This window comes from Macaca mulatta, chromosome 11 (genome assembly GCF_049350105.2).
Source record: "Macaca mulatta isolate MMU2019108-1 chromosome 11, T2T-MMU8v2.0, whole genome shotgun sequence".
NCBI classification, from domain to species: Eukaryota; Metazoa; Chordata; class Mammalia; order Primates; family Cercopithecidae; genus Macaca; species Macaca mulatta.
The window spans coordinates 137326862-137398950 of record NC_133416.1 but is presented as its reverse complement, the minus strand read 5'-3'; the positions used below and the strand labels follow the sequence as shown (position 1 = coordinate 137398950).

At 45.0% G+C, this 72089-nt stretch overlaps 1 long non-coding RNA gene across 1 annotated transcript; it reads left to right on the top strand.

The window, feature by feature from the left end:
- The first annotated feature begins 14356 nt into the window (after positions 1–14356).
- On the top strand, positions 14357–58616 carry LOC144332721 (uncharacterized). Its single transcript, XR_013400749.1, has 3 exons — positions 14357–14423; positions 55661–55788; positions 58501–58616. It is a non-coding gene; the product is annotated as an uncharacterized LOC144332721 (long non-coding RNA).
- The last annotated feature ends 13473 nt before the right edge of the window (positions 58617–72089 follow it).

Here is a 72089-nt window from a genome sequence, read left to right as displayed (position 1 = left end):
CCATTATAGATTAGATTTGCCTCTTCCAGAATTTTAGTACATGACATAATAGAATATACACCCATTTCTTGGTCTGGCATCTTTTGCTCAGAAGAATGTTTTGGGCTCAATCAATGTTGGTGTGTGTCACTTCTTTCTTTGTTTACGCTGCCCTCAGTAGACAATCTTGGCATGACTTACCTCCCATTTATGAAGTCACTTGAAGATGTCACTTATTGGGTTTTATGTTAATTTTCTCTGCAGACATGCTACAGGCAGCTCCCCTTGGCCAAGCTCATGAACTCGGGAGGGTCTACAGGATACAATCTGCACAAGAAGGTCTTGTCTGGCTCCAACTGTCCGTATCACATGGCCGTATTATTTCAGAAAGTGTATTCAAAGAGCAGTAAATCCAGCATTTATTCTAATTCCTTCACATTTTATAGCAGGGCTGAACCAACCATAAAACAGATTGACAGATATAGGGAGAATAAAATCCTATATTTTACAAGCTAATGACGTTGTTTCATTTCATGTCAATGCCAAGGACTGATGAATGGTTCTGGAATTTCTGAACTGAGACGTTCCCCCCAGGTCCAGAGATGGAGCATTGCGAGAGCGATGGTAGGAGTCCCAGCCCAGGCCATTTAATCTCCCCAAATTACTCCCTATTCATTTTTCTTTGAGATGGTTTATTTAATGAGGGCTGTACACTCAGGTCTCCGGGTATGCGATGACACCTAGAGGCTAAACTGCTCCAGGTAAGTTATAGAAGGATGAGATGAGTCGCTCTGAAACCTCAACTTCTTGTAGGATGAGTTTAGATATGAAATTAACTTATATGACAAATATTTATCCAGCACCAATTATACCCAGGGGACTGAACTAAATGCTTAACCTCCAAAGATGCATTGCACCTGAAGGGCTAAAAGTACAGCCAGAATCTTTGTTTTTACAAACGAGATGAGATGCATCGTGATCGGAAGCTGTGGTTTGCAAGTGACAGAAAGTACAAGCCATCGCCCCCTCAAGTTATTCTATGGGTTCAATAGAATCCCAGTGAAAATCCATTGAGGAAATGGATAAGCTTACTTTAAAACTTGTGTGGCTTGCGCCAGGAGTTTGAGACCAACCTGGGCAACATAGAGAAACCCTATTTCTACAAAAAACAAAAAACAAAATTAGCCAGGTGTGGTGGCACGTGCATGTAGTCCCAGCTACTCTGGAGGCTGAGGCAGGAGGATCACCTGAGCCTGGGAGGCTGAGGCTGCAGACAGCCGTGATCCCAGCACTGCACTCCAGCTTGGGCAACAGAGCAAGACCCTGTCTCAAAAAAAAAAAAATGCATGGAAGAATACACGCCCACAGATGACCAAGGAAGAGTAAACAGGGTGAGGGGAGGGCATTGAAAGGACAGACGCAGTGAGGGGGAGCAGTGAGAGGCCTAAGATGCAATATTAAAATATTACCCTGCCATACAATGCAATCCCTTTCTTATTTCTCCCTCAAATTGCCCTTAAAACACCATTTCTGTGTTAATCTTTCTGGAGCTGGTTTTTATTTCTCGGGAAGTAGGTTGGTAGGGGATTAAGGTTACGGTAAAGCTCTGAACCTGGTCTCAAGGTGGTGTCTTTGAGACCAGCTTTTGAATTTTTTAAATTGTAAATTAAAAACAAAACAAAACAAAAAAAAAAACACACAAAAAGCAACTGCTCCTTTAATCTTGCATGTTCATTTTACAAACCTCATTAGTCTACATGTGAATCGAGCCAACTTTCACATTATGCTTGAAGTAAACATTCGCAACTTTGTTAGTTAAATTTCATCAAACGTTTTAAACAGCATATGTTAATAGAATAATCTCATCTTTCAAAAATACTTCCGTTTTTCTGACTACTTAACATACTTACACAACTCTTAAAAGTTGAATATATCTTAAATTCTGTTAAACATCTCAAATCATGTAACCAGGTTTAAACTTCACATTTTCTTAAACTTTTCAGCTTAAAATCACTAACCCCAAATCAAATGCTCACTCATGCATTTTCAGTTGGAGTCAGAAGACTATTGTCAGAAACTCTATACTAAATACAGAGTTGTTCTTGCTTGCTTGCTTTCTTTCATTTTTTTATTTTTATTTATTTCTTTCTTTTCAGACAGAGTCTCGCTCTGTCACCCAGGCTGGGATACAATGGCATGATCTCAGCTCACAGCAACCTCCGCCTCCCAGGTTCAAATGATTCTCCTGCCTCAGCCTCCTGAGTAGCTAGGATTACAGGCGCCCACCACCACGCCCAGATAATTTTTGTATTTTTAGTAGAGATGGAGTATCGCCATGTTGGCCAGGCTGGTCTCGAACTCCTGACCTCAGGTGATGTGCTCACCTCAGCCTCCCAAAGTGCTGGATTATAGGCATGAGCCACCGCACCTGGCCTTATTTTTTCTTTTAAGAGACAGGATCCCACTCTGTCGCTCAGGCTGGACTGTAGTGGTACAATTATGGCTCACTGCAGCCTCAACTTTCTGGGCTCAGGTGATCCTCCCATCTCAGCCTCCTGAGAAGTTGAAACCACAGGCGTGCACCACCATGCCAGGCCAAGTTTTCGTATTTTAGTTTTAGGGACGGGGTCTCACTATGTTGCTCAGGCTGGTCTCTAACTCCTGGGCTAACACGTTCCTCCTATATTGGCCTCCAAAGTGTTGGGATTACAGGCGTGAGTCATGGCGCCTGGACATAGAGCTGTTCTTATAGGTAACACAACGTGATACTATGGTTTCAATAGTTTCCTCTGTTCCACATATAATTCTAAACTTTCCTAAGGTTAAAAAATACTTCCACGACAAGGAGACAACAATAAGCCCCAAAATGAAGTTAGAGTTGTATTTTCATCAGAGGTTGAAGTCATGATATTTGGAGCTGCAGAGATTCTGGGAGGCCTTTTCCACACCTGGGAGAGACGAGTAGAGACTCCACGCAACCGGCTGCCAGTGAGGACCCAGGGCCGTGCCCTCCAAGCGGCGTCTTGCACCCTCTTCTGTGACTCAAGTCTCTGCGCTACCCAGTTCTGGCCGAGGTGGGGAGGCTAGTGGACCGGCTTCTTCCCTAGATTAACGCAACCGATTCATTGTCCTCAGGTTTTTTTTTCTTTTGCATCTTCCTGTCTGGCTGGGCCAGGACGCTTAGAGGTCCTTAATGAAAGCAGAATGAATCCTGCATGTCCCCCGTGGCTTTGCCGGGCCCGATAGCAGCAGCTTCCAGGTGGTGCCCATGGCAGTTGGGGGGGGTGACTCTGGAAGCTCAGCCTACCGGAGGGAAAAGAAAATCATTGGCGGCTCCATTTCCCTCCTCTCTCTTCCATCTCCCTCTGCAATGCCAAGCCCCCACTTGCCGAAAGAGGAAAATCCAATCTGATCAGTTTCAGTTCCAGATAGAATTTGTTTTCTTTTCTAGCATATGGGGGAGCTACTTCTGTGGGGAGCAGGGGCTTCCTTCTTTCCACTTCCTGTAGCTCAGTCACAGAAGTTGCCTTTCCTTCTTTCCATACACACCCGAATATTCCGAATCCAGGATTCAGATTTGGAGCCTGGGGGCAGGTCGCTGGGCTGCTTTGTAAGCCTTGGTCCTGACCCCTGTGCTATCGCTCAGCCCAGGCGGGGTTAAAGATGGGGCTCTTTGGCAACAGGTTCTCGTTAAGAATTTAGGAGTAAGGAGTTTTAGAACAGGAGGGCAATAGGTGAGCTAGGATTGGCAAATGCTTGGGGGGTCCTGCCTGTGACTGTCACTCATGAGTCCTTCCATCTGTCCCCCGCTCCTTTCCTCTTCCTCTCTCTGTCTCTCTCTCCTCCCTCCCCCTGTAGGAATGCCCCCCATTCACAAGTCAACACACACGATATCTTTTTCATCTCAACCAAGAGCAAATAATTAGAAACATAATTTAAGTGCGTGTGTGTGTGTGTGTCCTCCCTAATCTCTCCAATCAGTCCAACTCTCTCCCTGCCAGAGTGACCATCCCGGAAAGGAGACCGGATAAGGGGAGTGTCCTATCCAATGCCCCAACATGGCCCCCACGATTTCACTGGTCCAAGCTAGGGTTTCCCAACCTCAGCACTATGGACATGTAGGCTGGGTCATTTTTTGCTTGTGGGGCTGTCTTGTGTGTTATAGGACATTAACAGAATAGAATCCCTGTCCTCCGCCAAGTTGCGACAACCAAAAATGTCTTCAGACATTCCCCAGTGTTGCAGTGAGAGTGGGAGTTGGTTGCCTGTAGTCCAGAACCACTGATCTATCGGTTGCTAAATCAGTAGGCCTAGAATTCCAGCACTTTGGGAGGCCGAAGTGGGAAGTTCGCTTGAGACCAGGAGTTCAAGACCAGCCTGAGCAATATAGTGAGACCTCATCCCTACAAAAATGTAACAAGCTAGCCAAGTGTGGTGGTGTGGATCTGTAGTCCCAGCTACTCAAGAGAGAGGCTGAGAGGAATCGCTTGAGCTTAGGAGGTGGAGGCCCCAGTGAGCCAGGATCAGGCCACTGCACTCTAGTCTGGGTGACAGAGTGACACATTGCATTAAAATCCAATCAATTAACAAATAATATATCAATCAACATAGCAGGTGCAAAATACATAAATAAGACAGCAGGTCCAAAATAATATGCACTATACTTATTATGGGCAAGAAGGAGCTCTGTATGAATACACGCAGTCATATGCTTGGAATATTTCCACAAGTCTATGTAAGGATCTGGTCGTCTTTGAGAGGAGAAAGAGGGATGAAAAGTTGGGAGAGAGTCATTTTCTTTTCATGTCTGCTTTTTGTATAAATCAATTGTTTTTACTTTTTTTTTTTTAAGAGACAGGGTTTCACTCTGTCACCCAGGCTGGAATGCAGTGGTGATGGGATCACAGCTCACTGCGGCCTCAACCTCCTGGGCTCAAGTGATCCTCCCACCTCAGCCTACTGAGTAGGTGGGACTACAGGCATGTGCCACCATGCTCAACTAATTTTTATTTTAAAGTTTTTGTAGGCCGGGTGCGGCGGCTCATACCTATAATCCCAGCACTTTGGGAGGCTGAGGTGGGAGGATCACCTGAGGGCAGGAGTTTGAGACCAGCTTGGCCAACATGGAGAAACCCCTCCTCTACTAAAAATACAAAAGTTAGTGGGTGAAGTGGCGGGCGCCTGTAATCCCAGGCTGAGGCAGAAGACTGAGGCAGAATTGCCTGAACCTGGGAGGCAGAGGTTGTAGTGAGCCAAGATTTCACTACTGTACTCCAGCCTCAGTGACACCATGAGACTCTGTCTCAAAAACAAAAAAAAAAGTTTTTGTAGAGATGGGGTCTCACTATGTTGTCCAGGCTGATAACAAACTCCTGGGTTGGAGCAGTCCTCCCACCGCAGACTCTGAGTAGCTGGGATTACAGGCATGAGCCACCATGCCCAGCACTGCATCATTGTAAAAGGAAAGTTTCCTTTAATCCTCTCTCCAGATACCCACCCTCTAAGCCAAAGCTGGCTGATCACATTAATTTGAAATTATATTTTATAACTTTGGTTGAATTACAGTTTACAAAATTTCATTCTCTGCAAATTAATTTCGAAGATTTTCATTTCCAAGGAGCTAATGTCCTCTGTGATTTAATGAGATTGATTATTGTGCTTTTAAAAAGTATTTACTTATTTTTAAGTGACAAATACAAGTTATGTTTATCATGTACAAGATTGATGATTATAATTTAACCAAAGAGCTGATGACTGTTTCACCAATCTTCTCTCCTAATTGCACATATGTGAAGTAGTTCTTGCTAAAAATTCCTTGAATGTATTTTTCCGGAAGCGTCTTAAATGGCATGGAAGCTCCTGAGGCCCTGGAGCCTCATCTCCCGTCGGTGTCAAGGCTCGAGTGGAGTTGGGCTGCCCTGCAGTTCCTCAGCGTGGAGCTTCCCCTCCTCTATTCCAACAAGGATTTGGTGATCAATGCATGTGTGGAGTCCAGCTAGGGCTCTGTTTTTTTGTTTGTTTGTTTGCTTTTTGAGATGGAGTCTTGCTCTGTGGCCCAGTCTGGAGTGCAGTGGCACGATCTCGGCTCACTGCAAGCTCCCGCCTCCCGGGTTCACCCCCATTCTCCTGCCTCAGCCTCCCGAGTAGCTGGGACTACAGGCACGCACCGCCACGCCCGGCTGATTTTTGTATTTTTAGAAGAGACAGGTTTTCACCATGTTGGCGAGGATGATCTCAATCTCCTGAGCTTGTGACCCACCTGCCTGGGCCTCCCAAAGTGTTGGGATTACAGGCGTGAGTCACGGCACCAGGCACAGCTAGGGCTCTTAATACAGAACCAGAAATGCCATGGATAACCTGGCTAATCTTTTGGATATGACGGCCGAGGGGACACTTGTCATTCTTGGCAGGTCAGCATCTATTTTCTTTTGGTAACAGCCTCCTAGTTTCTTTTTGGGGACCCATGGCTCCACTGTAGTATACGGCTCTATGGCCGGGTCATTCCTGCTGCCGGCTTCCCACTCTGGTCCTTAAAGGAGCGAGATCCCCCCTCTCCCCGTGAGACCCAGTGAGGATGCCCTTTCACTGTGGATCTTGAATAAATAACACGGGCATATAAGGGCATGGGGAGGCTGCTGATGGTCAGGAAGGCACCTGTGTGCAGGTGACAGTGTCCTATACAGGTATTAAATGATGCTGTCACCTATACAGGTGCGAGGCAGCCTCTTCCTCCTCGTCGGCATCCTGAACCTCCCTTAGTCCTTTCCTATCTTGTTGATTTCACGGCCTCCAAATCCTTCCTGGTTGTCTTCAGCTGCCTTCCCAGAGTCAGGTCTGTGGCTTGCCCCCATCTGCAGTGGATGGACAGTGTTTATGGGCTCATGATCAGAAGACAGTGAAAAGGCCACAAAAGGGAGGGAAAAGCAGAGTGGACACGAAGACAGGCGTATGTTCGGATCACCTGGGCTTGCCCCTGGAGTTCCGTTCTCTGGTGCCTCTGATTGGCCGCCCTCTTTGCTGGGGAAGGACACTAGCTAGCAGAATCCCTTCCCTGGGGAGGTGTAAGGACTATCACACAGGCTTCCAAGGAAGATGCCCAGGTTCAGATCCCAGCTCTGCCACTTACCCGCTGAGGGATTTTAGAAAAGTCACATCACTTCTCTTTTCCTCAGTTTTCTCATCTGTAAAATGGGAATAATAATAGTACCTGCCTTCTAAGGTAGCTATGAGAATTACACAAATTAATACCCACACAATTTCCCCAGCACAAATTAGGCATTGTATAATTATTATTATTACACTGGTAACATATTTGAACGTATCTGGTACATCTTTAGCCTTCAGTATATTTTGATTCTGATGATTATTATCATCATGATCGCCACCATCACCATTAGCTCCACAGCAAGGCTGGCTGACGGTGTTGCTTTATTTTCATCACTGATCACGCATATATTTTGTTTTTTCCATCTCAACATATTCACTTGTCAGATGAGTCAGATGACTCATAACTCATTTCACTGAGAAAACATCAAACCTGTCATTGTGTCTGGCTCCGCACACATTAAGAAGTGCTAAGCTTTTCTTTTTCTTGTTTTTCATAGACTCTGCTGGAGAATCACGCCTGGCATTCTCTGTAATTTGAATAAACCTGAAAGTGCACCGGTAGAAAAGTAGATTTTTAGATACTTTGTGTCTCTCATCTCACTTGATTCCCAGACAGTCTGCGTGAAGGAAGCACCATCACTCTCCATGGGATGATGCGGAAGCCTGGAGCCTTTTGTTTGTAGCCCAAGGTCGTTTTTAGCCAGGAAACAGCAATTCTGGAACGTAAAGTGCCTTTGTTAGACTCCCCAGAAGAGGTCCCAAATCGATGGCCCGTGGTGCTGAATACAAACTGCAGATGTGTTTTCCTTGGCTCATACGGTGTTTAAAAAAATTTCATGCCAAGATTTGAAAACCAGAGTATTTAAATGAAAACCCATTTCCAGCTTCTTTTGAAAAATGGGAAGAGCTGGCAGCCTCCGGCTTGTGTCCTTGCGTGGAGCTGAGTCTCAGCTGCGCCATTCTCAGGCCCCGTCCCCGCCATGCCCCGTGGTCTTCCTGGCACCAAAGCCGAGTATCCGCAGCTGTTCATCCTTGTGCTTCGGCCGCAGCTCCTCTTAGAAGAGAAGCAGCTTTCTTTATGTCCATGTTTCTGTCAACAACGAGAACAAGAGATGCAGTTCGAGAGAGCTAGGTGTTATCAGAAAACTGCGAGACAGCAAAGTTCTCTCTCTGTGGAAGGGAAGAGTATTCCTGCGTGTTTAATGCGCAGATGGAGGGTGTCCGTGCAGAAAGAACCATCCGGTTCCTTCGTCTGTTTACATCGCTTGCCTGCCCCTACGGGCATGTATGATTCTTCCTCTTACCGTGATTCCTTTAAATGAATTACTGACTCAGAGAGGTGACTTTGCAAAAGGGAAAGGGTGGGAGAGGCATTTTACAACGGATCAGAATATGAGAACCCCATGTCCTATTAATATTCAAACACTGAACAGCTGCTGTGGCAAAACCTGAGCCCGTCAGAGCCCACCGGTGAGAACCGAAGCTGGCGGCTAAACTCCGGCACCGCTGTGACAGGGGGTGCGGAGTGGAGATCATCCCCAATGGTGATGGTGGTGATGACGGTGGTGGTGATGACGGTGGTGGTGAAGGTTTTACAGAAACTCTGCGACCGGCCCACAGCCTGCCTGTGTCTTCACAGGGTGGCTCATTTGTTAGCCCCGATGAGTTTTGGGCAAGTCTTGGCGTGGAGATCATATCAGGTATTGCCTGCTTTGGTCAGAAGAACCAAACAGGTTCTAATGCACAGCAGTCCATTTTAGGTTGGTGTTCTTTCCCAGAAGTCCCGTGACGTGTGGCCTCCCTGGACTCAGCGGGTTTATCCTGAGATACTGCTTCGTAGCAGTAACCCACAACTGTCAGGAGCTTAAAACCAAAAGAATTTATGGTTGGGCTCGGTGCTCACGCCTGTAATCCCAGCACTTTGGGAGGCTGAGGCGGGTAGATCATTTGAGGTCAGGAGTTCGAGACCAGCCTGACCAACACAGTGAAGCCCATCTCTACTAAAAACACAAAAATTAGGCAGGCGTGGTGGTGTGCCCTGTAATATCAGCTGCTCGGGAGGCTGAGGCAGGAGAATCGCTTGAACCCAGGACGCGGAGGTTGCAGTGAGCCAAGATCATGCCATTCACTCCAGCCTAGGTGGCAAAGCGAGACTCCATCTCAAAACCAAAATAAAACAAGATACCAACAAGGATTTACTTCTTGCTCACACCTCTGTGGGTTGGTTGCAGTTGAGCTGGCTTGGTTCCAGACCCCGAGGGGCTTGTCAAGCTGAAACAGACCCAGATCTTTCAGCCCAGAACCCAGGCTGAAGGAGCAGCCACTTCCTGGGGGATGGGATAGTGCACTGTCCTCGTGCCTGCGTTCCACCCGCCAAAGTGCGTCCCCTGGGCAGTCCAGGGGCAATGGAGCAGGAGGTGCATTCTACCCATGGAGAAGCCACGGAGGGAGGGAGCGAGGGGTGGAGGAGCTGGGATCCAGTTATATAATCCACCACACACCCTGTCAAGGCAGGAATCAGAGAGGAAGACAGAATCAGCTCTGGACCCTGGGGGACACACACAGCTCTGTCTCCATCAAAGGCTGTCCGTCCTCCACCCCGGCTCCCTCTCTCACTCCTCACACCTCTTTTCGGCCATGGATGTAGTGCGAGGGCACCCTGAACCTGTGCAGGCATCTTTCAGTAGATGGGCACTAATGCATAGCGGCTAAATGCATAAATGCTGGGTCCTGGGTTCAAATCCCAGGTTATCTGGGTGGTTTGGAGCAAGTTATTGGACCTCTCTGAGCCTCAGTATCTTTGTCTGTATAGTCGGGATGATAACAGCATCTACCTCATTGTGTGTTTGCACAGATTAGATGAGTTGATATGAGTAAAACACCTAGAACGGTGCCTAATGTGTTGCCCGCACCGTGGAGGTGCTGGTGCTCTGCAAACCAAGCCCCCTTCAAAGTTACGTCTCAGTTTAACACTTGGGTGTCCCACCTGAAGGTTCCCAAGAGAGGGCTGGTCTTCCTTTCCAGGGATATTACCGCACTACGGAGATTGCAAATTGGCAGACCAGAGGCCAAAACCAATACACACACAGCTTGTTTGGTCTGTCTAGGATTTGAGAAAAATTGGAACTCATTCATAACATTTTAAACTTCGAGACGTCCCAGATTCATTCAGAAAGATGGGAAGCGGTGGCTGGGCGCGATGGCTCACGCCTGCAATCCCAGCACTTTGGGAGGCTGAGGCAGGCAGATCATGAGGTCAGGAGTTCGAGACCAGCCTGGCCAATATGGTGAAACCCCATCTCTGCTAAAAATACAAAAATTAGCTGGGTGTGGTGCTGTGTGCTTGTAATCCCAGCTACTTGGATGCTGAGGTAGGAGAATTGCTTGAACCCAGGAGGCAGAGGTTGCAGTGAGCTGAGATCATGCCACTGCACTCCAGCCTGGGCAACAGAGCGAGACTCCGTCTCAAAACAAAACAAAACAAAAAAAGAAAGATGGGAAGAGGCTCATGCCTGTGATCCTAGCACTTTGGGAGGCTGAGGTGGGAAGATTGCTTGAGGCCAGGAGTTCAAGAAAAATGGGAAGATCCCACAAAACTGGGAGCATCCCACATGTGGAGAGAGCTAGGCTGCCTGTTTAGATGCGGCACCGCTTCCCATTCACCCCTGACCTCCCTGCTCCCTAGGCATGCTGGACGATGACACCTGGGATCTCCCACGCTAAAGGCAACACACAATTCAGGTTAATTTCATCTGCCTCTCTTTACTTTTTACAATGTGGCTGCTGGAAAACTTACCATCGTGTATGTGGCTCACATTGTGTTTCTGTCAGACAGGGCTGGTCTCCAATGACAGGCGACACAGAGGTGAAGAGTAACTGGCAACAGGCTGGCTTCAGGTTAGGTCATTGGGGTGCATGGTCTAGGGCATGTTAGGGGTCGCGTCTGAGCCCTACCGTTGACATCTGGAGAAAGGGCCCCTTATGAGGCACCTCGAAGGACTGCGGTGTTGATGAAGTGACTTTGATTCCAATAGCTTGGTGCTGTGTAAATGCCAGCTCAGGCTAAGGGTGGCTGGGTTCGTGGCACGAGAAGGACGTAGCAGCGCCACCTGGCATCCTCTCTCTCCTTGGCTTGTTACTGAATTCCTAATTTCCGATGGGTGAAATTAACCTGAATTGTGTGTTGCCCTTACCCGGGGAGATCCCAGGTGTCATCGTCCAGTGTGCCTAGGGAGCGGGGAAATCGCGGGTGAACGGGAAGCGGTGCCACATCTAAACAGGCAGCCTAGCTCTCTCCACATGTGGGATGCTCCCAGTTTTGTGGGATCTTCCCATTTTTCTTGAACTCCTGGCCTCAAGCAATCTTCCCACCTCAGCCTCCCAAAGTGCTGGGATTACAGGCATGAACCTCCTCCCATCTTTCTAAGTGAATCCGGGACGTCTCGAAGTTTTAAATGTGATGCATTTCTTTAGCACCCGGAGAGCTATTCGCAGAGAAGGTCCGAGCTGATGGAGGGATGGACGAGGTCTTGAGCACAGAAACCTTCCCGCAGCAATATCGTGGAAGGACACCGGGGGGCAGCATCGCATCGCACCAGGGCTCCTGCCCGCACCGCTGCCGCTGCAGCCTCCCCTGCAGTGCCCAGCTCACACCCCGCCACTCTCCCTGCCCTCTTTCCGGAGCGTCCCGGCTTTGGCTTGACCTTGACCTGTCCTTGTCCTTCAAGGTACCATCCTCTTCCTTCTCTCTTTAATTTCCTCTCCCCTAATCCTGCCACTCCCAGCCCCAGTCACAAGCAGTTTATTTCAGGATCAGAAGAGCCAAGGACACAAGGACCCTCTGTCCGAGTCTAGAACGCTCAAGATGATCTACCCCAGTGCCCCAGTGCCCCAATGCCCGTCCAGGCCCTGACCTCATGCAAAGACAGCCCGGTGTTTCCACGGAAGACTTCCCAGGCCGTAAATCATGTCCTAGTCTGGCTTGCTCCCGCTTGAAGCAGACTGGAGAAAATGTCAAGTTTTGATGCTTACTAATTTTTGCACGGTTTGCACCACAACCAATCTCAGGAACTGACAATGCTATGGAGTGTATTAGGGTAGCTAATTTTGCACGTTAACTTTGCGAGGCTGTGGTGCCAGGTTGTTGGTCCAATACTATTTAGATGTGAAGGTATTTTGTAGATGTGATTAATATTTATAATCAGTTGACTTTAAGTGAAGAAGGTTACCCTTGTAATGTGAGTGAGCCTCTCCCAGTCTCTTAGGAGAAGAAATGGAGAACACACCACTTTAAACGCATGGGAATGAAAAGGATTTTTGTAGAAGTTTAGGATTTTACAAAATAAATTGTTTATGCACCGTTTGTTAGAGACTGCTGGAAAATTCACCTGTGCACCGGCCCTTTGCGTCTATTGTGGGGTGCAGAGGCAGCCCCTTGAGTGGGTATGGAAGCACCAGCTGCTGTAACAAACACACCCCTGAGTTTTAAAGAAGAAGAAATTCTGCCTCAAGATTGTAACATAGAAATCCTGCCTGGGTTTCTAGCCTGCTGGCTTCCCCTGCAAGTGACTGCACAGTGAGGAGCCAGTTCCTTAAAATCTCTCTTCACTTAGCCATTTATCTCCCTCTGTTATCTATTCAACAACTATCCATCTGTCTATCTATCCATCTGTCCTTCTATCCATTGATCGATCTATCATCTATCTATCTAATCTACCTATCTACCTATCTAGCCTACCTATACCACTATCCGTCTATTATCTATGTATACCTCTATCTATTGATCATCTACCCACCTACCTATACCTCTATCCATTGATCATCTACCCACCTACCTATACCTCTACCCATTATCCACCTACCTACCTATACCTGTATCTGTTGATCCATCTATGTATCTATCTAATCTATCATCATATCTTTCTTCCCCCCCACACACAATCTTTCACATTCACACACACAGTCTCTCACACACTCACACACACTCTCACACACTCACACACACTCACTTTTACACACACACTCACACTCACACTCACACACTCTCTAACACTCACATTCTAACACCTACACTCACACTCACTCTTACATTCACACTCATACACATTCACACACATTCTCACACACACTCTTACACACACTCTTACACTCACACAGTCTCACACACACAGTCACACACTCACACACTCTAACACACACTCTACACACACTCATTCTTACACTCACACATACACATTCACGCTCACACACGTTCACACACACAAGCTCACATTCTCTCACACGCACTCTCACACTCCCTCACACACACACACTCATACACACACACACACACTCTCACACACACACACACTCACACACACTCTCACACCCTCACTCTCACACACATTTGCCCCCTGTGGGTTCTTCTCTGGAGAACCCTGCCTGACACAGGCGTCATGCCGTGTTTCCAGTAGGAAGCCTGAGGCTGGAGGAGCCTGAGCTTTGAGCCCACGGTCACATGGTTCACTTCCTACAAAATCGCTCTCACCTCTTGGAAGAGGGACTTTCAAACAGGACAGATGACTTCAAACGCACGGGCATGAGAGCGGTGTCTGTAGAAGTTGATGATTTTTACAAACCAATTGTGCATGTCCTGTTAGAGCCTGCCGGAAAACTCATCCATCCAGGGCCCTTTGTGTGTACTGTGGGACGCAGAGCAGCCCTGGTGTGGGCACGGTGGGACCAGCTGCTGTAACCAACAGGCCCCTACGTTTCGAAGGCGCCTCACCGTAGTCACGCGCTTTCCAACTCACATCCGCAGCACACACAGGGACCCCCGGATGGCAAAGCTGGCAAGAGGAGAGAAAGCAGAGAAAAGGCAGATTCCTAGACACCTCAGCCCATTTCACGGTAAGAGGGAAACACCAGTGGGGGGCGGGAAGAGGCACTGCCGGCTGGGTTCATGGTGGATGGGGCGGGACAGATGGGTTAGAACTCAGCATTTCTGCCTTAGCCTCTACCCAATTTCTTTTCTTTAGTGGGTTCTCCTTACACTTCTACCACAAAATGCCCGCAAGGGTGATACGGTTTGGCTCTGTGTCTCCACCCAAATCTCCTGCTGAATTGTAATCCCCTGTGTTGGCGGAGGGGCCTGGTGGCAGGTGATTGAATTAAAGGGGTGGACTTCTCCCCTGCTGTTCTCAATAGTAAGTGAGTGTGCATGAGAGACCTGCTTGTTTAAAAGTGGGCGGTGCCTCCTCCCGCTCTCTCTTCCTCCTGCTCCAGACACGTAGGACCTGTTTGCTTCCCCTTCGGCCATGATGGCGAGCTTCCTGAGGCCTCCCCAGCCATGCAGAACTGTGAGTCAATCAAACCTCTTTCCTTTGCAAATTACCTGGTCTCAGGTAGTTCTTTACAGCAGCGTGAGAACAGACTCATACAAGGGGGATTCTGCCTTCCTTACTGCGATTACTGTAATGGGAGCCAGCTTTCCAAACAGACTCGTCCTTGAAAGTCCAGTGCTTCACCTGAGTGTGTGCAGGGAGGGTGGGAGGTGGGGGTGAAGCGCAGGAAGTGAAGAGGGCTTTCATCTTTTTCTTTTTATGCTTCTGGTTAGTTTGAACGTTTTACCAACGTTTCTTCAATAATTTCAAGGCACCAGTTCTGAATCATTTGGGGGAAATATCGTATCTTGGATCAATAGTTTTTTGATATGATTTATGTCCTGTAAAATAAATTATTTTACATAATAAGCAAAAGAATCAAATGTGTCATATTGCTAAGGAAACGATGCTGTGGGGCCTTCGTGCAGCGTTGGGAGCTCATTGAGTAATTGTATGACACGAATAGAAATGTTCAGCTGTGGCCAGGCACGATGGCTCATGCCCTAATCCCAGCACTTTGAGAGGCTGAGGTAGGCAGATCGTCGGAGGTCAGGAGTTCGAGACCAGCCTGGCCAACATGGTGAAACCCCGTCTCTACTAAAAATACAAAATTAGCTGGGCGTGGTGGCGGGTGCCTGTAATCGCAGCTACTCGGGAGGCTGAGGCAGGAGAATCGCTTGAACCTGGGAGGCGGAGGTTGTGAACTGAGATCGGGCCACTGCACTCCAGCCTGGGCAACAGAATGAGACTCCGTCTCTAAACAAACAAACAAACAAACTGTTCTGCTGCTTTCTAACGATGCTCAGACAAGAGGAAGAGGTGCTTGTTTCCTCCTTCAGCTCTTGCCACGCTGTCTCCATGTCCCCTGCTTTCTCCCTCGTCCCCTCACTTGGCCTTGGCCTGGAAGCAGCGCGGATCAGCCGTGAGAGTGTGTGTATTTGAGGTTTGCCTCTCCTCTCCTTTCCCTTAGAAAGAAAACCGTTGGCTGGTGGCCTAAGGTTTTTTGGAGGAGAGAGATGAATATTGGTTTGCAGCCCATTTCTGCAAAGCCCTATTTATCTCACACAGATGCAGGAAGTTAAATTTTGATGATGCGCGTAGCTGTGAAGGAGGGTGCGGGAGACGATCCCCACTCCACGAAAAGGGAGAAAATGAAGCATTATTACCTCAAGAAAGGGCTCTGATTGGGCTGTCTTTGGAAGTCAGATGCTGCTGCCACGTTATGGAAAACCTGGTGTGCAGGAGACAGGGCGCACCAAGGCAGAGCATCTCCAACTGCAGCTCCTTCACACCTCGAAACAAATGCAACAGGCGGCAGCCAGCCCGGGCTTCAGGGCCGTGTGGGTGCAGGGTGAGGGCTGAGCAGACACCAGCGGGGAAGGTGGGGCTTTGCAGGGCCGGCGCCCAGGTTCCTCTGAAGCACCCCCGGCACAGGCACTGTGTGCTGGTAATGCTGGGGGAGCCCGTTGCAAGCACCTCCAGGGTGAAGTGTGCAACCCCCGAGTCCATCTCTGTGTCCATCATCACAGTGTGAATCACTCTTTCCTTTACAAATGCAGAAATTCAATGAAATCGATTTGGAAAAAATACACAGCTGGATTAAATGACACACAAAGCGGAAAAGGTCAGGAGTTGATGACTTGAGGCAACGCTGCCTATCGGGGCAGAAGTCTCTGCCATCCTCTCAGGCCCTTTGCTTCTGTTGGCTTCAGGGCAGGGCCGGCCTCTTCTGTGCCACGCCTGTGCCGAGCAGATGCAAAGGCTGACTGGACCAGCCTGTCTCCTGCACACATCCTTGGAGCCCAGACATCGACACCTACATCACACCCTGAGCTTGGGGGATGTTACTTCCCAAAGGAAAATGAGGGTGTCCCTCCAGGGATGGCCGAGGGTAGCCGCACCTGCTGCTCTACCCAGGTAATAATGCTTCATTTTCTCCCTTTTTGTGGAGTGGGGATCACATGTATAAAATGGGGGTAATACGCTGACAGCATAGGGTTTATCCTGAGCAGAACACCACTGCTGAGAGGCCAAGGGCGTGTTCCTGTTGATCACAGGGCGTGCGGTGGGCAAACGGGAGGTCTGGCCCCCACACCTCATCCACAGAGGCTGCGGAGCCGAGGACAGTAGTCCAGGGCAGGTGTTCAGCAAACTCAAGGAGTGGAGAGAGCACTCAAAAGCGCCTTTTGAGCAACGTTCTTTAGAACTGAGCCTGGAGGTGGGTGGTGGGTGCCAGAAGGTGCTCCCAGCGCAGGCTGCAGGATCCCTCAGACGCTCACATGCCTGAGAGCGTTTTCAGTCCCAAGGCATCTCTAGAAACAACACTCCCATGTCGCTCCTTGGTTTTCAGTTTCCAGCTGTCTCTAAGAGTGACCTCCTGGTCTGGCTACGCAGCCATTGACCTGGAATGTTTCAGAGAAGGTTCATTTTGCCATGTCTTAGTTTCTCCCCCTCCACCTGACTGAGTCAGGGGTAGAGCGGGGAATTGTGTCAAAGGACTGCCTGGGTTTGAATGTGGAGGACTCAATCATCCAGGCGGAATCAGGTCTCAGAGGTGCCGGTCTCTGGGCAGTGGAGTCCCTCCAGGGATGGCCGAGGGTAGCCGCACCTGCTGCTATACCCACTGCTGTCCCACCCCAGCGCCTCTCGTGATGGGAACTGGGCAAAGGGACAAGGGGCGTTCTGGACTCCGGTCCTGCGGCGGGAGACACGGGGCAGCTCCAGGTGGTGGTGCTGGCCAGAGCTTAGCTCCTTTAAGACATTTTTCAGAAAAAGTGATCGTTTGACCGCTTGGTTATTGTCAGACCATTCCAGTAGAAATAAAATATGCTTCCTCAGCTCTTCAAAGGCAGAGCAAATGTGGCTGCCTGGCTTCCCAGAACACTGTCCTTAAAGACACGTGGCTTCTCTATCTTCCCAAAGAGAGTGCGCTTTTGAGGCACGAGGTAGGTGGTCCCCAAGGCCGTGCTCTCTTCCTTGGCAGCTCTCAGCCGAAACCTCACTCCCTCCTGCCCGGCTTGCCTGCCCCCCTCCCTTCCCAGCAGCTGGAGGGGTGGCCCTGAGAGGTCCCCTGCATTTCCCATGGCCTCCCGCAATTACCCACTTGGTCTCTCCTCCTCCAGCCTGTGTAGTCTGAGACGCAGGGCCCGGCCCCTCCTGGTCCTTATCACAGCTTAAACACCTGTTGAATGAATGAGTGGGGAAAATGGGCCTCCTCAATGCATATGACCAAGGGTGATGCACACGGACAGGAGAAATAGCCCTCCCAGTAGAGAAGGCAGTGGAGGCGGGCGCAGAAAATACTTTGAATCCACCATTTCTTCTACTCATTGAGTAGACTTTGAATCAACCATTTGGTCTACTCAGGCTCTGACAGGAAAAAAGAAAGGGGGGTAGTGATGGTTATTGAGTAGGAAACCAACACGGCATGGCCCAGAGACATTCATGCTTCATGCTTCATGCCTGCCTCCTGGTGCCCATATTCCATCCTGGGCCCGCTCTGCAGCCACAGATTTGGGGAGCGGTTGTGTGTGAGCACAGCCTGGCTCCGAGCTGCAAACCTCCCACCAGGCACCTGCCGAGGCCCTTGCCCTGCACGGGGTACTCAGCCTGCTGCACCCACATGCGGTACGGGGCGTGTCCCAGGAGTGAGGGGTGAGACACCCAGGGTGACCACTCAGCCAGCGCGGACGGGAGCTGCAGGAGAGATGCTCTGATACCCTGCCCTTGGTGCGGGCAGTGCCGACAGGCATTCCACGTGTTCCTGAGAGGCTCTGGCAGAATCAAGTTCTGTTGCTCAGAGCACAGCTAGGACCTGAGCATCTATGTCTCTCCAAGTTTGTGTGTTGACATCCTGTCTTCCACGGTGATGGTGTTAGCAGGTAGAAACTTTGGGAGGGACGAGGCCGTGAGGGTGGAGCCTCATGCATGTGATGAGTGCGTGCGTGTAAGAATCCAGAATGAAATTAGCGCCTGCATGTAGGAATCCAGAGTGAGATTAGTGCCTGCATGGGGAAATCCAGAGCGAGATTAGTGTCTGCAGGTGGGAATCCAGAGCGAGACGAGCGCCTGCATGTGGGAATCCAGAGCGAGACGAGCGCCTGCATGTAGGAATCCAGGGCTCCAACGTCAGCAGCAGGATCCAGGTTCCCCCTCTCCATCCCGTGGCTGTGCTTCCCGTGGGGGCGAGGCCCTTCTCAGGCAGGTTCCACCCCCACTCATGGCATCCTCCAAGATGGCTGCCAGCAGCCCCTGGGCCGCTTCCAGGAACAGGTTCACGAATAGGGAGGAAGCAGATCACGTCAATAAAGGCCCCTTCACCCCATATCTAGTAAAACTTCTGTTAGCTTTATATTGTGTGGCGTTTGCTCCTGTGTGAACTGTGACCAGTCAGACAAATCCACTGCTTCTCTTAAGCCAGTCATGGCTCAGTTCTGGCGCTGGAGGTCAGCTGTGGCGCTGGTAGCCCCACAAAGCCGCGTGGGGGAAAATGCGCAGCGTTAGAAACAGAAACTGTGAGATGTTGCTTAAGAGACTGCTGGGGCATCAGCTGAAAATGGCCACCACCCTCTGCATAAAATCGTGCACCAGAACTCTGCTGTGTCCATCGTCTTAGCCTCCTGAAGAAGGGGAGGGACACAAAGACGTGAGGGAGGAGCTGGGTTTGGGGGATGAGCCGGAAGTGGAGTAGAGGCACTTGCAGGAATAGTTCTGAGAGATCAGCCTCAAGGCAATGGAGAGCTGCCCCTGCGTTTGTTCCCGCGGCAGACAGGAGATGGGAAGGCCCCAGCGACCAGCCCTGATCACTGCGTTTGATGAGCCATTCCAGGTGGGCTTTGGAGAATGGCTCTGGAACTTCAATTGAAGAAGAGCATTCCTTAGCACCACTGGTACGGCTAACTTTCTGGTATTAAAAGCTTCCATCTTTGTGTGTGTGTGTGTGTGCAAAATACATGGAGATCTAAAGTACTCAGCAAGTGCTCCACGTCCCACACAATTTTCTGACATTCGAACTGCTTCTTGCAAGGAGCTTTAAGGAGTCCCCTCTCTACCTTCTTGTTTTTGTTTTAATTGAGGTTACACAAGGTCTCTTTGGTGGCCTTCAGCTGTCGGTCCCCCTCCCCGCTTCTAACTATAGGCTCCCTGCCATTTCTGACAGCTCTGTCTCTGAGGTCATGGACACTGGGAACTCAAGGGAACTTGGACCAGGGTCACCCACAGTCCAGAGCAGCAGATCTGGCTACCAAAGACCTACTGAGGACCCTCGAGGGTGACCAGGCTTTGAGGATGAGGATGGGAGCGCAAATGAGGGGTGAGGCATCCCACCACCAAGTGGAATTTGAGCCTGGAACAGCCAAAGCGATTCATAGAGCCATGTCACCAAAAGACACCACATCCTCATGAGAATTATGTGAAATCTGAATCCAGCCACTGTAATCTGGACATCCCCTGGGCTTCACGGTTATCTGAGTTAATAAGTTCGCTTTTGGGTTAGGTGAGGCTGGGTTGGGTTTTGTCACTCGAAATGGAAAGCGTCACATCTTGTAAGGTGAATGTCCCTTGGTATAGGGAGAGCTGTCACTGTACACTGTTCCTAAAAGAATGGACAGGTGTATCCTACAGGAATGAAGTGTCTCAAGGCCGTGGGCAGCAAGCCCACCTTGCAAGACATTGCCAGGTGCCCTGTGGTTCAGATGGAAACATTTCTTTGCATTGATATTGAGACTATAATGGCAGAGGAATGACAAATCCCTGGGTCACTTGTACATTTCCAGATCCATAATAGTCCTTGAAAACACTTCAATTCATCAGTTCTTCCTTAGGGGGGGTTTGAATAGAGCATGCAACACTACAAAGACAAGTTCTTAGTGGTGCCACAACACCAGTTGACTAAAGGGAAAAAGAATGATCTTATGTCAGCTATTTAAGAGTCTAAGACTGATTACAATATCAGGTTGCACCAAAATATTTGGAAGCTGGAACATGGGAGGTAAGTCTAAGACTTGCCTTGTTTCTTGCCTTCTAGAAATAAGTTTCAAAACCCACCTGGAATTATCTTTATGTTCTACTCTTTCCAAATGCCATCAGTCTACTCATAATAAAAACGTCTAAAGTTGATGAAGTACTTCCAATATTTCAGATACATTCTGATTGGTCTACACAGATTATCTCATTTAGTCTTCACAATGGCTCCATGAGGCAAGGGTTATTCTTATCTCCTGTTACCAATGAGGAAACTGAGGCTTAGAAAATGGTTCTCTGTCAAGCCTTTTCTCATCAAGTAAAAACACTATAGCTTACACGTAAGCCAGATTCAAGGACAGGGAGGCAAGAGCCAGTTTCCAGAAGAAAGGGGTTACTGTTCTCAGGCAAAGGGGGTTGTTAAGGAGACAAAAACACTTTCTGTCAAGTGGACTGTTTTGTGGATGGTGGATTACAGTGGAAAATAGTCGTCTGGTTTTCTGACATCCGTTTGCTCTTCTTTAGGTTGGAGGGATTGATTTGCCTTGGCAAAGGTCACCCCTTCTCTCACTCAGCTCATGTGCTTCAAGTGGAGCTGAAGAAGTGGTTATGTGATTCAGGCCTGATCAATCAGAGGATCACATTCCCCTAAGGATATTGGTTCAGGAGTGGTCATGTGACTCAGGCCTGACCAATCAGAGGATCTGGGTCAGGAGTGGTCACGTGACTCAGGCCTGATCAATCAGAGGATCTCATTCCCCTAAGGATATTGGTTCAGGAGTGGTCAGGTGACTCAGGCCTGATCAATCAGAGGATCACATTCCCTTAAGGATATTGGTTCAGGAGTGGTCACATGACTCAGGCCTGGTCAATCAGAGGATCTTGTTCCCCTAAGGATATTGGTTCAGGAGTAGTCACCTGACTCAGGCCTAATCATTCAGCATCTCATGCCCCTAAGGATATTGGTTCAGGGCTAAGCATGTAATCAATTAGAACCTATGGGATTGAATGAAGCTAAGTTGATTTCTTTTTTAACCTATTGTAAAAGAAACACAGTCTTATACTCCTCATTTCCTCACACTTTCCCCCAGACTTGACCTGAATGGCATTTGGTTTGGAGCTGTTGGCTGCCATCTGCCCACCATGTGGGATCTGGGGATGAAGCTCGTGTGGAAACAGGAACACTGAGTCCTTGAGATACTGTGGGTGTTCCTGGGTCAAGAGGCTCCTGAAACCCATCTATCCCTTGAGTTTTCAAATAATTGACTCCTAAATAAGTTTGAGCTATTTTTAGCCATTATAACTAAAATAATTATGACAATGATTTAGTTACGGAGAGAGGTTTATAATTCAACTCACATTATTGAGTACCTGCTGCATGCCTGGCTCTGCACACGTGCTATCACACGGAATTCATGCGATCATCCTGTAGCCTGTTTTTCTTGATTTTTCAACAGATGGGGGAATGGGGCTCACAGAGGTCAGGTTTTCCCATGTCTTCAGTCCCATTTTAACCCATCCAAACCACTGTGGCTATTTCCAGTCCATACAGGTCCTAGTTTTTTCCTTCATTTCGAGATATCTTTCTAGAAATGTCTCCTTTATACTACACAGAGTGACCCAGGCATATAAGAACAAAATAGGCATGTGAGTGTTGGGGGGGAGTTGGTAAGGATGGAGCTTTCTCCAATCATTGATGTGAAGCTGTCCACTGACGTGTTGTCATTCTAGCTATTTATGTAAAACAGTTTTCCAAGGAGGGGGATTTGGACAATGCTCGTAGATCCTCTCCATGTTTAAGCACAGTAATAAAACTCAGAGCAGCGAGCAAAGCAGGGCCTTGGGGGAAATTTTCTTTGTGAGACTGTAGGGGCAAACTGTGGGACTTATTCTGACTGTTCCTGTAAATCAGCATGGTGCTGGGAGTTCAGGATGAACCAGATTCTCCCAACAGAATAAAGAAAGGCCTTTCCTTCGAACATGATTTCATCACGAGGATTCCGGTTTCTACTGAAAAGTGCATTTTCATTGGCTGCAATCCTCCAAGCTTTGGGCTGCCGGGCACTGGTTTTCCAAGTAGCACCTGGAGCTCGGTCTCTTCTTTGCCACTAACCTCTGCCCAGGTTCATTATTATGCTTTGACTGAACAGACAATACCCATTCCTCTCAGTAGAATGAGGCAATACGCAGTGCTAAGAGGAATCTCCCAGCCTCACACCTCCCAAGGTAGAATACTGCAAAGAAACAGACCCCACTCTTGGAGAGTTCATTGGAGCGAGCCGCATGAAGGGACTGTGTCCAGAGGAGCAAGCAGAGTTAATCCCAGAAGGACAAGGAGGCACCCACAGAGTAAGGGGGAGTGACCGTCCCCCAGGCTGAAGGGGCTGGGGAGGGAGCCTATTTCTGGTGCCCAGCGACTGTGAGCTGCAGGAGATGGTGTGCTGAGAGAATGTGGCCGGCAGCAAGGGCGGGAGGGAAATACCCAATCTCTTTCCTCTGATCTATCGGCCTCATGTCAGGTACGTGCATTTGCTAAACTTCCATTGACTGCAGCTTCCTGGGACCTGCAATAGGCAGAGTGGTAAAAAATGGGTCTAGAGGGATAAAGGGAGACTGAGAAACTGAGTTAATATCTGTGTCGGTGTCACCTGTCACTAGAGTCTTACGTCTGGAAGAATACAATGGTGCCATCTGTCACCTCAAAGCACGAACTTACTATAACTGTTTACTGTCTTGCAGTCCAGACAGGAGACCCAAACTTCTCTGGATAATGTATCATTTTAGTCTGTGAAGACAGACGTGGGTGGACTCTCTGACGTCGTTCTTCCAACCTTATTCGTATGCACACAATTTTTAAAAAATCAATGTAATTCCTGAACTCTCTAGGAAATTTAATAACATAAATTTTAACATTTAGTAATACCAATTTAACATTTAAGTGCTTTGGTCCAACTCTGCTAAAAGACAAAAAAATCTTCCTTCATTCAACAACAATTTCCAAACTAGGAGCTGGCTGTAGTGTCCTGTGTGCAAGTCACTTGGCTAAACAAATCTCATTCCTGTTTTTCTTGTCAGGATGGATATTTGACCAAGTTCATATCCCAGACAATGAGACATGAGGGCATGCATGTGAGTGTCTGGGAAAGTTAGCCTCTCTCATAAAAGGGTAAACAAAGAAGACATAGCTGCATCTTCTTCTGCCAATGGTGTTATTTCTGGGCATACACTGGAACTGCAGCCACTACGCTGTGACCATAGGGTCACTAAAATAAAGGGAGGGTCAGGATGGTAGGTGGGAAAATGGAAAGAACAGGAGTCCTTGATGATGCTACTGGGCTGTGAATTAACCAAGCATGGAGCCTGCGCTAGCAGTGAGCTTCTTATGATATGTGACAATACATTTTCTTTTTATTCCCTAAGCTGTTTTTATCTCTGTTGCTTGCAGCCAAAGTCATCCTACGTAGATAAGCCTCTTCTTGCCAATATGTATTGCTTCCCTTAGCATGCCTACATTTCTATATCATGCTAAAGAATTGTCTTTTTCAGGGGTGATGAGCATAGGAGTGGATCTCTGTGACTTCTGGTTTCTTTGCACTGCTCTTGAGCATTTCTGAGTCTTCTGTTAGAGGCAGACAAGAATCTCAGTGGCAAATTAGGCAAATGTTGGCTGTGAGATAGGCAGTTCCTTGGGTCCATGACGTGTGTTCCATGTGATTTCTGAAGTTCATAAACATATGGACACCAGGTCCTGATCAAGTGTGATGTGATCTGTGCCCTTCCAGGGGAACCTGCTACGAGGAGGATACATCTGAGGGCATCAGATATGAAAGGAAGACTCTGCCTCTGGAGCAGTTGCTGACTCATTTGAGAGATAATTTCTAGGTTTTCTTTTTTTTTTCTTCAACCTCTATTTTGAGTTCCGGGGTACATGTGCAGGATGTGCAGGTTTGTTACACAGGTAAACATGCGCCGTGGTGATTTGCTGTGCAGATCATCCCATCTCCTAGGTATGAAGCCCAACATCCATTAGCTATTCTTCCTGATGCTCTCTCTCCCCCTACCACCAACCTTGGATGGGCCCCAGTGTGTGTTGTTCACCCCCAGTGTGTCTGTGTGTCCTCATCATTCAGCTCCCACTTATAAGTGAGAACATGTGGTGTTTGGTTTTCTGTGCCTGCATTAGTTTGCTGAGGATAATGGCTTCTAACTCCATCTGTGTTCCTACAAAGGACATGATCTCGTTCCATTTCATGGCTGTGTGGTATTCCATGGTGTATATGTACCGGATTGTCTTTATCCAGTCTATCATTGATGCATCCCAGTTTTTATGGATGGCAAATGCCGGCACTCTGTTCTGGTCTCTCACCCATTCCAGAGAACCAGTGTCGTCCCAGTTTGCAAAGGTAGCTTGTGGGAGGTGGGCTTCACGTCTCCCACATGCAACACTTAAGCAGAACCCAGATGATTGTTCCTTATTATTAACAGGGTGAGGATGGAAAGGAATGAGAGCAAGTGACCCACATCCCCCCACCCATGCATCACTCTTCTTGCTGACCCACATCCCCCCACCATGCATGCATCACTCTTCTTGCTGACCCACATCTCCTCACCACACATGCATCACTCTTCTTGCTGACCCACATCCCCCCACCACCCATGTGTCATTCTTGCTGACCCATATCCCCCCACCACCCATGCATCACTCTTCTTGCTAACCCACATCCCCCCACCACCCACGCGTCATTCTTGCTGACCTGCATCCCCCCACCACCCATGCATCACTCTTCTTGCTGACTCACATCCCCCCACCACCCATGCATCATTCTTGCTGACCCACATCCCCCCACCACCCACGCGTCATTCTTGCTGACCTGCATCCCCCCACCACCCATGCATCACTCTTCTTGCTGACTCACATCCCCCCACCACCCATGCATCATTCTTGCTGACCCACATCCCACCATCACCCATGCAACACTCTTCTTGCTGACCCACATCCCCCCACCACCCATGCATCACTCTTCTTGCTGACCTGCATCCCCCCCACCACCCATGCATCACTCTTCTTGCTGACTCACATCCCCCACCACCCATGCATCATTCTTGCTGACCCACATCCCCCCACCACCCATGTGTCATTCTTGCTGACCCATATCCCCCCACCACCCATGCATCACTCTTCTTGCTGACCCACATCCCCCCACCACCCATGCATCATTCTTGCTGACCTGCATCCCCCCACCACCCATGCATCACTCTTCTTGCTGACTCACATCCCCCCACCACCCATGCATCATTCTTGCTGACCTGCATCCCCCCACCACCTATGCATCACTCTTCTTGCTGACTTACGTCCCCCCACCACCCATGCATCACTCTTCTTGCTGACTCACATCCCCTCACCACCCATGCATCACTCTTCTTGCTCAGGTCTTCTTGTCCTTGAGTTCTTAGGTTATATTTTCCAGAGAGGGCTCCTTGGACCCCAGGAACCAGACAACTCCTCTTGCTTAGTAGCTTCATGTTAACCCCTCACATCCCCTTCCTGACTCTCATGCTTCCTTTTGTTTTTATTTTCGATTATTTATTTCCTATAGTTTAATTTCATGAAATAAAATGTCAAAGAGAGCAGGCTAACTTCTCTAAGCAAAGGAAGAACGTTTCAGGTCAACATAAAAAAAAATCACAATTTTCTTCTGACTCAGCACCACTGCCGTTATCCATTTTATGCCAGTTATCTATCAATTCAAGTAAAGTTTTATGAACCTTGACAAAATATGAAAGCACTCCTTGTGTTTTATAGAACAAAGTGTTATTGACATTTCAGTATTTTATATGTAGAGGATAAATGCATATTGATAATTGTGGAGCTGTTCAAAAGGGTAGAGGGATGCAGATTGATTTTTGGTCCTATAAAAGACTATGGGCAAGGAGGTGGGAGGGCGGTTTTCCAGTGGGATGCCTGCACCAAGATGCTGCATAGAGTGTTGGTGAGTTGAGCATAACATAAAAACAAGATGAGGTCCAGAGAATGATCAGTAGAGAAAGCAGATGCAGAAATCTCAGTGAGGCTCTGCTAGGCAGATACAGAGTCCTAAGACCTACCTCAATCTTTTGGGAACCTGGTGACAAAGAAGTGGCTCTTTAATATCTCTGAGCAAGTCCTCTCTTTGTGTGTTTCAACCTATAGATCCAAAAGAGTACCCCAGAATTAAAGAACATAAAAAATGGAAGGAGGTTTAGAACTCACCTAGTTTAATTGTTCTCAACCCCAATCATGCCTGAGAAGGGCTGGGGAGGGGTGTTGAAATCAGAAATGCAAAAACTCCATTCCTGATTATTTTAAGTCAGAACTTTTAGGGCAGCATCCAGGAATCTGAATTTCAAGAAAACTCTGGGTCATTTTGATGCAATTCCCAACTAGGAATTGTTGATGAAGCCATTCTGTCCCTCCACTTTGCAATTAAAGAAGCAGAGGCCTTCTACAAGTGCTTTGACTTATATTTCTCTGAGTTTCATTGTGGAGACAGCAACTCACATCTCTATTCCTTGCCCTGACCTGGGTGAGGTCATATGACTAATCTTGTCCAATGAGTTGTGGGCAGAAGTGATGTAATCCATTCCAGACCTGGCCCTTAATATCCCCAAGTTCCCAAAGGAGACCTTCCTTGTTGATTTAATTATTAGAATAGAAAGGCAATTAAAAAATGAATAACCAGGCCAGGCGCAGTTGTTGATGCCTGTAATTCCTTTAGGAGGCCAAGGTGAATGGATCACCTGAGGTCAGGAGTTCAAGACCAGCCTGGCCAAACTGGTGAAACCCCATCTCTATGAAAAATACAAAAATTAGCTGGACATGGTGGTGGGCACCTGTAATCCCAGCTACTCCGGAGGCTGAGGCAGGAGAATTGCTTGAACCCAGGAGGTGGAGGTTGCAGTGAGCCAAAATCGTGCCATTGCACTCCACTCTGGGTGACAGAGGGAGTCTCCCATCTCAAAAAAAAAAAAAAAGAAAGAAAGAAAGAAAAAAAAGTGAATAACCTCACTATGGATTCAATGTATCTGTTATTAAAAAATAATGTTTAAAACGTAGTAGGCAAAAATTAACTACTAGGTGTGCCTCTGTGGTTGGCTTTCTGTTGACTGAACTATTTTATAAAACTTCTCTAAGAAGTTCACTTAGAGAATACAGCAGGGCACATGATTCTTATCTGAGAGCAACACAAATGTTTCCTCTCTGCAGTAATGCGAATCAATGTTGCTCATTGTAGATGCAATTGATTTCCATGCTTTAAAACATTTTATAAGTTTTTCCAATTATTTATATCATTACTACTGAAAACTTGGGAGCTATGTGTTCCACAGGGAACAGCTTGGATCCTTGAGTCACAACTTGGAGAACCTCTGCCCTTGTGAACTGGTGGCTTGCATTTGACTCTGATGTGAGCACAAAGTAAATATTTATTGTGTTAAGCCACTGAGGTTTCGGGCTCATCTGCTGTGCTGGCTAGAGTTAATTACACTGAGATTGGGATGAAAGAGATTGGTATATATGGGATTGGATGTCGGGTGTGTATTGGAAGACTATGGCTTGTGAAGTTCTCTCCTCAACTCTGTATGTAAGGACAGGTCTGGGCTGGTGAGATGAGAGAGATGTTCTCTGTTTAAACATGAGTCCTCACGTTTGAAATGTCACCACAGGAGCTTCCTTGTGTGGGTTTCAATGTTGTGCCTTGGGAGGAGTTGCAGATGGTGTGATCACAGAAGGGTGAATGAGCTTGTCAGATCTTAGACAATAGTAGGCAGGTGGGCTCTGCAGTCAGGCAGATCTGAGTTCCAGTCCTGCCTCTCAACTTGCTAGTTCATCTTAGTTACCTTCTCTCTGAGCCTGTTTCTTATCTGTCAGTGGGGACAACACACATGCCCATCTCACAGGATTTCTATTAGAAGAAATTGAAACACGTTCACATGAGGCATCCTTAGCAAATGTTTGGCTATTGATGTTATTGATTATTCTTCAATGTGGCAAGGAGTCAAGAGACAGTGATCAATTTACACCTCTGCTTAGGTACAGCAAATTGGATGAGTGTTCTTAGGAAACAGGAGGCCCCGAATGAAAGAAAGTTATGCATTCATTCATAATTATTTATGGAGTATTCATTGAGGACTAGCAGGAGCTAAGGTTATAGAAGTTGAACAAAACACAGGTCTGGCCAAAATGAGCTGACTTTTTGCTTAGGAAAGCAAACAAGGTACCATCGTTCCTGACCCAGAGTAGCAAGGAGTGTGTACAAGTGTTATGTAAATTCCTACAAAGAATACCTTAGTTTGTACGTGCATGTAGATTGGGGCTGGTGGGAGGTCACCTTTGAGGTTGCTTTTTTCAGTGAGTTCTGCCTAGGCTGTTGCAAGCAGAGATCCCTAAACAGAGAAACTAAACCTAAGTCACTTATTTCTCTCCACTGTATCACTCAGAGCACCTGGCCCAGGGTTGGTAGGTGGCATTATGGTGTTGGGGAGGCAGGATCCTTCCCTCCCCTGCTACCTCTGCACTGTAACAATGGCTCACCTTGCCTGTGACAGCTTGCCGCTCCCTTCTTAGATGGAGTTTCCTGGAAATAGACACCAAGTTTGGGATACCGGCATAGGACGTTCACTGGTGGTGTTCGTAGGAACAGCACCTGTAAGGCAGGGAAGGAAGCAAGGCTGCACGGAAATGAAAGTGAAGTAAGGTGCAGGTGCAGGAAGACCTGAGCTGATTTAGAGATGTCCCAAATTGGACAAGCAGGCTGGGTCTATGTACATTGGCCAGTTGTTGGATGTGGGCTGGGTCTGTGGCTGTGGAGTGAGGCTATTTGCTTAAGTGAAAAGTAATTTCCAGGGCAGGACTCCACTGTTTACTATCTTCAAGCAGCCAGGGGGACAAATACTTCAGCCCAGAAGAGGAGATCTTGGTGGCACAACACAGCCCTTCTCTCTAATGACAAGACCCAGATGTTGCCCATAGGGCTTTCTTGAATACCATTGGCCTTAACTCAGCATATGGCCATTGCTAATTGCAAAGGAGGTGGAAATAAATATTCTTGAGCAGAATAGCCACGTTCCCAGCTACACGTTAGGCTTCTTCTGCTAACAGAAGAAAGGAAGCATGTATCTTGGGAATAGCCAGCAGTCTTTTCCCCCCGAACATTGGATGAGTTGGAGTCAGGCCGCAGGAAAAGGCAGAGAGCTCTGTTCTGGGTAGAGAAGCTGTCGTATGTAAAAGGTAGCAAGACGAGGGAAAGCCTGATGCCTTCCAGGGAGACTTACTTGCATTTGAGCACTGAGGAACATGAATTACTGTGGAAGACAGTCAAGTGGGCATGCATGTCCTGAGGCCCACTTCAGCTTCTTATCACTTTTCATCAAGTATTGGCTTTGTCTTTGAGACCAGCCTGCCATCTTCCCCATCTCCAGCTGTCTGGTTAATCTCTGCCCAGTGAGTGCAGACTTGGTCTGCATTTATAGCATCTAACCCGCCAATACTTTCAGCCAAGAGACAAGTCAGCTGGTGTGCATTACAGATAACCAACAGTTTGGCTAAAGCTTTTAATTCCAGACTCCAGCTCTGGCATCTGGATTTCTCAATGGTCCTAGGATGAGATGTTCCCATTTGTGAGATCAGTGGTCACATGGGGCAGCTAAAAATTAAAAGGCACAAACATCCTCACAGGAAGAATGACTTGATTTTCTCCAGCACACATCGGCCTACACAAAGACCTGTAAATCCAAAGGAAGGCAGTGAGAAGTCTCACTGTGTGTACGTGATGCAAACACCTGCCTGAATTGCACACATGTAGTCCTGAAGAGCATGCATGTTCTCCACTTGAATCATCCCCGTGAAACAGTGTCATTGGGTTTTTGACCCTTTTTTCTTATTGATTTGTAGGAGATCTTTATATATGGAATACTTAGCCTTGTTTCTGTATTTTTGAACTATAAAATTTCTCCAAGTTTTTCATTAGCCTTTTGATATTGCTTATATCATCAAATTCATTTGTCTAACCTAGAAAGGCCATTTCTACCTTGAGAACATAGAGTAACCCTTTCATGCAGTTTCATTTATTTGCCATATGGAGACAACGCCCATATTGAATAACATATTTTTTAAGCATCATTGTTGATTTGGCTTCTAGGAATAAAGATTCGTGCCTTTGTGAGCCAGAGAAGGGAACAGAAACCTTGAATCCTGAATGCTGTTCAATTAAAATTATGCTAAGTATTTGGGCTGGCTGGATTGAAAACATGAATATCTTAAATGTTATTTTTATTTATAGCAGTTACACCATCAAAGGAGAAATTGGCAAATTAGAAATAATTTAAATCAAATAATTTTGAAATGTAGGAGTAGAACATTCATACACTGACAAGAACAGATCAGGCAATGAGGGTTATTTCAACTGATAGTCCTCAGTCAGTAGCGTACGGCGATAACTGCAGTGAATTCCAAAGATTATGTTCTCTGAAGGAGGCAAGGATTTCTCAGTTGCAGCCAATGGTTGCCAAGTGGAAGAGCCCAGGGTGGTTCAATATGCCAATTTTCAAGAGAAATTAGGACATTTACATGAAATCTCTCATTTTAAAGATGTTGTAGTGATTTAAAAAACAACAACAGGGTGGCCACATTCTGTGGGGCAAATAAAATGTTTGTGAGCTGGGATTGGTCTTTGGGTACTTGTTTGTGGATGGTGAGTACTTAAAAAATATTTATGAGGGGAATTATACTTATGGGGAAAATTAAGCTTCAATGCTTTCCCCCTTCTCTGCTTCAGTGATGATGGTGATGATGGTAAAGATAGTGATGGTTATGATTATGATGGTGATGGTGATGGTCATGGTGATGAAGATGGTGATGGTGATAACGATGGTGATGATGATAGTGATGATGGTGGTAATGGTGACGAAGATGGTAATGGTGATGATGATGATGATGATGGTGATGATGGTAAAGATAGTGATGGTTATGATTATGATGGTGATGGTCATGGTCATGGTGATGAAGATGGTGATGGTGATGATGATGATGATGGTGATGGTGATGGTGATGATGGTGGTGATGGTGCTGATGGTGGTGATGGAGATGATGACGAACCTCAGCTCCCAGCCTTTTGCTGGTGGCTGCACTGACCATCACCGAATATTTCAGATACCTACTCTTCCCCCTCCATACACATTCCTCTGATCCTCAGGACAATGAGCATAATTCTGATCCCATATATCCACCCATAGGTCAAAATCTGAATCCCAAAGCCATTGAAAGCACAGTTCTTAGTGAGTACTCAGCCCCACTTGAGATTAGATCAGATACGTTTTAGACTATGACCACCAGAGAGCCCAGAAAACCCCCTTTGCAGGCAAAAATGTCCTTGTAGGATCCAGGGTTGGAAAGAGCCCTACTGTATCCATAGAGATATTCAGAAAATGGTTACAAATTTTGCAAATTACAAATTTTCAAACACTTTTATATCCTCTGCTTCCAAGATGAAGAAATGGAGGACTGGTGAAATGCTTAGGGTCAGAGAAATAGTAAATGGGAAAGAATAGTTCTAGAGCCCAATCCTCCATAACCTTAGTCCAAGTTCCATTTTGTGAAACAATCCTACCTACTTGTCTTCTTTGCAATCATCCTTCAAAACCATTTTCTGAATATCTGCATGAATATAATATGGCTCTTTCCAACCCTGGATCCTAGAAGCAAATTCTTCCCTACAAAGGGGGTTTTCCGGGCTCATTGGTGGTCATTGTCTAAAGTGTGTCTGATCTGGCCCTAAGAGGGGCTGGATACTCACCAAGAACTGAGCTTTCAATGGTTTCAGGATTCAAACTTCAAACTGGGACCATCCCACATGCAGGAAAACTTTTCTGACATGCACATGTGGGTTTTCATTGTAGATTTTTGAAAAAGTAGGAAACTTACACATTTCTATGGTTACCTGTACTTCTTTTAACACAGCACTTTTCATTTTATTGTTTCTAATCAGAATCAAAATGTTAAGGTCCGGCAGAACTCAAACACTCTGACAATCTAAATGCCAGCAGTGACAAAAGGCTCTTGGGTTCCATGGTGTTTCCAGTGCATCTGTCAAATGCCATTATGCTTTTATAACGGCTGGGAATATTCATCTTTTGGAGGAACAGTGCAATCATTCTAGCCTCTGAATTATGAAAAATGACAATTTCTCTCTTATGAATTGTCATCTTATGGCATGACACACACAGCCACATGGCTGACTAATTTTATAAAACAAGCAAATCATACAAAAAAAGCTGCACTGCTATTTTCTAGGCTGCCCTCCTCTGAGGATTTGCAGTTTGTCACAGTGAGATTAATTTATGTGGCCAGGCTGGTTGCAGTCCTGGTTGGTAGGATAGAGGCATTTATGTTTGGAGGGCAGCTTGTACCTGGTACAGAAAGGGGTGGACAACCAGGATTTTGAGAACCTGAGCCTTGTACTCTCTAGCCAGTTTGTAGACCCAAGTCTTCTGGGTTGCTGACTTATCCAGTCTGGGATTCTCAGAACATTAGTTGGCTTTACCAGATGAAAATCCATGATTTGGAATTAGTTCTTAGAGACATTCAGAGCATGAATCAATTCAAACTGGGAGTTTTCTGGCCACAAATTGATATAAAAAAGAAAATAATATAGTTATTTTTTCTAACTATTTTCTGCCTTCCCTGTGGGAAGATCCACCCCTGCCTCACTGATGACAAGCATGGGCATGTTAATTTCTTTGGCCAATGAAACCTGAGCAGACATAGGTATACCACGTGCAAGGAGGCATTGAGAACCATGCTGTGGCTCTACCCTGCTCCCTTCAAAAGGCTGCTTCAATCTGAGCCCCAGATTGAAGAACACTGAGGAAGGACTGTTGCTGACTCTTGAGGGGTGTGTCCTATGAAAGAGAAATGCATATCCGTTAATCAGATTTTTGGTGCTATTTGTTAGTGCAGCATAACCTAGCTTTAGCTGACTGGTACAAAGCCCCATAGCTCTGCAGTCATGCTTCCTAACAACAAAAATAACCAGATGCGTGATAGAGGCTAAGGCTTCTCTTCCTGATCACTGGCTATGATTCAAAAGTGAGAGGTTGACTTGCCCTTTACCTCAGTATTTTCCCTTTTCCTCCGTTTATAGGACCTGCATATAGTCTGGGAAGACAGAAGGTGAGATGAACTCTTCAATGTTGTCTACAATCCTTTTCTTCAGCAACTAGATCTCAGTTTGAAACTCAAAAACTAAGAATGTAAATATGTATACACACACATGCATATATGTATATGCTAAAATAAGTGTGTATTATTTCTATAATTATTTTCTAGCCAAATTTTAGTTTTGTGCCATAAGACAATAATAAATCCTAGCAGAATAGGTAGGAAACATATTTTCTGGATTGTCCCATGCTGGGTTCTTTGTCTCAGCACTGACAAACAGCTTGAGTTTGTGTTGTTTCAGTGCTTCTGCTGCACACCATGGGGTTCCACTCTTGCAATGCATTTCTCTGATTCAGCTCTAACTGATGGGAATAGACATACTTCATGTTGTCATCACACTCATCAGACTCCCAGTCATGGGCATATTCATCCTTATCCTCAGCAGCCCAGTCTTCAGAGGAAAGTACTTGAACTCCTCATCTTCCCCCAGGAAACTCAAGTCTCCTGGCAGCTTTTTCTCTAACATCTTAGTGCTCTACCCAAACTACCTTGACCGGAGGAGGAAGAGGAGCTCTCATTTTTTCTCTCAGCAGCTACCACCATGGATGCTGAATCTGAGGACAGAGCCAGAATCACTTGTCGTTTAAAATGCTCAGAAAAAAATAAACTTTTAAAGAAGAAACAAAAGCTAGCCATGTGTCTCTGTTATTTATTTCTGTTGTAATACTCCGCCTACCTAAGGTGATCGATGACTTATATTCACTCTCTGAAAACATGAGGGTCTCAGGATAAACAAGGAAAAAAAATAAAAATATTATCCTCCATCAGAAACAGCTACCAGCTATGCTGTCTACTCTTTTTACAATACAGCTCAGGTGAATGGTACCTGGAAATACAGTGTACATTTCTGTCTCCCTAAATATCTTGAAGCTAACGGTGACCTAGAACAGGAGTCAGTAAACTATGAACAGACCAAATCTGGTCTGTTGCCTGTTTGTGTAAATAAAGTTTTATTGGCACTCAGCCATGCCCATTTGTTTAATGTCTATGGCTGCTCGGGTGCCACAATGGTCAGATTGAATCTGTGTGACAGAGTCCATATGGTCCTAAAGCCTAAGCATTGACTTTCTGGCTCTTTAGAGAAAAAGTTTGCTGACGCCTGCCTCAGAAGAAACTTCACTGGCTGGTGTTCTCTATTTGGGGCAGAGTATAGCCACTAAGTGTCACAGAACATGATACACTGCACAGCCTCTGCCTTCAATTCAGCCAGCCCCCATTAGCTTGTGAGTTGCCACCTGTCACTGCAAATATCAAAACTTCTCCATCATCTGTGCAACAAATAGGCTGAAAAGATGAGGCCAGGGCCAGCCATTTATTGGCTTATTAAGCCCTCCAGGAAGAAAGCACTTGGGACTTTCTGTTCTCTCAGGAGCTTTATGATTTCTGTGAAGCTTTTTATCATTACCTGGATGAGCCTTTCCTAGAGTACCTATAAGCCTCTTCTCCTAATACGCTTTTCTCAAAAGAATGATTAAAGAAAAATACTGTGGTTGCACAAAGACGGTTACATCAGTAGCTGCTTTTTCGGTGGGAAAGGGGGAAGTAGGTAAGCAATGCAGTGGAATTATGAACCCAGTGTGATCTTGTAAATGTTAACCAACATTATCCTCTCCCCCAACATGGCTGCCCATCCCCTCCCTTCACCCCCCAGTGACAGTCCGTACCCTCTCCTCACTAACAAGTTGTCCATACTCTCCCTTCACCCAACATGGCCACTCATGTCCTCTCCTCAGCTAACGTGGTTGTCCATACCCTCTCCTCACTCAACGTGGCATTTTTTTTTTGCCCTCCCCCAAACCTAGGGTGGAGTGGACCCTCAGTGCCTTGACTTTATGTATGTGTTTGAATGAAGAGGCTTTACCACCTCTACCTGCTGATAAAAAACCTTGCACTGGAGGAAAATTTTGTGTGTGTGTGTGTGTATGTGTGTGTTGGTGTGTGTGCATGCACATGTGTTTAGGATAGTGGAGAATGAAATTGATTTCTTACCTCTTCTTGTTTTGTGTAATTTTTTACCCAAATAATATGATTTTAGCTGCAGTACTTAAGGCACTCAAGGGCACCTCAGTGGTAGCCCAGGGGCCACCTGGTGTTAGTGTCCTTAGGTGACATGCTTTGGAGAAGTTCGGGGGCAGGCAGTTGTGGTTGGAGGCCAGCCATAGAGAGGGGGCTCCAAATTGTTGTTCCCAACCAAACATCAGAATCAGGGGCTGAGACCCTGAGGTTAGAGCCATGGCCCAGAAAGAAAAGATCAGCAGGGAGAGAAGGAAAAGTAGAAGAGGATCTGGGAGACTTCCAGGGACAGGAGGCAGCTTATTTATGATCTTGGTAGTGCTGCATGCTGCTTGTAAAAGCAAATGAAAAGGCTTGTTATTGACAAGTTTCTGAGGTCCTGGTGAATCTTTAACAGCTTAAGAAAACAAAACAAAAAGATACAACACATGGGAAAGAAGCAACAATACCTATATATTTATCTTAATGGAACCTAGCATCTGTCTTTTAAAATAATTCATAAGGCTCATTTATAAATGCTCAATGAGAAATGGAACCATAAGCTTCACATCCAAGAGCCACAGGAAAAGATTCCTTTCTACCCTAAATCTGCAGCTTCCAGAGAGAAGAGATGTTGTAACTATCAGCACAGCTCTACATCTTAAAAATGCACATGAGAACCGTCTGTGTGGCTAGTGAATATAAGTCCAGATTTCACTGATTCTGGCACCTTGAAAAAAGTGCTGACTTCACAGAGACCTTTCCACTTCTACCCCTAAATAAGCTGTGCCACTCAGATAGTTCGATCAGATCTGCTAATATCCCATAAACCATATTTACTGATCAGCACATTCTCTCAGTAGCAAAGCCATAGAATGTCAGTCACAATGTAGACTGATAAGCCCAGGTTTGAACTGGTTAGATCATTGAACTGAGACATCCTAATGGGACCACTTATGCTGTCTTAGTCTGTTCATGTAGATAAAACAACCAAATACCAGAGATTGAGTAATTCATAAGCAATGGAAATTTATTTCTTATGGTTCTGGAGATTGGGAAGTCCAAAATCAAGGCACCAGGATTGGTTTCTGATGAGGGCTGCTCTCTGCTTCCACAATGGTGCCTTGTTTCTGCATCCTTACATGACAGAAGAGCAGAAGGGCAAAGGGCCTCACTAGTTTCCTCCAGCCCTGTTATAAGGGCATTCATCTCATTTACAAAGGCTCCACCCTCATGACCTAATCACCTCCCAAAGACACAATCTCTTGATACCATCATCTTGGGGTTTAAGTTGCAACATATGAAATTTGGAGGGACACATACATTCAAAGCATAGCATACGCAATGGCTTCATAGCCATGACTGTTAAGCCCCTCTCCCTCCATTCTCCCCTGCTACCAAATGGTGGGGAGATCAAACCATCTCTTATCTCTGGACTCTGCTATGACCATTGTTCCAGCAGAGTCTAGAGAACAGAGACTCTCCTGTTATGCTCACTGGAGAACAAGGGTCATAGGTTTGAGGCATTTATGTTTGGAGGGCAGCTTGTACATGACACACAAAGGGGTGGGCAACCAAGATTTTGAGAACCTGAGCCTTGTACTCTCTAACTAGGATGTAGACCCAAGTCTTCTGGGTTGCTGACTTTTGAACGATGGTCATAGGATAGAGGCATTTACTATCTATTATTTGACCATTGTTCTCCAATTAGAGAATAACAACAACACAACAGCGGCAACGAAAGGGAGCAAGCTTTAACTACGACATAGTTCTATCTCCCTGAAGTTTTCCTCAGCCAACCTTTTTGGGACCTGACTTCTATTTGGAAGGGGTATCTGCATTTGACACGAAGTCTGGTGTTTGTACAGGTAGGACCTCATGGTAAATATAGATTCTGAGAAGCTCTGAGTTAATGGCCCTCTCCAAGGTAATTAAAGTGAGTTTTTTAGAGGACTAATCTTTTTCCTGAATTTATTTTCCTACTTTTGATTTCTCCTTTTCGGATTTCCTATTTTTATCTATTCTGTTTATGTTGTGTGAAATATTGTTATGTTTAGTATATTGATTTTTTTTTCTTCATGCTATTTTCTATCGTTTTATACTTGGCATTATTTTTCATCTGGTTGATGGGGTGGGGGGTGTCTACGCAACTGGCATTAATTCAAAGAAGAAATGTAGCAGCATAAAAAAGAGTTTGAACCTTAGAAGCTGGGCTCTAAGAGGAATTGAGCTATAAGATGAACACAATAAATGACATCCTGAGTTCCTTCTACCAAGACTAGAAAGTATTTCCCTGAAATAGAATGGGATAAAGGAGAAAAGACCAAAGAGATGTGACAAGGGAGAGATGGTTTTGAGAACCACAGTCAACACCACTTCATAGGCAGGGCTACACACAGCCTCCCTAGGAAGCCCGCTCTCTACCAGGCATCCACACAGCCATCACCCTTGCTGTCCTTCCTCCAATCCATCACTTAATGGCCACTCCACAGCAATGACATCAATCTGTCTCCTAACGACTCAAGTTACACTGTGGACGAAACTTCCCCTGGCTGGTGCCAGGATGTAACTAAACTCTCAGGGAAGGAGGACAGGATCCTGGCCACTTAGGGAGAAGACATTATGGAGGAAAGGAGAGTCCTGGACCTATAGTGGAGACACTTTATACTCTGCAGAGTGTAGCTGTAGAGAGGCAGGTATCATCACTAGAGGAAAGCAGGGTGTCACACCAAGGCGATCCTCACTTCAGCCTCGACAGCTTGCATTTTAGCTGTATCCAAAACTACCGTGAGGGGCAAAAAGTGGAATCAGCCAATCAGCCACGATGCAATGCAGCATAAGTCTCAAACTAAAGCTTCTGGGCTGAATAATGAGACGTGGAGTTGTCGTTTATTTGGCCTGTACTGTATTTTCACATTTTTAAATTCACTGTTAGCATTTTGAAACTATATGGTCTTGCATAACAGTTGCAACTTTTTGGCTTTGGAAAACATTGGAAGATCAGAGAACATTTGGCTCCTGTCCCTGGATGGTAACAGTGGGCTGGAGCTGGGTCCAGAAAGTCCTGTAACATCTTAAACCTTCTAAGTTTATGCATTCATGGATTTTCCTAGCCCCTGTAGGCATTCAGGTTTGCTGTCGTGTAATGATTAGAGAAGAGGGAAAGCCCTGGCTCTGTTTTGATCACTATTATTGAACTAATTGCTTAGTTTGCTAAATTCCAGGTGTTATCAATATAGCTAATTGCCTGTCATCTTGGTTCTAAATAAAGTGATCAGTGTATTGGACCAGGACTGACCGGAATTCTGAGAGTTTTCAGTCTTCTATTCTGCAGTCATTTCCATGCTTCTACTTCTCACAATTCTGAGAGGTCAATGAAAAGTTCTTCTTCCCACCCACTTTTTTTTTCTTCTACATTTTATTTTCATCCCTGTGAAATAGACAGAGTGCTACACTGAACATCCAAATACTCTCCATCTAGATTCAACAATTGTTACATTTTTGCCATGTTTACTTCTTGTCTTCCTCTCTCTAATTTCTTGCTGATGTTGAGACACTTGAAAGTGACCTGAAGACATCAAGACACAGGGTGCCTTGTCTCTTAATTGTTCAGAAACGTCTCCTAAAAATAGTAATGAGTATTTTCCAAGCATAACTGTAATACATGATATTATCACTTGTTACCAGAATAGCAGTAATTCCATAATATCTTCTATTATCTAGTCTATATTTAAATTTCCCCAAATACCCGCAAAGAATCTTTTAGAGGGCTAAAAGTTGTCTTGAACTAATTCCCTATCCTCTCAATTTTTAATTTGTCATTTAAATTCATAAATGATTAGCCTGAGAACTGAACACACACTGCAAAGTTCTTCAGAACAATCTCCGCTCCTTCCCTCAGGTCAAGACTTGAAACCCTGGTTTTCCAGATGCAATTTCTGCAAGGCAGTGTACTGCAAAACTCAGCACTTGAATTTTGTTTTATTATGGTCATGGGATGTATGGGTCAGAAATTTGGATGGGGCTCCTTAGGGGTGGCTTTTCTCTACTCCATGATGTCCTGGGCCTCAACTGGGAAGACTTCCAGCTAGGAACTGAAATTATCAAGTCATCTGAAGGCCCCTTCACTCTCATGTCTGTTGCCTAAGCTGGGAACACGTACACAGGGCTTCCCCACAGCATGGCGGCCTTAAGTCAGATGAGACTTGGGCAGGACAGCCAAGGGTGCCTTGGCACTTTGATTATCAAATGGTCATGTCCTGTATTTTCCATTCGTTTGTTACCTTTTCAGAGAGGACCATTTTTCTTTTACCTCTGATAGAATTAAAGTCATCTTCCCATGAAGTCTGTCTATCTCCCATTTTATTTCCCCCTTCTTTGATGCACACTATCTTTTAAAAAGCTCTTGTAAGTTCTGAATACATAAGCTAGCACTGATTTTTTCCACTTTCACCTGATTCCATTTAACTGATGATGAGAGTCTTAGGTGTGAATAGAGTCTATGGCATCCCTGTGTAACTCTATCCACCTATGAAACTGTGAGTCCTCTCAACTGCAACTCAAATGTGGAGGAATTTATTCATGCAAATATCCAATAGACAATCTAAATACATTCATGGATTCAGCCTTCTCTTCCCGCCCCCCAACCATTTCTTAGAAGGCTATGCCCTGGGTAATTGGTAACCACAAAACTTTCTACCATCATTAAAGTCGATTTGGTGTTAGCAGTCAGTGAGTTTTCCTGTGGGCAGATTTCTCAATAGGTTTCAAGACTTTGGAAGTAAACACATTAGCAAACTACAACTACTCTTTGGGTGAGTGCATCTCCCACTGGTGATTAATAAAGAATTTCTGTGCATTACTTTTCTAAAGAGTTAGTGTTCTGGAATAGACAGCAAAGGCATAATTAAAGACGGTAGCATCACAGTCGCTAATAACCTCAAGAGGAGTCTGCCGTTCTGTGTTTTCTGTAACTGAGCACGTAGTTAATGTTTGTGTGCCATTTGTCTGACAGTATTTCAGCTCATTGACTTCATGGAGTCTTCTGGATTTGTGGTTAGCTTTCATATGCTTTTGGCCTTTGAGGGGGAAAAAGAACACAATTCCACTGCGATCACATACATGGAGGGAAAATTTGCAGAGTACAGGATAAGTATCTTTTATCCAAAATGCTTGGGGCTGGAAGTGTTTCAGGTTTTGGGATTAGAGATATTCAACCTGTGCTTGGGTTTGTTTTTTTCCATATGAGTGATATTTCAAAGTGACCATACCAAAAGTCGTCAAGAAAACTAGAGTGATACGTAGTAGTATGATTTTTTGCCATATGATTGGTACTCTGGAGACATTCTCAAAGTTTGGGCCTTGGTGGTGGAAGTGAAGTAATTATTTCATGAAATCTTTCAAAATAAACAGAAGTACAGCAAAATGCACAGAGAAAAGTATTTGTTTTCTGTGTCCTGCCTCTGACAAAATATAGGGACCATTGGGGAGAGAATGGTGTTAATGAAATCAAACTGAGATTAACCTAACTAAAAAGACACTCAGCAAAGATGACAGTAATGTTCAGCTGAGATGTACATCTTTGTTTTTAATTATCCATTAATGAATTCAGGATTTAATTTACAGGGGGAGGAGGGAAACGCCAGCCAATTCCAGTAACTAGAAGCTGGTTGATCACTAAGCTGATATTTGTGTTTCTACCAAGTAATAGTAAGCTTCATTTCTATTTTCATTAGAATGTTTACAGAAAAGATTCCCCACACTTTTACGAGTTGTGTTTAAATCACTAGCCTTCCTCCTGCAAAGGAAATAAATGCCAATTGAGTTTCCACCTCAGAAGTTGTCTTTTTCTTCAGAACATGATTTCTTTAAAAACACAAAGGAAAAAAAAATCGAAAAAAGTGAGACGAGTTTATTTTCTTTCTGGTCTTTTCTTTCTCCCCATTCTCCAAAGTCATTTTGAACCTCATCCAGCCATCCCCAAACTCTTAAGTGAAATTCCTTGGAAATCCTTAATGATTTAGATACTTTATTCTCTCTCCTGGGACTTCATTTAAAAACGTCCCAGGCCTCCTTTTCTGAATATTACAGGGTCTCAGAGAATGAGCCAAACAAATTAGCTATCCTGGCTTCTAGTCGATATTGAGTTGAGGGTCCATTGTTGATCTTCCTTTGAAGATCCTGGCCTTCTACCATCTCCCACAGAGCATGGGGGGCTAGCAGGAGGAGGAAATGTTTGCATCCGGTGGCTCTGGCCAAGCAGAATTCACGGACCAGCCCCTTTTCTTGGTTTCTAGAGCAGTTGAGCTTCAGGTACATTTTCTGCCGCTGCCGTCTTCTGCAGTATGTTCTTGAGGCTTTTGCACCTGCCCTCAAGGCTTGTTTCTTATTCAGGTGTGGCACGTGGTGCCAAAGACACTTATTTTTCCAAATACTTGCAGCTTTTTAAAACATACATATGCAGCGGCTCCTCAGATTTCGGCTATTATGAGCTTGAAAGCAACGTGCTGTTTGGATTCAAATTACTGAGACAGGAATGTGTCACCGACTTCACACACACACCCATAAAAGCACATTTTTTTTTTTTTGCAATTTTCAGGATATTCAAAGAAAGGGAAAAAACGTGATGCGTGTGTGTGTGTGTGTGTGTGTGTGTGTGTGTGTGTGTTTCTCTTCATGACACATTTCTCTCCCTTCCTCCTATTTTGATTTCCGTCACTTAATTTCTTAAATTGGCTGAGCTAGAAGGAGTTTACAGGGACCGGATTTGGCAGTGGAGAACTGTTTTGCACTACAAAAGCAGAACCACTCCACTAAGCAAAATGACCACAGGAAGAAGAAAAATCTTCCTTTGCAAAAAATATTGCTCAGTGGGTCAGGGCTATTGGTTGGAGTGGAACCGAGCAGAGCTGTTTGTGGCCAGCAAGCGTCCAGTGACCCTTACATGCCCTGGGGAGCTGCCCACACTCAGAACCATCGTATACTTCAGCAGTTATTTTCCCCAGCAGCTGGGCTTCTTTCTAGTTAGCCACCTCATGTCCAAGCCTGACCTCAATTTCAGCTCACCTGAGAAGATGAATAGGCTCCTTCACCCTCAGCTGATGGCTGGACCCAACCTTTGCGCCCAGGATGGAGCACACTAGAGGCACAGGTCAAGAAGCAGAAAAAGGCTGGCTGGGCACAGAGGCCAGATATGCAGCCTTGTTCATAATTGGCCAGGGACAAAACCGGCTTGGCATTGCCTGTCTTCTCCAGACCTTGTGAAATAAATAACTCCACGATAAAGCAGCACATTTTGCCAGTTGAGGGATTAACTCAAGAGGAGAGAAGAAGCAATGAGTGTCCAGCTCAAGAGGGCTGTGGCACCTGCCAAAATGACTCCTTTGGATTTTGGTGGAGTGGAAGCCAGTGTGTAATTATTTTCTGAACCAAGCCCTGAGAGAGCTAAAAGAACGACAGTAAGAATCTTTGTTCTGCAGGCTCTGAGGTGAAAGCCTTCTACAAGAAGAGTTCATGATTTACAGAAACAGCTAAAGAGGAATAATTTAAGAATTTGTGATCCATATGGTTTACAATTTGTTAATCTTGGTATTCATTGAGGAAATTTAAGAAATTCTTGTTCAGCTGTGGGTGCTTTTCTGGTTTGGGGATTCAGCAGTGAACCAGGCTCCTCCTCGTGTAGGTTACCCCTCTGGAGCTACATGGACCAAGAGTGGGGTCCTGTTCCTGAAGGGGAGATGGAGGCTGAGAAGGGAGGAGCTAACTGATGTACATTACTGCAACATTCTCCTTTTCTGTACCTGTTTCTCCCCATTCATTTGTATCTTAATTTGCATCCTCATTCCCAATTCCATTCCTATCTCCATCTTTAACTCATGGATAGTTTGAATATGGAATAAAGTAGCTACTTCATCTGATAGTTGGGTAGAAAAACAGCAACAGCAATAAACCAGGTTCCTGAAGACCTGCCACTAAAGTATGCTCCTCCCCAGGGTATAAGACAATCTTGTCTCTATGCTGTTCCCCGTTCCTCCTTGCCTTTTCCTGCAGCTTCCATCAGCACTATGCAAGTCACCAACTCACATTCAATCACTGTCCTTTCAGCCAGTAAAGCTACTGAACGTTTTTGTCTCTCACCCATAATTGAGCGACCGTGGTGTGGTCAACTGATCTGCTCGCATAATGATAGATCGGTCCCATTTGCCTGTCTCCTGGGTTGTGAGGACAACCTATTTTTGCCCACCTGCATCCATTCAATTTCTTTCAGTAGTAACACTCCAATTTATCTTTTGAAGAATGAGCTCTTCCTTATTGCATGTGGTCTTGTGTGGGGGATGGTTGGTCAAAGATCCTAGTACTCCCTCACCAAAAGTGAACCTATAATTCATTCTAGTCTTGTCAACTCTTTCTCAACTTTGAGTCTTTAGCAGAGAGTCTTTAGCAGAGTGATGCAAGAATGGCAAACAGACTCATTCCAGTGGCCACATCCTAAGAAGATGGCCAGTTGTTTCCTTAGCCCTTGTGCTCTTTGAAACTGTGTTCTTAAGCTTTTTAACTATTCAGCTACTTTATTACCCCTGGCCACGAACTGGTATTGGTCCATGGCCTGCTAGGAACTGGGCCACACAGCAGGAGATGAGTGGTGGGCGAATGAGCATTATTGCCTGAGCTCTGTCTCCTATCAGATCAGTGGCAGCATTACATTCTCATAGGACCACAAACCCTACTGTGAACTGCACATGTGAGGGATTGAGGTTGCGTGCTGCTTGTGAGAATCTAATGCCTCTAATGATCTATCACTGTCTCCCATCACCCCTAGATGGGACTGTCTATTTGTAGGAAAACAAGCTCAGGGTTCCCGCTCTTTCTACATGATGGTGAGTTGTATAATCATCTCATCATATATTACAATGTAAGAGTAATAGAAATAAAATACACAATAAATATAATGTGCTTGAATCATCCTGAAACTATCCCTGTTGCCCTGGTCCATGGAAAAACTGTCTTCTATGAAACTGGTCCCTTGGTGCCAAAAAGGTTGGGGACCACTGTTCTATGTTCTCTCCTTGCTTGAGTTAGCCCAAATCAGTTTCTCTGGTTTGCCACTGAAGAATGGATACAAGAGGTCTTCCCAGAGGACTATTGCATCTTTCAGTCTTTGGTAGGAGTCACAAATAGAGAACTGTTTAAAGTTTAGGAAAAGACAAACTCATGTACTGACTGATCATTCATAGCATGATGAATGAACAAAAGTGAGTTGAGTATGACCATGCCTGTCCCTCGAGTTGGCTACACTCCTGCATGTGCTGGGATGCTGATAGCATGGACTCCTAGGGCATCCTCTGGGTTCTGTTTTTAAATTTGGCTCTCACTGAGTCTTGTCCATCATGGACAGACTCAAGAGAAAGACACATTTGGATGGTCTCTGTTTCACTTGCTCCTCTCTTGGCTGGTTACAAGGTCATGGTCCTTCAAAACCACATACTTACTGGGAAGAAAATACCTGCCACTCTGGTAGTTTTCAGTAATGGCTCATTCATGCATTCATTCAACATACACTCATTGAGCACCTATTGTTTAGTCAGAACCATTGTATACTTCAGCAGTTATTTTCCCCAGCAGCTGGGCTTCTTTCTAGTTAGCCACCTCGTGTCCAAGCCTGACCTCAATTTCAGCTCACCTGAGAATATGAATAGGCTCCTTCACCCTCAGCTGATGGCTGGACCCAACCTTTGCACCCAGGATGGAGCACACTAGAGGCACAGGCCAAGAAGCAGAACAAGGCTGTCTGGGCACAGAGGCCAGATATGCAGTCTGGTTCATAATTGGCCAGGGACAAAACCAGCCATCTCACCTTTTTCTGAGCATCTCACCTAGAGTAAGGCTCTCATTACCATTTGATGGTTTAAAAATCTTTTACATGAAATATATTAAAAACAATTTTTTTTCCTCCAAGACTTAACGTATGGGTCTTCTAGAGCTGCCGTAAGAAAATACCACAGACTGGGCAGCTTAAACACCAGAACTTTGTTTTCTCACAGTTCTGGAGGCTGGACATCCAAGGTGAAGGTGTCAGCAGGTTTGGTTTCTCCCAAGGCCTCTCTCCATGGCTTGCATATGGCCGCCCTTTGCTGTGTCCTCACATGGTCTTTCCACTGTGCATGTGCACCCTGGGTGTCTCTTCCTCTTATCAAGGCAGCTGTCCTACCAGATTAGGGCCCCAACCTTATGACTTCACTTAACCTCAACTACTTCCTTACAGACCCTGTCTCCAAATGCAGTCACACTGGGGATTATGGCCTTGGCATCTGAGTTTGGGTGGGACACGAGACATGATTTATGCCATCACCTGGCCCTCACCCATGGTTCCCCTATGTGGTAAATGGCATCATAAGCCTCTTCATTGCTAAGGTGTTACTCGGGAGTTTTCTGTGACCCTTCTCTTCCCTGACACCAACAACCAAACTAGCACAAGTCCCATAGGCTTTGTCTCAGAAATCTAACCTTAACTACCCAATTCTTTCCATCTTCACTGCTAACCACTCTTTCCTAAGTGCCCATCTCTCACCTGGGCAAATTCACCAGCCTCCTGATTCTATGAATGTTCCACACAATCCAGTTTTCACATAGAGCCAGAGTAGTTATTTGACCTTGAAACACAAATCATGTCTCTGCCATCCTTGGGGGGCAGCCCATTTTACTTAGTCAAACCATCTGACTCCTCATGATCCCCTGCATGACCCCACATGGATCTGGCTTCTCTCTACCTCTAGATTTTACCTCTTTCACTCTCCAGTCTGTACACTAACATCTGTTCTGTCTCAGGACCCTTTTGTTGGCTGCTTCTTTTGTCTAGAAAATTGTTTCCCCCATCTCTGCCCCCACCTTCTTTCTGTATCCCTCTTCCCTTTTATTCTCCAGGTGCCATGCTAGTCAGGGTACCATGGTGAACAAGATGGATGCATTTATTTCTCAAGAGCTTGCAGTCTTATCGATCTAGCATGAGACAGCCAGTATCCAAATACACCTGTTGAAACCCACCACAACACAAACTGCCATTAATGCTACGTGGAAAAGTATCAATATGTACCAGAGCCTATAACACAGGGAGCTGGTCCATCCTGAGTAGTCAGGGTAGATTTTCTGAATAAGAAACGTTGGACTAGAGAACCGAAGAATGACTAAGAGCAAGACAGAAGAGGATATTCATTCAGGCACAAAGGAAAAATGAGACTGGTGACCCATCACTAGGAAAGAACAAAGACAATGTTGAGGGTCCTCGCATGATTTGAAGCTGGGGCTAAGGATTTGGGTTGTAATTTTAAAAGCAGTGGGCAGCGATGCATAGATTCTGAGCAGGGAATGGATGAGATCAGAAATTAGTAATTCCAGGCAATCTAGACTTTTATGTAAGGATATGAATCATCAGAGATCTATCAAGCATAAGATCTGGAAGAACCTTTTACTGTCAGTTCATTTCACAGATGAGCTGGGTTATGCCCAAGGCCAGGTAACTTATTAATGACAGTCAGGACACAATCCTTTAAGAATCCTACACAAAGGGCATAGTCTTCCCACGGCACCATCTTGATTCGATTTTACTCAACACCAGGCAGGAAAGAAGACTATTTAGCAAAATGCTGATAATTATGTTAAATAATGACACATGGTATATTTATCTAAAATGCTGAAGAGAGTGCATATTAGTAGCCCTTTACAAATCTTTGGTTTATAGAGGTGAGTTTGATTTCTAATGCCTGGGAGTTTGGGTGCCCTGTTGGAGAGTATATTACACCAACACAACAGAGAGGTGATGTGTCACTGCTGTGAATTCTGCAGAGCAATCTCCAGAGTCATGTCCCACCTTGGCTCTGTATAAAGCTCTTTCTTCATGCATCCATCATTCTTTCAAAATGTCCAAAAATCCAAATCCTGTGTTTTGTATTTGGACAACTAAAAAAGTGTCCATTTAACATTGGGTTTTCTCAATTACCCCATTAAGAAGTAGGCAAAATCAATGAATAGACATTTCTCAAAAAAAGACACACAAATGGCCAAAAAGCATAGAAAAAAATGCTCAACATCACTAACCATTTGAGAAATGCAAATTAAAACCCCATGAAATATCATCTTATACTAGTCAGAATGACTATCATTAAAAAGTCAAAAATAACAGATGTTGGCAAGATGCAGAGAAAAGTAGTGCTTATATGCTGTTGGTGAGAATTAAAATTAATGCAACCTCTATGGAAAACAGTATGGAAATTTCTCAACTAAAAATAGAACTTTACCATTCGATCCAACAATCCCACTATTGAGCATCCACCCAAAGGAAAAAAGTCATTATATAAAAAAAGATACTCACATTTGTATGTTTATCTCAGCACTATTCACAATAGCAGAAACATGGAATCAACCTAAGTCTCCATCAGCAGATAACTGGATAAAGAAAATGTAGTGTATATATACAATGGAATCCAGTCATAAAAAGGAATAAAATCATGTCTTTTGCAGCAAGGTGAATGGAACTGAAGGTCATTATCCTAAGTGAAACAACTCTGGAAGGCAAATACCCCATGTTCTCACTACATGTAGGAACTAAATAATGTGTACAGATGGACATAGAGAATAAAATAATAGTCATTGGAAACTTGGAAGGGTGCGGGGATGGAAGGAGAGTGAGGGATGAGAAATTACTTAATGAGTATGATATATATTATTCAGATGATAGATGCACTAAAAGCCCAAACTTCACCACTATGTAATATAGCCAGGTAACAAAATTGTAATTGTACCCCTTAAATTTATACCCCAAAATAGGTTTTCTAGGACAATGGCACAGTGGGCAGGAAGATAATGTTGCAGGGCAGATTCTCAGAGCCATCAGATGATTGCTGGTCACAGGGCTTGTCTCTGGCATTCACAGATACTTAGAAGAATGAGAAAATGAAAGGTGAAGAAAGTACTTATGAAAGACGCAAATCTGTACGTCAAGATACAATCTCATCACATAGGCACAAAAGCTCTTTCTTCCTTTCATGAGGCAACAAGATTTGTCATACCTAAAATTCCATTTCATCCAAGTTGTCAAATGTATGTGTGTAGAGTTGTCTGCAGTGTTTTCTCATAACCCTTTTGATGTGTTCAGAATCTGTAGTTTTAGTCCCTGTTTTATTCCTGATATTGGTGAATTTTGTCTTCTCTCTCAGTTTTCCCTGCCAGTTTTCCTAGAAGTTTGTCACACTTATTGATTGTTTCAAAGAACCAGCTCTTAGTTTTATTGATTTTCACTATTTTTTTTTTAATTTTATTTTTGTTTTCCATTTCTTTTATTTCTTCTCTTTATTATTTTATTCTGCATGATGTAGCTTTACGTTGTTCTACTTTTTTTAGGATATCGAAGTGGAAACTTAGATTACAGATTTTAGAATTTTTCTCTTCTATAATGTAAAATATTTAGTGCTATAAATTTTATTCACAGCACTGCTTTAACTTCATGCCACACATTCTGGTATGTTTGTTTTCACTTCATTCAGTCCAATGTGTTTTTTGATAGTCTTTGAGATTTTCTCAGTGTGTTTATTTTCAAGTGTGTAGAGAATTTCCCATTACCTTTCTGTTGTTGATTTCTAGTTTGATTCCACTGTTCTCAGAAAATGCAGTTGTATGATTTCAATTCTTTGAAATTTGTTGAGGTTTGTTTTATGTCCCAGAAAATGGCCTATCTCGGTATTTGTTTGGTGGGCACTTGAAAACAACATGCATTCTGCTGTTGTTTGGTGGTGTATCCTACAAATGTCACTTAGATCCAATTGGTTGATGAGGTTGTTGAGTTCTTCTACATCTTTTCTGGTTTTCTGCCTAGTTTTTCAATCAGTTATTTAGAGAAGTTGTTGAAGTCTCCAAGTATAATTGTTGTTTTGTCTATTTCTCCTTTTAATTCTATTGGTTTTTGTTTCACTTGTATTGCAGCTGTGTTGTTTGATGCATGAACATTTAGGATTACCATATCTGCTTGGAGGGTTGATGATTTTATCATTATATAATGTCTCTCTCTGTCTCTTGAAAATTTCTTTTCCCCTGAGTCTACTTTATATGATATTAATATAGGCACACCTGCTTCCTTTTGATTAATGTTTCTTTAGAATATCATTTGTCATTCTTTATTTTCAACCTACCTATGTAGTTATAATTGCAATAAATTTCTTATAGACAGCGTATCATTGGGCCATTTTAATAAATCAATTCTGTTAATTTGTCTTTAATTGTTTTTCATTTCAATAGCTTTTAGGGTACAAGTGATTTTTGGTTACATGTATGAATTACATAATGGCAAATTCTGTGTGCCTGTCACCTGAGTAGTGCTCACTGTACCCAATAGGTAATTTTTTATCCTGTACTCCAATCCCACTCTCCCAACCTTCTGAATCTCCAAAGTCCATTATATCAATTTGTATGCCTTTGAATACTCATCTGCTAACTCATCTTTTACTGATGTTAAGGCTTAAGTCTTTCATTTTATTTTTTGTTTTCTGTTTGTAATATCTGGGTTTTTTTGTTTGTTTCTCTTGTCTCCTTTTTACTGACTTCCTGTGAATTACCTCAATATGTTTTAGAATTCTGTTTTGATTTCTCTATAGTGTTTTTGAGTGTATTGCACTGTGTAGACTTTAGCAGTTGCTCCAGGTATTTTATTTTATATATATAACTTGCCAATAAGTCTACTGGTTTTACCCATTCGAGTCAACCTTACTTCCCTTTATGTTCTTCATGTTCTTCATGTCCTTTACCCTCGCACATTCTTATATAATTATCTTAAATATTCCTCTATATGTGGTGAGAACCATGTCAGTGTTACAATTTTTGCTTCATTTATCAAATATAATTTAGAAAACTCAGGAGAAGGAAAGCAAATTATACATACCCATTTTTTCTTCTTTCCATTGTTCTTTCTTCCTCTCTGATGTTCCAAGATCCCTTCTGTTATCACTTTCTGTTAAGATAACTTCCATTAGTCATTCTTTTAGGACACCTTTGCAGGCAACAGATTCACTTAGTTTTGCATCCTCTGTGAATGTCTTGATTTTCCTTCATTTGTGAAAGATATTTCAAATGGATAGAGAATCCTGAGTTGACAGTTACTTTCTTTCAGCCTTTGATAAAGGTTTTGCTACTTTCTTCTGGCCTCCATGGTTTCTAGTGAGAAATCTTCTTTTATTCAAATTGTTTTCTCCCTATATGTAAGGTATTATTTCTCTCTCACTGCTTTCTAGATTTTTTCTCTTTCATTTTCAGAAGTTTGACTATACTGCATTTGGGGATGAAATTCTTTAGATTGTCCTGTTTGGGGTCAACTGAGTTATGAACCTGTTGGTTTCCCTCCCTCCGTCCCTCCCTCCCTCCCTCCCTCCCTTCCTTCCTTCCTTCCTTCCTTCCTTCCTTCCTTCCTTCCTTCCTTCCTTCCTTCCTTCCTTCCTTCTTTCCTTCCGCCAAATTTGGGAGCCTTTTGAGCCATTTTTTCTTAAAGTACCTTTTCACCCTCACCATTTTTCTTTTCCCCTCTGAGACTCCAAAGACACAAATGTTAAACCTCTTGGTATAGTCCCAGTGTGTCTCTGGTCTCACATTAAAGAAAATCAGTCTATTTTCTCTCTGAACAGGTTGAGCAATTTCTGTTGTTCTGTCTTATATAACAGTTAATTGATTTTTTCCTCTGTCACCTCTATTTTGCTGTCGAGCCTATTCATTGAGCTGTTTATTTCAGTTATTTTTAAGTTCTGAAATTTCTATTTGGTTCTTCTTTATATCTTCTACTTATTTGCTGATATTTTATATTTCTTTGCTGAAGTTTCTATTTCTCATTTGCTTCAAGTGTGCTTTCAATCACTTATTAAAGTAATCTCAGGATAGCTGTTTTAAAATCCTAGCCATATAATTCTGTGTATCATCTACATGTTGGCATCAATTAGTTGCTGTTTCTCATTCAAGTTGATAGTTCCCTGATTCTTAGTATAATGAAGGACTTTCAAAATTGAAACCTGCTCACTTTAGACATTGTGCGACAGGACTCTGGATATTATTTTAATCTTGTTTCAGCAGCTTTCTCTGATGTCATTCTGGTTTGAGGGATGGAGGAGAACAGTGCTGCCTCATTCCTATCCAGGTTCCTCACCCTGTCTCCTTTGACCCCTGAGGGAGGGGCTCCTCATTGCTACTGGGTGAGGGTGGGGGTTCAGACTCTCTAGGGCTCCACTGACAGCACCACACTTGCTGGAAGGGGATAGTGGGCCTTGCTGCTGCTCCTCATCTGTGCCCCACTGACACCATGGGAAGGCCAGTCTCCTTCACCCTGACTAGTGGAGAAGGTCGAGGCTCAATCTTGACTGGCAGTGGTAGAATGGGCCATCATTTTTTCTGCGGTATGTGGCTGAAGCAGCATGATAATTATCTAAAACTTTTCTGTCTGGCTAGTCTGTTTCTTTTCTGATGTTTGGGATAAAAAGAGCAGGCTTAGGGCCTTTTTCGTCTGCATCCATTGGCATTTCTGAAGCATCAGCATCTCTAGCACTCAATTTAGATTACATGAGGCAAAAATAAAACCAGTATCTCACCATCCTATTGTTCCTTGGGTCCTATTTGCTTTACAGGTAATGCAAAGCATGGATGTTAGCTCTACTTAGCAGGAGGAATAGGGAAAAGTACATCTACTCCAGCTTTCAGGTGTGGAAGTCTAGAATTCTAACATTCAGACAATACCAGGTGGATTGAATGAAACTTTCTCATGGCCTGACTTGTCCACATTTCTCTGGCCTCAACACTGATTATGTCATTATTATATTACCTAGCCTTCCTTCCTGCTCCATGACTTACTTTATATAATTTAGGAAAAACAAAAACAAAAACAAATGCATAGTCTATATTTACTTTAATGGACTTGAGACTGTTAGATTATTTTCTCAAACCGTCCCTTCCAATCTCTCTTCCCAAGTTACCTGCTTATCTGAGGCCACTCTAATTTCTGCTCTTGTCTTTTTAGGTTGCTGGTGGTGGCGTTTGGAATTAGAACTCCATAGGCACAAAATGGAAACACTTTTCCCTCCCCCAGATCACAGATAAGCTGCCAGTCCTGTCACCAGCCTCTGCAGGAGTTTGGGAGGCTGCAAATCTTGGAAACAGCTATCTCAGTGTTGCTGGTGCCTGTAAATATGGCAGAAGGCCTCCAGCTACAAAGTTTGTTTAAAGCCTTTTTATTTAACAAAGTTTATTTAAAAACCCAAGCATGTTCTTTTGTTGTGTGGAGCTGTCTGCTTCTTTGAGACAACTTTGAAATTAGATGCATCCAGGCAAAAGGGAGACATAAACCTTGTGCCCATAGCTGGACTCAACCCTGGGAAGCCTGGGGAGTGAGCTGTACTTTTTGATCTTTTCTAGGTTTACTCCTGAATTTTGCATTCATCAGTGTCCTAGAAGAACATGGAAGGCATATGACATAGATAGCCACTGGGGTGGACAGGAGTCTAGATATCCATTGGGGTGGACAGCAGCAAGAGAAAACAAGGGCATGCATGATGCAGTACTCTGTGGGCCTTAACACTGGGGAGCCATTACTATCTTAGACCTGAAGAGGCAAAGAAGGAGGTGGTTGCCAGGGCCCAGAGAGTGGAGCTGTAGGGAGGGCCTCTCTCTGGCTACCACCGGCCAAGTCTGACAGGAAGCCAGAGGCCATAGGAGCCCTTGGGTGCAATTGGTAATGGTGTGGAGGAAGGCAGGGAAGAGTTGAGAGGAGACCTGGAGAGGCAGTGATGTCCAGCACTGCTCGTACCCTGACACAGACGAAGAGCCCCCAGTGGCTTCTTATCTCATGTGAAGTAGACCCCAGGGTCAGAATGGCCCCCAGGCCTCGTGCATGTGGCCTCCGTGGTCTTCCTGACCTCATCTCTCATGCATTTATCCTGCTCATTCTATTCCAGGCAAACCGGCCCCGTTGTTCCTGGAAAACATCGGCAGGTCTCCAACTGAGCGCCTTCTCATTTGCTATTTTTTCTAGCTCAGTGGTTCTCAACCACAGGAGATTTTGCCTCCCGGGGGACATTCTGCAATGTCTGGAGATATTTTTGTCACAATGGGGGAGAGGTGCTATGGCACTTAGTGGGTAGAAGACAGGGACGCTGCTGGATATCTTACAGTACCCAGGACAGCTTCCTCACACAGTGCTGGGTTTGAAAAGCTCTGTATCTATCTGCAAGTCCATCCCTCCAGTTTCTACATGCTGTCTTCTGCATCAATATATGGTTTTTGTTTGAATGTCTCCCTCTTAGTAGGCCCTTTCCTGACCATCCTATCTAAGGCCAGGATCCACCCTCATCTCAACACTCCTTGTCCCCCTTTTCCAATATATTTTTCTACATAACACCACCTTCTAACATACTGGGACATCTTTTTGTTTAGTCTTATTTTATTTTTAATTGACACATAATAATTGTACCCCAGCCTCTGGTAAATACTACTCTGCTGTCTACTTCTATGAAATCAACTTTTTTAGATTCCGTGTATGAGTGAAATCATGCGGTATTTGTCTTTCTGTGCCTGGCTTGTTCCACTTAACATAATGTCCTCAGGCTCATCATCCATGTTGTTGCAAATGATGGGATTTCCTTTATCTTCATGGCTGAATAGTATTCCATAGGGTCCATAGAACACATTTTAAAACTTTTAAGTTTAGGGGTACATGTGCAGGTTTGTAAGTTGTGTCAAGCGGGTTTGTTGTACAGATTATTTCATCATCCAGGTATTAAGCCTAGTACCCATTAATTATTTTTCCTGATCTTCTCCCTCTTTCCACCCTCCACCTTCCAGTAGGCTCCAGTGTGTGCTGTTCCCCTCTATATGTCCATGTCTTCTAGCATTTAGCTCCCACTTATAAGTGAGAACATGTGGTATTTGGTTTTCTGTTCCTGCATTAGTTTGCTCAGGATAATGGCCTCCAGCTCCATCCAAGTCCCTGCAAAGGACACAATAGCAAAGGCATGGAATCAACCTAAATGCTCATCCGTGATAGACTGGATAAAGAAAATGTGGTCCATATATACTATGGAATAGTACGCAGCTATACCACATTTTTAAAACCCATTCATGCATTGATGGACGCTTAGGTTGATTTTATATCTTGGCTATTGTGAATAGTGCTGCAATAAACATGGGAGTGCAGACATCTCTTCAACATCCTAATTTCATTACCTTTGGGTATATACCTGGTAGTAGGATTGCTGGGTCATATGTTCTATTTTTAAGTCTTTTAGGAACCTCGGTAACATTGGCCATAATGGCTGTACTAAGTTACATTCCCATCAACAGCGCAAAAGAGTTCCACTTTCTCCACGTCCTTAGCAGCATTTGTCATTTTTTTCTTTTGGATAATACCTATTCTAACTGGGATGAGCTGATATTTCATTGTGGTTTTGATCTACATTTCCCTGATGGTTAGCGGTGTTTAGCCTTTTTAAAGATGCTTGTTGGCCATTTGTAAATCTTCTTTTGAGAAATGTCTATTCAGGTCTTTTGTCCATTTTTAACTAGCATGTTTGTTTTCGTTGTGGTTGAGTTGTTTGAGTTCCTTTTCTATTCTGTATATTAACTCCATGCCAGATGCAAAGGTTGCAAATGTTTTCTCCCTTCTGCAGGTTGACTTTTTACCCTGTTGTTTCCTTTGCTGTGCAGAAGCTTTTTAGTTTGACATAATACCATTTGTTTATTTTTGCTTTTGTTGACTGTGCTTTCAAGTTCTTATCCAAAAAATCTTTGCCTAGGCCAATGTATGGCATGTTTTTATTAATATTAGAAGAACATGTCCATGGGACATAGACTTTTGTCCATTTTGTGCACTGCCATTTCCCTCATGTGTGGAGAAGTGCCAGGTATATGGCAGGTACTTGATAAATATTTCTTGGATGATAAAATACATTTTTACACAGAAAAGTTTGTCACCTCTATCTTCACTTCTTATTTTTAGAATTGAATCTGGGCTTCACTTTCGCCTGTCCAAAATGGCCAGCTGTTACCTGCAAACCAAGTGAAGAAACAGTGCATTCTACTGATGAGTTCTGTTTAGATCCATGGAGTGAATACGACAAAGTGCAGGTACCTTTCTTAAAGAACATCTTCTTTTTGCATCATCACTGTACTTTTTCAGAAAACAAAATGAAATGGAAACCCCTTTATGCCTGTTTTGTGGAAGCTATAGGACCTTGTCTAGCTCTGCAATATCTCCTTGAGGATCTCAGAGCAGAACTGCTTTGAATGTTCTAGGTGGTAGCCCTCAGTTATTTTATAAGTAAGATGAGGCTCATGTTTCCCTTTTTATTTTAAAGTCTGAGGTTCATCTTCCTCAGGATATTCAGCCTCTGTGGTTCATTTAACTCACACAACACACTAACTGTATATCTTTAGAGAACATATAATAATATGCCAGTGCTACTGTTTTATTTCACCACTGTAATTCTCTTTTCTTCCATTTGTAAAAAAATGCACACATGAACACATTCCAAAGACGATGGAATTCCATTTATATCCAGCTCATCCATTATTGGCATAATTTATATTTCAGAAAGTAATTTATTGTTTCTCTGAAGAAAGTTCAATATTTGAAATCAGTTATCTTACGATGAATAAAATAAAAGTTTAAAGCCAATTTAACCTTTCCATTACCTGCAGTGCAGCCAAGGCAATTAAGAAGCTTCTTTCAGATTAAAGTCGAACTTACAATAATTGAATGGATTTCATTCTAAACCTACCTTCTTCGACATTACCTTAATGTTCAATTTCTCATTACGTAGACGTGGATCCCAGCCCATTTCCCCACAAGGCAGGGAGGTGTAGGCTTATTTCCAAGAGAAGCTCTAAATGTGACCATCTCAAGACAACAAAGTAACATGAGGAGCTCTGTTCTCTTGATATTTAGTAAAAACCACAGGGAAAATTAAAGCCAACTAATCCTGGCCTTGTTATCAATAGTCTCGCCAGCGCTGCTGCCCGACCATGCCCATCTTCTCAGCGATAAATCGACTCGTTCTCCCCAGGGGAGGTGGTGCTCATTTTCTTAGTCTGTGCTGGGCTCATAGGCTGACTTGAAAGGTATCATCAGTGGGGTCAGGACATCTAAATAACTAGATAGAATAATTTTATTCATTCACTAAATACCACCAGCCTCATGGTGCTATGGCGCACGCAGGGAGGCAGAGATCAAACAACCAATAACAAAAACATATGTACATTTGCAACTATGTTTTTCATACCATGAGTCATGAAACCAATGGACTGCAGCCAATATTTTAGAGGCAAATGAAAGAGAGTAAAATAGAATGCCAAATATCACCACATTGTTTGACATAAAACCAGCACGGATACATACCTATATCAGTCAGCATAAGATAGGTTATGCTGTGGTAACAAATAATCCCCATATCTCAGTAGCTTAAAAACACCTTTTCATGGCTGGTGTGTGCTGCATGTTTGTAACTGATCAGCAGGGCTTGCTCTCCTCATCAGTGTCACTCAGGACCCAGGTTGAGGGAGCCTGAGATACCACCTCAAAAGAGTTGCCAGTTGCCTGCAGAAAAACAGGACTGGAGAGTCTCACTGGCGCCTGTGCTGGGTGAGATCTAATCATGCTTGGATCCACTTGTACATGAAGAAGTTGCAAAATGCAATCCTACGATGTGCCTAAAAGGCACACCTTTCTGAGAGATGACTGTAAAATACATTTCTTTTATAGTTAGGAAAGTTTGGTGACGACCACTCAAGATAATTTTAATGTTTCATTCCAGCAAAGCAACAGAAAGTCATTTTTAATAATAAGCCCTGCCTTTCATACACTGCTCCTCAGGCTGATCCTGCCTGCAGGACCCATGCTCTCAGCATCACAGCACCCCTGACTGGAGCTCACTTTGGTCTCCACTCAACACCAGTGCATGTTCGTCGTGCCACTGCTGAGGCGGAATAGCCAACAAGATGCTGTGTCCAGTAATGTGCAAGTGACTATCCTTCAGTGAGGAAGCAGCTGAGATACCTCCTGTGACATGACATGTGTCTCGGTGCTTTCTGACCACTAAAGATGCTGCCGGTGATAACAAAAATGAGTTTGCTTGAGGATGGACCTTTGACGCATTAATATCTCACCATAACCACCCAACTCAACTACCCCCAATATTGCTTAGAGAGGAACCATGAATTATTTCACCTCCTTAAAAAATCCTTCCAAGAGTGTGTAGAGAGGCTGCTGTGAAAGGTGAGAGGAGCTGACATTGAACGCTTATGGTGGAAGCAAAGCCAGTTATTCTCCAAGACCTTTTAGGACACCATTATAAGCTTCAAGATGGTCCACCAAGCTCCACTAACCTGGCTGCAGTGAAGTGAATGGTTTAGTAGTGTGTCCAGAAGCCACTTTGAATTTCTCATCTGCCTACTTACCTGCTTGCAGCTGACCCTGGAGAATACAAGCTTTTACTTCTTTTGTGCCTTCTAACTTTTGTGCAAATTCCCCTTTTTAACACACCTGAACTGTGCCTGGAAAGGGATCCTGGGACATGAGGTTCTCAACCTTGGAAGGGTGGTGGGCTGAGTTGACAACAGACCCTCCAGCATGATGGTCCATTAGATAATGACTTATCTCATAGTAGATCACATTGTAAGTTTAACAACATGCAGAGTTCCCAGCTTCATAGAATCACCATTTTGACTTCCATAAATGTAAAAGAAAAATATTACTGCTACTTGACTGGACAGTCATTACAATGTTTTATAAATAGAAGCCAACCATAAGAAATAACTGCAATGAGCGCCAATTCCTTCTAGGTGTGTGCTGCTGTATGCCAAGGCTGTGAGTCCAACTCCTGGCCCTGCTGTGCTAGAAGGGAGGTGAGTGAGAGTGTGAGCAGCACAACCATGCCAGTGCCCAAAGAGACTCTGACCTCGGAGAGTTTACAAAGGAGAAATGTTCTCACTGTGGGATCTAATTCCTCCACAGAGAATCAGAGGACCGTAGCTCCTGCTTGGGAGCAGCACTGTCACAATCTTTCCTGTGACGTTCAGGGAGAAAAAGAAGCTGTCGGAAGCCAAAGAGAAGCCTTTCTGCATGACCTCCTGTGATCAGGAAGGGAAAGGGCTCTGAAGAAATATCGAGCGACGTGATGGGGGTTGGGGAGGAGTTTCTCTTTTTGTTTCCTTACATAAGTAGAGCAGAGCTGGGTGGATCACCCTGAAACTCCTTGGAGCTGAGTTACTGTGTCAGGAATTCAGACTGGGATGAACGGCCTGGCTGGTTTCCAGCAGAGAGAACTCACCATCGTGACGGGGTTTCTACCACCCTCTCCCAGCCTTCCTGCCTTCCCTGCTCCCTGCTACCTCTCTTTCCTCTTGGAGCTTTCAGTGGACATTTACAATATTGAGTCTGTCTCCTCCTTCCTCTGTTAGCAGCCAGCCTGGCTGCTGCAGGCCTCCTGGGGCACAGTAAGTTGCTGAACAAAACCTCATTTTCAACAACTCCATTAAAATCCTGGAAAACAGAGGGGATGCTTTCCATCCCCAGCTCATTCTAATGCTTCCCAGGGCCACTCTAGGGTGAGAGCACTCAGTTATTAAAGGAGATTAGAGCTGATGGGTCTGTCTGAATGCTGCTCCGGTGCCTCCCTGAGGCCCGAGATCTAGATGGAAAGGAGCCAGCAAAACCCTTTCTCTTCGCCTGGGCTTTCTTGGGAAAAAAACAAAGAAAGGCCCTTTGGTGTAAAGTCGGTGGGAATTCTCTGGTTGACCTCTTGGTGTTGGTCTCTCTTACAACACTCAATAAAATAAGGGCTGGGCCTTTCTTCTCAGCTCTTATTCCAGTGAAATTTCATTCCTTTACTTTCTGTGAAGGGCTCAGATATCAAGAAATAACAAATGTCTTAAAGCCACTTTCCTGCAACTTTCACATATCCATCTGTGTCTCAGGCTATCATTCTCCTTTCTCTTTCCAGCTTCCTTTTCTTCCCCCAAGATAGTTTTCTGCCTTTCTCACCGTGGTCTCTATGCTGTTCCTGCTGATGTTCACACCCTTGTGTGGTCTCCTTCCCAGAGGGCAAGCAGGACCTGAGACTTGCTCTAACCAACAGAAAGTGGTAAAGGTGAAGGTGGTATAGGTGATGGGATATGCATGTACACATTGTGTGATATGGGGAGACACATGTTGCTAGGACTCTCTCCTTGACTTGATGAAGCAAGAGGCCATGTCAGGGATCTGTGAGGCCAGGAAGGAGGGCAGCCTGCAGGAACTTCTGGGTGAGCTTGGAAGCAGGTCCTTCCCCAGTCGCACATTTGGATGAGCTCTTCTCCCTGGGTGATACCTCGATCAGATCACACTTCTCAGCAGACTCAGCAAAGCCATGCCCAGCACTCCTGGCCCACAGAAACCATGAGATAATAACTGTATGTTGTTTAGGGCCTTAAGCTTGTGGTCATCCATTCCACAGCAATAGATAATATTGATAGAGGAGGTAGAAAGAAATTATTTAGGTAGATAGAGTAAAAGAGTCCTCAGCAGAGCTTCCCTTCTAACACAAACCAGCCCAGGAAAACATTTCTTGTCTAACAAAGAGCAGCCTGAAAAATCAATCTGCAAACCTAGATAAGCAAGCTGGAAGCTTGCACAGGGGAATGCCGGCAGCTGTGCCAATAGAAAAGGGCTACCTGGGGACCAGGTATGTCCAACATGGAGGCTCCGTCTTCCCTTTTTTTTTTGTTACCAGGTGTACAGTAAAGGAATGGGCAGCATGGCGCAGCTGAGGGAGAGGACCCATCTGCATCTGCATAGTAAAAGATTAGGGTGGGGGCTGCCAGAGACTCATGCCCTATGCAAATAGGACACCTGTTCTAACCAGTTTTTCCCACTCTATGCAAATGGCACGTTTGGTCCAACCAGTTTTTCATGCCCTGTGTACACCAGACACTGCCTCCTCACCAGCTCATCTATAAAACCCCCTGTGTTTCACTGTGGATCCGGCAACCCACTTCTCTGGGACCCCTCTCTGCAGCAGAGAGCTGTTCTTTCTTTTTACCAATTATACTTCCACTTTTAACCTCACTCTTCGTATCTCCGTGTCCTTGTTCTCCACAGCCATGAGACCACAAACCCTGGGTGATACTCCAACATTCAGGTCGTTTCAATGTACCCACTTTGCCTCTATTAAAAGAGAAAAATCAGTAGCCCCTGAAATACGTTTTTCGGATGGTAGACCATGTGTGACGTCTCGCTGCTGCTGGGCATATGTGGCCTCCGTTGGCGCTCCCCACTCCCCATCTTATCCGTGTGTTTCCATCCTGAAGTGCTGGAATAATGATCAGATACTGATATGGTCCCATCCTGTCAGTGACTAATACATGGCCTACTTCCTGCTGACACTGCATTCCTCGTGAATAATTTGTTTCAGACCAAACTGGATCATTTTTAGGCCACCTTCCCTTTAAAGAGTGTTTCAAGTAGCTGCTGTCATCGGTGAAATAAGTTTGGTTTTTATAAATGAACTGTATTATAAATCAATGGACCTGACTCTGAAGTATATGGGGATAATTTATGGATGTTATGGAAGGTAGCAGAACCTGCTCTTGAGCTTCTGATTAAATAGGATTCTACCTGTGAGTAGAAAGCCCATTCTTCACACTCCTTCATACGTTCTCGGGGCGCTGCCTCCTCCCCTCCTTTTCCGTCGCTGAGGGCAGCAGTAGCCATCACTGAATTGATTTTGGCTTTTCTAGTGATGAAAAATTGTTCATCGGTCTATTTTTAGGTGGCAAGAGTCTGGGAGACAGGGAAGTTGGATTCCTGAGTCTGGTGCCTTGACTGTATAAATTGCATGAAATGTGGCAAAAACTCTCCTGCAGAGAAGACCCCAGCGTTCGCCAGTCCGGGTTACAGCACAAGCTTGTTGCACTAGACACTTCCCATTTACGCCTTAGACTCTTCACTGCCCTATGCCTTGGGGGATGTTTTATAAATGCATTCATAGGCTTCATTGTCTTTGGTTGGATTTGGCATCCAACCAGTGAGACACTCTGGCAGAAGACAGAGGGCAGGAGGAGAGAGGCTGTTGTATTCCTTCCACCGGCTTGTCCCCTGCAGGGCCTCCATGGGTTGGCTGCATCTCACTATGGATCCTCTCGGCTCCTGCACGGGCGGCTCCCCTGACCCTGCAGGTATTGGGGTGGCATCAGGCTTTACTGCTGCTAGTCTCATGTTGCCTCCACCCTTGACAATGGTGCCTTCACTAAACTCTCCTCCATCGTCCCTTTGGAATGTGACATCCCTGTTCTGCAAGACCCTGAGCAACATGCTATCAGCCCTGATAGCTGCCGAGGCACGTTTTCCCACATAGCTGGGATGTCCTTCTTGACATATTTCTCTACACCTATCTTTTCCCTCTGCCCTCTCACTCCCTTTCAAGCAGAAAGTCAGCCTCAGACATAGATATGACGGAGAAGAGAACAAAAGTAGTCTGGGAAACTTCTTGAATTTGTTCCAAACATCAATGTCCCAGAGAGGGTTTAGAGATCAATACTGTTTAATTCGGAAGCAGGAAGGGAAGCCAGGCATGGTGGCTTATGACTAATCCTAGCACTTTGGGAGGCGAAGATAGGAGGATTGCTTAATGCCAGGAGTTCAAGACCAGCCTGGACAACATAGCGAGATCCTTGTCTCTCCAAAAAAAAAAAAAAAGAAACCCTAGGTATCAGGCACATACCTGCAGTCCTAGCTGCTCAGGAGACTGAGGTGGGAAGATCTCTTGAGCCCAGTGAGCTATGATTGCTTCGCTACCTTCTAGCCTGGGTGACAGACCCTGTCTCTAAAAAGAACATTAAAAAGCAGGAGGGATCATGGAGGGGCTTCTCTACAGGCCAAGTGCTGTGTTGGCATTTTGGCGTCGTCATGAAGGTGACAGAACCCCAGAGAAGGATGTGCCTAAGGCGACCACACGACAGGCAGATTTGCATGTCAGGGATGGACCTGCAGGGAGATGCTCACCAACTGAATGATCACCTCTGAGGCAAGCTTCATGGACACAGAACCAAAGGCCAACTACCTGGGCCCTAAATCTTGCTGTGCCCCAAGGAAGCTGGGCACCATGCGGGACACAGAGGGAGGGTTGCCCTGGCGGGGAACCAGCCTGTGTCAAGGTCTCACTGTGCGGCAGAGAGCAGCGGACATCAAATGCCTTATGTACGCGAAGTAACCCACCATTCCCAAATCCAGGAGGACTTTGCAGAGGGGGAAACTGAGGCACGGGACAGCAGAGAAACTTTTCCTAGGTCTCATAGCTATGAGTGGCCGACAATCTACCCTCCAGGTCCTGCTACTCCACTGTCACTCAAAAACCGCAATCAAAGTGAACCACACCGACCTGGTGTAACACAGTGAAAGCTCTTTCCAGCTGGGCGCAGTGGCTCACGCCTGTAATCCCAGCGCTTTGGGAGGCTGAGGCGGGCAGATCACTTGAGGCCAGGAGCTCAAGAGCAGCCTGGCTAACATGGTGAAATCCCATCTGTACTAAAAATACAAAAAAATTAGCCAGGTGTGGTGGTGTGCACGTGTAATCCCAGCTACGCAGGAGGCTGAGACAGGAGAATCGCTTGAACCCAGGAGGCGGAGGTTGTAGTGAGCCCAGATCACGCCATTGCACTCCGGCCTGGGAGACAAGAGTGAAACTCTGTTTAAAAAAAAAAAAAAAAAAAGAAAGAGGAGAAAGAGGAAGAGGAAGGAAGGAAGGAAGGAAGGAAGGAAGGAAGGAAGGAGGGAGGGAGGGAGGGAACGAAGGAAGGAAGGGAGAGAGGAAGGAAGAAAGGAAGGAACAAAGGAAGGAAGGAGGGAAGGAAGGAAGGAAGGGAGAGAGGAAGGAAGAAAGGAAGGAACGAAGGAAGGAAGGAAAGAAAGGAAAGGAAAAGGAAAAGGAAAGGGAAAGGAAAGGAAAGGAAAGGAAAGGAAGAAGGCTCTTCTTTGCATATGAGTTTCCCGTGATGGCCACAGTCGGGGTGAGGCTGGTGATACCAAGGGGCATTCCCTCAAATCACCACGGGGAGCTGTGGATGCCACTCACATCGTGGACTCCTGAGTCTGTGGGGAGAAAAGCTCAGATTTCAGATTTGCCAACATTTTAGAAAACTGTAGAATCTCGAATCTGGAAGGGATGCTAACATGATTCAGTCTGGTTTCCTATGTTCATCCCTAGCCCCCTTCGAGTGCAGGCCCCTGACCATTATCCGTAGTAGGGAAATGTAATTTCAGATGAGCTCCTAGCTTCCTAACCTCCTTCTGCAGTCTGTCTCCATCAAGACAGCTTGCCTATCTCTCGCACGCACTTCCCAGTCTCTGAAATCAACTGGCAGGTGCGTTATCGTGCCGATGCCTGCCTGCCCGCCCTTAGGATGGAAGCCTCATGAAACCAGGTCCATGTGTCTCATTCCCTGATTCATCCCCACATCCTGAGCAGTGCTGAGCAGATGGCAGGAAATAAAGTCATATTTTGTTGAATGAATTAGTCATTCTTATGATTGAGAATCACCAGTGAACCACAGGCACAGAGGCTGTCCAAGTTGGAAAGGATTTTAAACTTCCACCAGTCCGATTTTCCACCCAACACACAAATCCAAAGTTCCATTTGTTGCAGAATCATGTCCCACAAATGTTTCTCTGACTTTAAGGCAGTTTCAAAAAGAATACTGTTTTTTTTTGTTTTGTTTTGTTTTGTTTTGTTTTGTGGACAAAGAAGCAGCTGCTGTTCCATCAAGCACAGAAAGTGAAGCTCCTTAATGACATTTCGTTTGGGAGCTGAGTGTATATCATTTGGGAACAACTTACAAAGATGGTCAATTTTGCAATTAGCTGTTGGGATGAGCAAAAGGCTAAAATCCTGCAAATAGTAGATCATTTGATTTTCAAAGTCAGCTTTTGTTAATGACACGCTGTGCTTTACTCAAACAGTTTTCCCATCTTACAAGTACCAATTACCTGCCTGGAATGTACAAACCCAGTGTTCACAGATGGCCTTTCATGTCTCTAAACCACCATTGGAGAAAATTGTAATGAAAGTTAAAAGGACTGTTAGTATCGAGTGCTGACGAGTGTATCGGAAACAGGTATCTCTTCACACTTCCACTCCTGGTAGGTGCAGGACTTGGAATTTTAAAAGCATACGCCAATTTCACTTCTCAGAAATTTCAACAAGAGAAATTTTCTCCTCCACACATGACTATTTCAGCGCAGGTTAATAAGGAAAAACTGGAAACAACTGAAAATATCCATTAGTAGGGAAATGTAGTTTAAAATGAGCTAAACCTACATATAATAACATAAAAAATCTCCATGATATATTGTTGAATTAAAAAGTTGCACAAAGGTACCCAGAGTTTGCTGACTTTTCAAAGAAGACCCACACAACATACTTAAACCTCTCAGGTTCTAGGCTCTAATACATGTATGCAATTTTATAGAGCAGTCCAACGAGGTACAGAACAAACAGTAGTCAATGGTTGAGCCTGGGGAAAAGAGAAGAGGGTGTGGGTTTGAGGGAATAGTTGATGAGAACTTCAGCATTATCCCTGAATTTCAAAGAGAATATACGCGTGTAGTCCTGGTGCAATTAAAATGTAATTAAACAATACTGCTGTTATAAATCACAAAAACAAATATAAGAGTGTCAGGGTAGGGGGCAGAAAATGGCATAATACTCCCATTTTGACTTTATACATGAGATGAAGAGATTTATTTCTCCCTGTAACACAAGAGATGGCCAGCAGCTTTCTGGAAATTGTTCAGTCAATGCAAGCGACCAACACATAGTGTGGCTTCTATGCCTTATGTCAGGAAGCTGATTTCACTCAGCATTGCCTGTGAGAATGGCCTGAAGGCAAACAGAAGCTGGAGAGGCATGAGGTGGAGAGACGCAGAAAAGCGGAACGGTGGAACACACTCTCACCTTGCTCGTCTCGTGCCTTAGGGATGAAGCAGACCCTTCTGTTTGCTCGTCAGCCTCTCCTCTTACTCTGGAAACGTAGGCTCCTTCTGGGATCTGCTGAACAGTGTCCAGGGCAGCAGGCATGTTTTCACGTGCCCTGGCCTTCATGCCTCCTACATGTGAATGGTCCACGGGAGGCCGGTAAACCCAAAAGCACGTCAGAGAATTCCCTAGGATATTAATACCTGGAATTGGGAACGAGAGCTGGATTCCCAAAGGCAGTGGAACCACTGTCTACAAAACCTGGGCATTGTGGTCAGCCATATTTTCCACTCAACAAAGAATTCAGGTATGGAGCAGGTGCAATGGCTCATACGCATAATCCCAGCACTTTGGGAGGCTGAGGTGGGTGGATTGCTGGAGTCCAGGGGTTCAAGACCAGTCTGGGCAAGCTAGTGACACCTCATCTCTATAAAAATAAAAATTAGACAGGTATGGTGTTGTGTACCTTTGGTCCCAGCTACTTAGGAGGCTGAGGCGGAAGGATTGCTTGAACCCGGGAGGTGGAGGTCACAGTGAGCTGAGATGGCACCACTGCACTCCAACCTGAGTGACAGAGTGAAACTCTGTCTCAAAAAAAAAAAAAAAAAAGAATTCAGGTCCACAGTGCAAGAGGATAAGACTGATGTGCACAGAGAGGGGCGGGAGATGGTGAGGAAGGGCCCAGCTGGCCTTCTAGCCCCTCTTCCAGTTCTGCTCACGTCACTCTCTTCCTGCTGGGTAATCGCACAGCCTTCTTCAGATTCCCTGAGCCAATAAATTCCCTGTTGTGCAGACAGGAGGGATCCCAGTTCAAAGGCAGGGACTCCTGTGAACCCATCTCAGCAGTGTGGACACGGACATGAGGAGCACTCCTCCTTAATAAAATCTCTCCACACCAGGACGACTTCCATCCTGTCTCTGGAATCTTCCCAAGGTGAGCTGAAGGGGTCACTGGTGTCTTTGATAATTCCAGACATTTTTGGCAAGAAGAGATGTAAGATAAGCCAACTAACTCCTTTACCACATCCAAGGTTGCTGGGTCTCTACTGTGCACCAATATTATTCCATATTTATGAAAGATATACTGAGTCATGCATTAAACCCAAGATGTGTGTAAAAGAGTGGCTCTGTGTCTATAGTCTGTTATCCTAGTAACTGAATGTGATAGAAGAATCCCTACAGAAAGTTCTAGAATTCCTACAGAGCATTCTAGAAGAATCTCTACAGAATGTTTTGGAGAAATCTCTACAGAATGTTGTAGAAGAATCACTGCGATGTCGTAGAACTCTCTCCTTAGTTCAGCTAAAGACAGGGTCCAGGCCGGGCGCAGGGGCTCACACCTGTAATCTCAGCACTTTGGGAGGCCAAGGCTGATGGATCATGAGGTCAGGAGATTGAGACCATCCTGGCTAACATGGTGAAACCCTGTCTCTACTAAAAATATGAAAAATTAGCTGGGCGTGGTGGCGAGTGCCTGTAGTCCCAGCTACTCAGGAGGCTGAGGCAGGAGAATGGTGTGAACCCGGGAGGCGGAGCGTGCAGTGAGCCAAGATCGCGTCCCTGCACTCCAGCCTGGGCGACAGGACTCCATCTCAAAAAAAACAAAAACGAAAACAACAACAACAACAACGAAAGACAGGGTCCGTGTCACATGAAAAATTAGGCTCACAGATGATTTGAAGGGGAATAAAAATGGAATTTATTGGGTGAAAAGGAAAAAAAAAAGAGGAAACAGGGACTCTCCGAAAAGCCAAAGCAATAATCCTGCTAGTATATGCTTCCTGCCTTGCAGACTGAATCCCAGGTTCCACCCAGGAAGAGGAGGGGCCAGGCTCTTCCCTGCTGCAAGTGACATGAACCTCTGTGGCTCTACCCCAGTGTGCAGGCTGGTTGGAGTTTCTCTGGGCACCCCTTCCCACCTGGCTGTCTCAGGGAGACCATCGCTTACACTTCCTTCAGCTGTAGTAAGCAGCACCAAGACCTCGCGGAACTGCTTCCTGGAGGGACTCTACAAAGTTCTGCTGCTTCTTTATTTTTAATTTTTAGAGATGAGGTTTCTCCATGTTGGCCAGGCTGGCCTGGAACTCCTGGACTTATGTGGCCCGTCTGCCTCGGCCTCCCAAAGTGCTGGGATTACAGGCTTGAGCCACCGCACCAGGCCATGCTTCTCAGCTTTGATGAGAAGCAGCTCATTCAGGGACGACCCAGCTGTGGGATGTGATCCCACACAGCCAGGCTCCAGGTACTTGAGAAAGCCAATTTGTGACTTCACAAAGGGGAGAGCCCTTTCCAGAGGCCCACACCCTTCTGCCTATACAGAATGGTTTTGAGTGGCCAGATGCGGTGGCTCACGCCTGTGATCCCAGCACTTTGGGAGCTGAGGTGGGCAGATCACCTGAGGTCAGGAGTTCGATATCAGCCTGGGCAATATGGTGAAACTCTGTCTACTAAAAATACAAAAATTAGCCAGGCATGATGGCATATGCCTGTAATCCCAGCTACTTGGGAGGCTGTGGCACAAGAATCACTTGAACCCAAGAAGTGGAGGTTACAGTGAGCCAAGATTGCACCACTGCACTCCAACTTGGGCAACAGAGTGAGACTCTGTCTCAAAGAAAGAAAGAATGGTTTCTAGTGAACTAATGTTTTTCACCCAATGTGACATGACTCTGCTCTAAACAGGACTGGACAAATGCTCATATTTTTTTCTTTCAACTCATCTCTTTCCACAGAGTAGGGTACAAGTGTATAAACTCTGGATCCTGAGGCACCTGGACTGGGCACCGGCTTAGCTACTCACCAGCTTGGGAAAGCCACATAACCTCCCTGTGTCTCAGTTTCCTCCTCTGCAATATGGAGATGAGATGTGTGTTAATTAGAAACACACTAGTTGCTAATAGTTTATACAAGCGAGGAGTTATTTTTCTCACAATGAAGAAGTCCTCAGACATCGCTCCAGTGGCTCAGCCGTGTCCAAGGGCCTTATGCCTATGCATCCCTTCATCCTTTCCTCGTGCTCACAGGATGGCTGCCATAGCTCCTATCATCATATCAGTGTTTAAGGCAGGATTAATTGGGGATGGTGGTAGCCATACTGTTCCTCTCTTTTTTTCTCCCCATTTGTTTAAATAAGAAAATAAATAAGAAATAAGAATAAGAAATAAGAAAGCACAAGCATTACCAAACTTGCTGTATCTTTTTTTTTTTCCTTTGAGATGGAGTCTCGCTGTGTTGCCCAGACTGGAGTGCAGTGGCACAATCTCGGCTCGCTGCAAGCTCTGCCTTCCAGGTACACGCCGTTCTCCTGTCTCAGCCTCCTGAGTAGCTGGGACTACAGGTGCCCGCCACCATGTCCAGCTAAATTTTTTGTATTTTTAGTAGAGACAGGGTTTCACCATGTTAGCCAGGATGGTCTCGATCTCCTGACCTCGTGATCTACCCACGTCGGCCTCCCAAAGTGCTGGGATTACAGGCGTGAGCCACCGCTCCCAGCCCAAACTTGCTGTATGTTATTGACCAGTACTATGTCACAAGGCTTCCCTTTGCTGTAGGGAAAGAGGTATCTACTTTTTCATCCTTAGTTGAAGCAGCAGTAAAAGGGAGAATTAGAAATGGATTTTGAGTTAGCTAAATGGCCCTGGGAAGATTAAATAAAAGCACGTGTGAAATACCCAGATGCTCAATAATTATTGATGATTGTGTTTGTGTTGGCCTAGCAACAGTTCATATTGGATATTACAGAAATGCCTCTCTTCATTTTAGTAGATATTAATAATATCATTGTATGAGTTTTATATACTTTCACAGAATCATAGCATTTTTGGCCTAATCAGTGTTTCAGCATCATGTTAGTTTAATGTTTTCTTGATGAGATCTTGATGAACTTCTTAATGTCTTAAGTAACTTGTCTCTAAATATTATTACTACTGCTGGGATCTCTTTTCATCCCTTTAACATTTTTATTAAAGTTTATTTTTTCCATTACAGTGGGCGATGGTGCCGGGAAGGTAGTCATTGCTTGATAACTGTTAGTCAATGGTAGTACCAGCAGTAGTCGTGGTACATCCACTCTTACAATTTTAGTGTGTTTTCTTCCAGGCAAGCCAGGTACTAGACAAATCAATTATTGCTATCACATCCCTGTCTTCTCTGGAATTTTCCTGCCCACCCACAGCTCTTTCGAAGGGTGTGCTTTGGCAGCCAAAGGTCAGATTTTGCCTGCACAGGACACAGTAGACATCAAACCCAGAAGGAAGCCACCTTCAAGTGAGACAGAGCCCATGAGGGCCTCTCTCTTGAGACTGTAAGCTGACATAGAGGTTGAGTCTCCCAGAGATTCGGCTCCTGTAGAGTCATGCAGACTTGGAGGTGGTGGAGGAGGAACCTCAAATATGAGTAGTGGAGACACACGGCAGCACATAGTCCTCAAGAGAGGAAGTGACGGGGGTTGGTGAGAAGTCTCGCTGACGGTTGGGCACAAGCGTGAAAGGCCACAGGCTCCTGCTGGGGAGGCCATGGAGTTTTCCTGCTCTCTTTATTTAGTTTAACTTTGGGTTCTGCAAGGTGGTCCCTGCTTTTGACTAAATTCCTTTTGTTGAGCTCGTTCGAGCAGGATTCTGTTCCTCACAATCAAAACTACACAAAGATGGGCCAGGCGCGGTGGCTCATGCCTGTAATCCCAGCACTTTGGGAGGCTGACGTGGGTGGATCATGAGGTCAGCAGTTCGAGACCAGCATGACCAACATGGTGAAACCCTGTCTCTACTAAAAATACAAAAAAAAATTAGCTAGATATGGTGTGGGCACCTGTAATCCCAGCGATTCCGGAGGCTGAGGCAGGAGAATCACTTGAAACCAGAAGGCGGAGGTTGCAGTTAGCCAAGATTACACCACTGCACTCTAGCCTGGGCAGTAAGAGCAAAACTCCATCAAAGAAAAAAAAAAAAAACCACACAAAGATGAGTAACTTTCACAGATGCTTTACACAGCATGGGAACAGAGTTCATGTCATGCCTGTAGAAAGTCATGCATGGTGAAGGGGTTGCCATGTCATTGCAAATCCTGTAGAAAGTCATGCATGGTGAAGGGGCTGCCATGTCATTGCAAATCCTGTAGAAAGTCATGCATGGTGAAGGGGCTGCCATGTCATTGCAAATCCTGTAGAAAGTCATGCATGGTGAAGGGGCTGCCATGTCATTGCAAATCCTGTAGAAAGTCATGCATGGTGAAGGGGCTGCCATGTCATTACAAATCCTGTAGAAAGTCATGCATGGTGAAGGGGCTGCCATGTCATTACAAATCCTGTAGAAAGTCATGCATGGTGAAGTGGCTGCCATGTCATTGCAAATCCTGTAGAAAGTCATGCATGGTGAAGGGGCTGCCATGTCATTGCAAATCCTGTAGAAAGTCATGCATGGTGAAGGGGCTGCCATGTCATTGCAAATCCTGTAGAAAGTCATGCATGGTGAAGGGGCTGCCATGTCATTGCAAATCCTGTAGAAAGTCATGCATGGTGAAGGGGCTGCCATGTCATTGCAAATCCTGTAGAAAGTCATGCATGGTGAAGGGGCTGCCATGTCATTGCAAATCCTGTAGAAAGTCATGCATGGTGAAGGGGCTGCCATGTCATTACAAATCCTGTAGAAAGTCATGCATGGTGAAGGGGCTGCCATGTCATTACAAATCCTGTAGAAAGTCATGCATGGTGAAGGGGCTGCCATGTCATTACAAATCCTGTAGAAAGTCATGCATGGTGAAGGGGCTGCCATGTCATTACAAATCCTGTAGAAAGTCATACATGGTGAAGTGGCTGCCATGTCATTGCAAATCCTGTAGAAAGTCATGCATGGTGAAGGGGCTGCCATGTCATTGCAAATCCTGTAGAAAGTCATGCATGGTGAAGGGGCTGCCATGTCATTACAAATCCTGTAGAAAGTCATACATGGTGAAGGGGCTGCCATGTCATTACAAATCCTGTAGAAAGTCATGCATGGTGAAGTGGCTGCCATGTCATTGCAAATCCTGTAGAAAGTCATACATGGTGAAGGGGCTGCCATGTCATTGCAAATCCTGTAGAAAGTCATGCATGGTGAAGGGGCTGCCATGTCATTGCAAATCCTGTAGAAAGTCATGCATGGTGAAGTGGCTGCCATGTCATTACAAATCCTGTAGAAAGTCATGCATGGTGAAGGGGCTGCCATGTCATTACAAATCCTGTAGAAAGTCATGCATGGTGAAGTGGCTGCCATGTCATTGCAAATCCTGTAGAAAGTCATGCATGGTGAAGGGGCTGCCAAGTCATTGCAAATCCTGTAGAAAGTCATGCATGGTGAAGGGCTGCCATGTCATTGCAAATCCTGTAGAAAGTCATGCATGGTGAAGGGGCTGCCATGTCATTGCAAATCCTGTAGAAAGTCATGCATG